The sequence below is a fragment of the Glycine max genome, chromosome 18 (assembly GCF_000004515.6).
Source record: "Glycine max cultivar Williams 82 chromosome 18, Glycine_max_v4.0, whole genome shotgun sequence".
NCBI lineage: Eukaryota > Viridiplantae > Streptophyta > Magnoliopsida > Fabales > Fabaceae > Glycine > Glycine max.
In genome coordinates this window covers 3440392-3509564 of record NC_038254.2, presented here as the reverse complement: position 1 = coordinate 3509564, position 69173 = coordinate 3440392, and the positions used below count along the sequence as shown (strand labels likewise).

At 30.2% G+C, this 69173-nt stretch overlaps 6 protein-coding genes across 14 annotated transcripts; 1 reads left to right on the top strand and 5 right to left on the bottom strand.

The window, feature by feature from the left end:
• Positions 1–281: 281 nt before the first annotated feature.
• On the bottom strand, positions 282–5616 carry LOC100777746 (centromere protein V). Of its 3 annotated transcripts, XM_041012049.1 has the most exons (3): positions 5487–5615; positions 2143–2227; positions 282–977 (listed from the first exon to the last, which is right to left on the bottom strand). In XM_041012049.1, exon 3 carries the CDS (start codon positions 939–941, stop codon positions 519–521), a length of 423 nt encoding a protein of 140 aa, XP_040867983.1. In that variant the 5' UTR covers positions 942–977; positions 2143–2227; positions 5487–5615; the 3' UTR covers positions 282–518. The 3 variants fall into 3 exon arrangements, with proteins under 3 accessions (XP_040867983.1, XP_040867984.1, XP_040867985.1); XM_041012050.1 differs by lacking the exon at positions 2143–2227 and having other exon boundaries at positions 5487–5616; XM_041012051.1 differs by lacking the exons at positions 2143–2227; positions 5487–5615 and adding an exon at positions 2067–2122.
• On the bottom strand, positions 3381–5618 carry LOC100782041 (centromere protein V). 3 transcript variants are annotated; one of them, XM_041012048.1, is made up of 3 exons: positions 5487–5594; positions 4786–5067; positions 3381–4013 (listed from the first exon to the last, which is right to left on the bottom strand). In XM_041012048.1, exon 3 carries the CDS (start codon positions 3943–3945, stop codon positions 3532–3534), a length of 414 nt encoding a protein of 137 aa, XP_040867982.1. In that variant the 5' UTR covers positions 3946–4013; positions 4786–5067; positions 5487–5594; the 3' UTR covers positions 3381–3531. The 3 variants fall into 3 exon arrangements, with proteins under 3 accessions (XP_040867982.1, XP_040867981.1, XP_040867980.1); XM_041012047.1 differs by having other exon boundaries at positions 4786–5108; positions 5487–5588; XM_041012046.1 differs by lacking the exon at positions 4786–5067 and having other exon boundaries at positions 5487–5618.
• A 14651-nt stretch (positions 5619–20269) lies between these two features.
• Positions 20270–21995, top strand: LOC100806624 (aspartic proteinase PCS1). The gene has a single exon (XM_041012045.1). The coding sequence runs from the start codon at positions 20311–20313 to the stop codon at positions 21664–21666; it is 1356 nt and encodes a 451-aa protein (XP_040867979.1). The 5' UTR covers positions 20270–20310; the 3' UTR covers positions 21667–21995.
• Positions 21996–34147: 12152 nt separating this feature from the next.
• Positions 34148–35452, bottom strand: LOC106797170 (uncharacterized). Its single transcript, XM_014771125.3, has one exon. It carries the CDS (start codon positions 35049–35051, stop codon positions 34413–34415), a length of 639 nt encoding a protein of 212 aa, XP_014626611.1. The 5' UTR covers positions 35052–35452; the 3' UTR covers positions 34148–34412.
• Positions 35453–36214: 762 nt separating this feature from the next.
• LOC100813040 (kinesin light chain 3) lies at positions 36215–48618 on the bottom strand. Of its 5 annotated transcripts, XM_041012044.1 has the most exons (19): positions 47607–47711; positions 47408–47459; positions 47129–47210; positions 45473–45660; positions 45263–45367; positions 44064–44164; positions 43334–43412; positions 42520–42531; positions 42296–42361; positions 41261–41329; positions 41087–41143; positions 40231–40308; positions 39311–39408; positions 39164–39209; positions 38929–39056; positions 38012–38120; positions 37818–37880; positions 37641–37706; positions 36215–36582 (listed from the first exon to the last, which is right to left on the bottom strand). In XM_041012044.1, exons 3-19 carry the CDS (start codon positions 47163–47165, stop codon positions 36451–36453), a joined length of 1434 nt encoding a protein of 477 aa, XP_040867978.1. In that variant the 5' UTR covers positions 47166–47210; positions 47408–47459; positions 47607–47711; the 3' UTR covers positions 36215–36450. The 5 variants fall into 5 exon arrangements, with proteins under 5 accessions (XP_040867978.1, XP_006602011.1, XP_003553000.1 ...); XM_006601948.4 differs by lacking the exons at positions 47129–47210; positions 47408–47459 and adding an exon at positions 48333–48618 and having other exon boundaries at positions 47607–47705; XM_003552952.5 differs by lacking the exons at positions 47129–47210; positions 47408–47459 and adding an exon at positions 48333–48609 and having other exon boundaries at positions 37641–37703; positions 47607–47705.
• An 8042-nt stretch (positions 48619–56660) lies between these two features.
• Positions 56661–60964, bottom strand: LOC547953 (glutamine synthetase nodule isozyme). Its single transcript, NM_001255403.3, has 12 exons — positions 60810–60964; positions 59861–59900; positions 59656–59759; positions 59480–59528; positions 59094–59200; positions 58908–58995; positions 58423–58551; positions 58169–58243; positions 58027–58080; positions 57831–57868; positions 57563–57722; positions 56661–57142 (listed from the first exon to the last, which is right to left on the bottom strand). The coding sequence occupies exons 1-12, from the start codon at positions 60881–60883 to the stop codon at positions 56990–56992; spliced, it is 1071 nt and encodes a 356-aa protein (NP_001242332.2). The 5' UTR covers positions 60884–60964; the 3' UTR covers positions 56661–56989.
• Positions 60965–69173: the final 8209 nt, after the last annotated feature.

Genomic DNA, 69173 nt, shown 5'->3' with positions numbered 1-69173 from the left:
ATCTACGGAATGAAAGCTTCACGCATGACTTCTTTTTTACTTTTTTTTTTTATCTAGATATCCCTTAATAAAAAATCAATGACTAGTCTTTCGAGATGTTGAAATTTATTTAAAGAGTTGATCTCTTTGAAGAATCGAATCATGATTGTATGTTTAAGACACAAGATTATCTATAATAATTAGGTTGTACCTTTTTGATACACAGTATTAAAATATATGTATGATATTTTTAGTTTTTTTAGAATTTACAAGTTTTCCTTGTAATGACTATGAATGAAATATTGAGAGAAGCTCCTCCATATAATATATCTCCTTCCTTTTACAACTATAACTCATACACAAATATAGCATATAAGTGGTGTTCGAGCTAATGGTTCAAGTCCCATCAGTGATACAAGAGCTCATAATTTCGGAGACCTAGTGATGATCAAAGAAGAGTAGAAAGATAAAGCCGAAGAAACCAAGCTTCAAAAGAAGAAGCAAAGCCAAATGCCTATGGATGTTCAGTCATGGAGGAGTTACTTCTGCACCTTTGAATATGAAGCGATGCCTGTCTCAATAACTGCCCTTTCCCAATTCTTCCCATCAGCATGCCTGATTTCAACGTGAGTCAACGTTCCAGGGTCAACACACTTAAATGTAACAGCAATCCCATCTGGGTTTGAGCGTGGATGATAGAATGAGGTTATGCCACAGATTTTACAGAATGTGTGCTTTGCAGTGTGAGTGCCAAAAGTGTAAGTTGTAAGAAACTTCCCAGAATCTCCCAAAAGCTCAAAATTGACAGCAGGTACAACGAAGTGAGTATTGGCTCTCATGTAGCAGTTTGAGCAGTTGCAATCCCATGCAATAACACTGGAAGAAGCAACCACTTTCCACCTTACACTCTTACAATGGCAGCCTCCAGTATGCACCACTTTCTCGGCATCCATTTCAGGCATCTAAATAACCAATAATCACAAGCAAAATCTTGGCTTCTGTAGTCACAAGTAACAAAGGTTATATAAAGTGAGTCATAGGCATAAATATATACTAGAAAATCCTTTTGATACAACTTCAGTAACAAATGGATTCTGCTCAAACATAATTTTTTATAGACACTGAACCTCAGGAAAGGGGTGACCATGAGTTCATGACAAATACTCATGTTGCTAACAAATTATAGACTTTGTTCACTAAGAAAGAGAGGAAAAAAAGAGAGGAGAAAGTGAGGACTCAAAGATAAAAGGATTTTGCATTTTGCAAATCAAAGTGATGAATTGAGTGAGGCTCAGTGGCTCACATAAATTATACATGGATTTTTATTATTGAGACAAATAAATCTCCAATTTAACAGAATGGGAAGGAATAAGGTTTTGGAGTATATACTTGTAAACCTTAATCAGGTTTCAAGATCAGGACCTAATGAACGTACAAAGTATGCACATAAAAATTCAACTTATGATCAGTAATCATCCTTATATGACTGAACAGCTTGGACTATGCACAACAATATCACATGCATTCCCTGCTTCATAAGTATCCTACTCAGAAAGCTTCAAGGCACAATTAAAATGCATAATCATGGGTGCAAACATGCACTGTGAGTGTGTTTCCACCTAGACAACTAATATTGCACTGAGGCAGCAAATAATTTTAACTCAAACTACAATAACTCAGCATTCTCCCCGTTTGCTCTTCTCCCTCCTATAATTTACATACAGATAAACAATTTTGGAACCACATTTTTCTTTTAACAGGTTGGCACCATATATTGATATTACTTTAAAAGAACTTTCCATAAACGTGAGTGGCATCATGAAATTGTTTAAGCCATAATCACCCGGCTCTCCCCTCATATCATCTCTTCACCTCTATCAATTTTACAAGAACCTTATCAAATTGTCAACACTAGCCACTAACACTAGGAAATAAATAACCATAGAAAAAGTATTGCTGGTTTTAAACTTCAAGCAAAGAAGAAAACATTGATAGCAGTGCAAGAGAATAACAAAGAAGCCAAGTTTGTAAAGTTATTGCTAAACAAATGGGAGAACTATTTACTAGTATAGCACAAGTGCACAAACCTATGCAAGAAAAAGATCAAATATTCTTAACAACTTCTCACCTAATGGAATCAGATGGGCACCCAGATATGCTTACCTTACTTGTAGGGTGGCTGGCATGCAGTCAACTTTGGCAGCTTTAGATTAGATGAGGACAACTTTGCATTTTCGTCTATGTATAACTGAGATATTTTATCTAAAGTCAGTGTAGCGACCTAACCAAAACATAACATTTAGGTATTTTTTTAAAACAATTTATGTGTTTTTTTTCCTCATAAGTTGTTTATGATTATTTACTAAAAACTATACGGGCTTTAGTAAGGAAGGAATTTGAAATTGTGAAATAAAACATTTATATAAAAAAAAACTCATAATTCATTCAAAAACTAAAAATAATGTATATGAGGAGAAATGAAATTACTCCTAGAGTAACTTTTGGTATATTTATTCTCTTTAATAACTATTTTTACATATTAAATAAAAATTAAATTAAAAGTAGAGGTATGTAAAAAAAACTGAACCGAAAACTATAAAAAAAACCAAACCAAATAAAAAAAAAAACATTTCTGTAAAACAAGTTGCTTTTGTAATTGAACTGAACTATATGAATGGAAAAATTTTAGTACTCTCAAAATTCTTAAAAAAAATAATTTGGTAGCAATGTGATGAAGATTATTGCTCACTTATCTGAGGGAGCGTACGTAGTACTAGTTACTGATTCCCATTGAATTTGAGTTGATTTTTTATTTATTTGCAACTGTAACTCACTTTGGTTTTATGCAGAAAAATACAGGTCTCAGGTATTGCGTTGCTGGGGAACAAATACAAGAGAGGTATCTTGTGTGGCTAGAACTTAGATACAAACACACATGAAGCAGCAGAGTTCATTATGCAGCTTTCCAAGAAGAAAACAGTAGAGTAACAAATTCCCTCCATGGTTCCATGTATCTAACACCCCTGATAGCATATGCCAAAGCAAAGGACTCAAGTTCTGCCATTTCTTATGATTTTAGTTTGTCATACAAAGCTCAATTGTTTTGAATTTAATTTGGTGGTTGGACACACCTTTTCCCGGGTGAAGAACCTAGGCCAATGCAAGCTTCTTATATTGAGGAACTATATTATCATGTAAATTGAGGAATACAGTTCTATAATTCTTTTGTTTATGAATCCATTTGCATTTGTATAACTCAAACATCAATTTCAGAAGTTGTCTCTTTTTAGTTTTTAAGTTTCATGATTATCAAAAGACCATACGTGTGACATACGTACAAGTTGAAACCTTAGAACTAGAAGCATAAACATTCCACAAGAGTTCATCAATCAAGTAAACACTTTGGCTGTGAACATTTTTTCTCATTGTATTATGTCAAATTTATCAGTTTTCAGAGCATTTGCAGTAGCAACACCAAATGTATCTAGAGAATGAAAACCTCATGAAGAACTACTCGTGATCACTATTTTTTGCCCCTTAATGTTACAAGAGTTACTTCTGCACCTTTGAAAATGAAGAGATGCCTGTCTGATTATATGCGCTGTCCCAATTCTTCCCGTCAAAATGCCTGATTTCAACGTGTGTCAAGGTTCCCGGGTCAACACACCTAAATGTAACTGCAACCCCATCTGGGTTTGAGCGTGGGTGATAGAATGAGGTTATGCCACAGATTTTACAGAATGTGTGTTTTGCAGTGTGAGTGGCAAAGGTGTAAGTTGTAAGAAACTTCTCAGAATCTCCCAGAAGCTCAAAATTGTCAGCAGGTACAATGAAGTGAGTATTGGCTCTCATGTAGCAGGTTGAGCAGTTGCAGTCCCATGCCACAACACTTGAAGGAGCAACCACTTTCCACCTTACACTCTTACAATGACAACCTCCGGTATGCACCACTTTTTCAGCATCCATTTCAGGGTTGTAAACAACCAATGGTCATAAATGAAATGTTGGCTTCTAGAATCACAGGCTGCTGTCAACTAAGTTTGAAATGCACAGACTCAGTCAAAAAGACTGAAATTGGTGTCATAAATTAAAATGGGAAAAATGTGTTTTTAGTCCCTATATTTTCTACCAAATGTAGTCAAGGTCCTTGGACTTTCATATGATGAATTTGATCTCAAACTTTAAAACATGTAGATTAAGTCCTTTCTAACTTCAAAAAACATGATGAATTCTTAGAGAGGAGGGACTAAATCCACATTTTTTTAAAGTTTGAGAACCAAACCATCCATATGAAAGTATAGGGACCTTGACCATGTTTGACCAAAAACATAGGGACTAAAAACAACTTATTCCCAGTTAAAATGAAGTAGGGAACAATTTGGAATCATCCATAAAGCATGCATAAACATATACCAAGAAAGCCTTTAGATGCAAATTCATTACCAATTGCATTCTGCTCAAACATAATTTTTTGTAGATGTTGAACCTCAGGAAAGGGGTGTATATGTTCAGGACAAATACTCATGTTGCTAACAAACTATAGATTTTGTTCCCCAAGAAAGAGAAAAAAGAAGGGAGGGTGAGGGATCAAATCAAAGATAAAAGGATTTGCATTTTATAAATCAAAGTGAGGAATTCAGTGAGGCTAACATAAACCAAACAAGGATTTTTATTTTTTGAGATGAACAAATCTCCAATTTAACAGAATGGAAAGGAATACGATTTTGGAGTATACTTGTGTGACTTAATCAGGTTTCAAGATTAGGACCTAATGGTACGGAGTATGCACAGAAAAGTTCAACTTACAATCAGATAAATGTTCAACTTATAATCAGTAAGTAATCATCCTTATAATGACCGAACAGCTTGGATTATACAGATCACATGCATTCCCTGGCTCCATAACTATCCAAAGCTGAAAGCTTCAATACACAAATAAAGCACTTAATCATCCCTGCACTGAGTCATGGAGCCTGCCAAATGGCCACATGCTGTGAGTGTGGCAACTATGTTGCACTGAGGCAGCAACAATTTTCCCTCATAAACTACAATGGCTCAGCATTCTCCCCCTTTGCTCTTCTCTTCTCCCTTCCGAATTTTACAAGCACATAAACATCAATGCCATCTATCTATTTGTGAGCAAAACATATGATCACAAATTAATCACAATGGTGACACCATATATTCAAAACCACACTTTAAAGGAAGAACTTTGCATAAACATCTTGAATTTGTTTAAGCCACAGCCAGCCATCTCTCAACCTCTATCAAATTTACAAGAATCTTATCAAGTTTTCAACTATCACTAAAGCTAGGAAATAAGTAACCATAGAGAATTCAATTGATAGAAGTGCAAGAGGATAAGAAAGCAGCTAAATTTGCAAAGTTGTTGCTCAACAAAAGGGAAAATCATTAACAATTACAGCAGAAACACATGCAAGAAACAGAACTAAATAAAAGACTCTTAACAATTTTTCACGATGAGATGGGCAGCTAGATATGCTCACCTTATTTGCAGGGTGGCCGGCTTGCACTTACCTTTGGCAACTTAAGCTTTAGATTAGATGAAGATAACAAAGCATTTTTATTTTTATACCCAAAAAATTGGCACACACTTATATACTATGTATAACTTCGAAATATTTTACCCATCTAATTTGCGAAGTTAATACAGCAACCTAGTTAAAACAAAACATCTACGCTAAATCTAACCCATCGGAGTAGTTTTTAATCATAAAATTTAATTTATCCTCAAAATATTTATTTTTTTTAAATAACTGATGAGTTTTTTTTTAGTTATTCTCAAAATAATCCTTATTTCATTATTTCCTTGAAATCTATTGAGGAACTCTTTTACAGTTAATCTTAAAGCAACTTCATCCCTCCTTATGTGTGACAGACTGAAAAATGAACTTATTGATTAATCTTATACATCTTTTCGAGATGATTTGCCGCACAAATAGATTTTGTTTCTGTATTGTGTAATCTAATTAATTGCAAAATTCTAATTATCATATGAGAACTTGAAGACTAATGTTACCTAATCTGCTCCTGGACCTTTATTTTAATTTATTTGTTTGCTAAAAACTTATTAGTGATACTAAAATAAACGAATAGAAATTAATGCTGGTCCATATGGGTCTAATTCTCTGTTAGCCCACGTTTGTAATTGGGCCTTGACTCCAGCTTTAGAATATTACTAAATACACCATCATCTTGCTAAGTTAATCTCCTTTCTTGTCATTCAATTTGTTATTATCAATTATACTATTTTAACCCTATTTCTATGCCCCCAACAGAAGCCCATTTATGGGGTTGCAAAGACGAAGAGCAAGAGAGGGAAGGAGAATGATCTAAGGTGAGGCATACCCGTTTGGCGACTTTGGTGGGTGCGAAGGATTGGTTTGTTGTGATCTGGCATTTGCCATTGGGAATGGATTTCACAGAGGCTTGCATTTGTCTTTTTTTATTTTTTATTTTTATGATTTGGACTTTTTCTAGAATCTGGTATCATGCATTTTTTTTGTTAGTTTTTGTATCAATTTTTTAGATCTGAAAATAAATTAATTATCTTCATAACTTTATATTTATTAAGTTTTTTGTTTTATGTTGTGTTCTCTATTGTTTGTTGTTTCTTGAAAGCCATTGATGACCATTGAAAAGCAATGGTTCTATCAGTGGCAAAGAGGCATTTGTAATGGAGAGAGCAAGAGGAGGGAGTACGGTTGAGAGGTTACTTTTCCCCGTGCTAGAATTCATCCAAGTGGTGAGGAGAAGTGACCTACGTGTAGAAACAGAAGGAGGGTTTAGGGAGAAGATGAGAATGAGGATTATGATGAGTGTGAGTGAAGTAGGGGTGTAGAAACAAGATTAAAAGAGTATATTTGGTAATAACAAATATAATGACAAGAGAAGAGCGGTTAACTTAGCATACATGTAGGTGTATTTAGCAAGAGCCTAGCTTTGATTCCTTTCTAATGGATAAGAGTTAAGAGAATTATAAAACACAAGTTGCAATCTAAACTTCGTTTTGGGGGGTGTTTTTACTTTTTCCTTCAGTTTTTAACAGTGAAAGGATTCTCAAAAGAATTTTACTACTTCTCTTTTGTGGTAGCCGGTAATTAGATTTCTATATTTTCATTCTTAGAAGAAGTCATGAAGGGGTAGAGAATAAATTGCGCCATTTCGTTTTTCTAGCTAGTCCAAGAACATCCATTGTAATCAGTAGGGGTGTGAGTAGACACACGCACAGAATGACCAAAATTAAATAAAATGATAAGTAATTTATGTTAAGAAAAATAATGAAGTAAAAAAGTTTAATTTTTTGGATTCAAATTTATTTTATAATTTTATAATTAATATAAAAATATTTTTTACATAATTTATTTGTTTATTCTACTCTCTTTTTCACTCATCTAAATAAGCTTAGATTTTTGTTTTACTTTTATCATCCAAATAACACATATTTTCTGTTATTTTTTTCTTTTATTTTTATTCCTCCTATTTCTTTCCTATCTACTTCACTTCTAGGAATCACTGGGATCAATCTAATAGTGGAGGATTTAATTTAATGATGTATGAAGACTTAGGTTCTATCTTCCTTATTGGTATTGTACACTAAAAAAATATATTCACTTCTAATTCAAAGAGAGCATAACTTTATATTTATAAAGGTACATAAAAATATTCTTAAAATAATTAATTTTATAATTCAAAAATGTTTTAATCAAAGTTCTATTTGAAATATCTTGATTATAATTATAAAAAAAGCAAATAAATTTGATAGGTATTGGTTAATTTAGTTAACTTTTTTAAATACATTCATTGTGAGAGATGTACCTACAAGATCACCTAAATTTACGTAAAAATTTGCCCAAGAAAGTAAAAATAAGTTAATTCAAACTTGTGCTAACTTATTAAACTAAAATTTCATAGTTTTTGTCTTATTGATCACCTGAAATTTAATCAACACGGCACGAGTAAGATAAGTTTTGACATGAAGCTTCATTTATAGTAATAACTAATACTCAATTGATTGACCACCGAATCCACATATATAGGATATCTAGCTCTCTCAAGCGTACCCGATAGGCTTCACATGTTCATGTCGTTCATGCAGGTGTCCATGCATTAAAAAATATAGATGGTCTAAAGTTATAAGATTTGTTGACCTCATACAATTAACCATGCAATTCCTCGCAACATGCTAGATTCTCAAAACCTGCCTTTGTTCCATTTCTTTGCCACGACAAGAGAAAAGTAAGTTTGATTCCATTGCTATGCATTATTGCTGCTTAATATGAAATTATTGCCCAACATCAATGCTAGCATTAAGATTATCTTTAAACCCTCAATGTTTCTGTCCATATTTTGGATGTTGTTTCTTTCTTTCTTTCTAACCCAAAAGAAATAAAACTATTCCCACGACACCATTGAAACCCTAATTGTAATGAAGTTATACATTATTTTTCTTTTCCCAATCTCTAGAAAAGAAAATTGTCAATGTTTTAAAAGAAAAAAGGACGACCCAATGGAAGGAGGGATAAGTTGGATGTCAAATAAAAACCTAAGTGATCTATTTTGACTAGTTGGCCTCTATAAGCTAAGTATGGAACAATAAGAAATAATAATATTATGTTAATACCAAATTGTTATTATTCTTTTTTGTTTTAAATATTGGAGCAGTGGAGAAAGAAACAAAGGTAGTTGAAATTTCCCTTAACTCAATTTTTTTACGTACTTCACTTAAAAATAATTGAAGAGATTTGAAGAGAAAAAAAAGAGAAAACTTTTTACATTTATAAAAATAAATTATTCTTAATTTAATAAATTTATTTTTTTATTCAAAATATATAATAGTAAGTTATTTCATTTTCTTCTTCCTTGTAAAATAAATAAAGTGTCTTTCTTCTTTCGCTTCTATATTAAAATTTGTCCTCTCTTTTCCTACTTCAAACTATACCATTAATTAGAACCTTTCTATTTCTATGCTCTTAATCCTATTTTAGCAGTGGAAGCCCATGAATTTAATATTTTTTACCCCTTGCAAAACTAATTATTTTATTTTACCTTCGGGATACATATTGTTTTGAATTTTATAAATATGAATGTTTAATTAATAATTAAATTAAATATTTAATAAAAATTGAATTAGTTTTTTTATAAAAAAACATAACTCTCTTCTTCGAGTATTTAATATAAGTACATATTCACAATTCAAACTCAAGATTTCTTATCGATTTAACTGGAACAACATTGTTCATGCATGTACTCAGTGTTTTGAATTAGTTTACTTTGCATATAAAAAAGTATATGACTATTAATTACAAAGGTTTTGTCCCAAAAGTAATGATTTAAACACACTTTTTCAATTTTCTAAAATATATAAAAAAATATTCATAATTTACTTTAATAATCAAATCAGAATATATAGCACGTAGTGAGGAACCACTACAAATTTTTTTTTTACTAACGAACAAAAATGTTTAAGCCTTACAATTACCTTTACTAATGTAACTTTTTGATGAAAAAAATTATTGGTATAAATATTATCATTTTATACTAACAACCTCATGCATTTTATTTTATTTCTGGTATAGAAATTTTTAGAGAAAGAGAACAATACATTATTTATCTTACATAAAAAAGACAAATGAAGACTCAAACTCACCACCTATCTATCAAATCAAATGCAAGACCTTTTTATTGTTCCACTTGATTAAACACTTGGGTTACAATATCATGTATGTATATACTAATACTTAAATACTAATAATATGTTTTAATGACAATTTAAACTCTATTAGATAAAAAAAATCTTTATTAGATAAATTGAAACTACATTAGAAAAAGAACTTAATTAATGTCAAACCACTAGTGTGTATATAGAATTTCTTTTATAGCGATGTCCAACCTAGCTAACCTCCGCTCACTTGGGAGAGTGAAAAATAACAGAAGATGGATGGGTCAGTAAAATAATTAAATTATTTATAATCCTTAAATTAATTCATTTGTTATCTGGCTTCCTCTCATTGAATTCCAATTACATGCAATTATTACCCACAATAATTTCTTGCACAGATAAGTTTTTAAAAGACATAATAATTACATTGATTGTTTTTTAGATAAACACAGGTTTAACCAACTTTTCTTTTTGTTTTTTGTTCTTATGTAGATTTCATTTGGTGCTTTTTTCTACTTAGATCTCTATGGGTGCCTAGTGCCAACACTTCATTCTACTCTTTTTTTCCTTTTGTTTTAAGATAACACAAGAAGATGAAAGGAAGGATGGGTTGGGGGAACAAGTCCATACCCGTTTGGTCAAGTGCTACTGTGCTTTGAGGAGGTTGTGAAACAAAGCACATGGCAACCCAAACAGAGTCCTGTGCCTCCTCTGGACCACATAGTGATGGACTCAGGGCCCTCTATGCCATTTTTAGCTTCTAGTAGCAGGACTTCAAAATATTTATAACTATGGTAGTACAAATGTCACAAATTATTCAAGTTTTGAGTTTTTTTTTTTCTAAATTTTTTATTGAAAATAATTTTGTTCGAACCAGATAAAATTATTATGATTAAAAAAAATTTCACTCCAAATACTTAACAGAGTTATGTATCTATATGATTCAAATTTGAGTTAAATACACATTCATATGCCAGAGTTAAATTGCATTTATCTTGTGCCATTTTCTTCATTTTTGCCCCCACTATCCTTCTTTACAACTACACTTCTTAGCGTGTATGAATCAAAGACTAACAATTTAAAAGGGTTCAGATCATGTCATATGAAAAAATCATTAAAAAACTAAGGACAAGTGCTGGAATCTTGATTGACCCTGGTCAATGATGGTGACCGTACATTAATCGTTTCAGCTTCTTTCTTTTCCTGTCTCACAAAAATGAGTACTTAGTCCCACTTACCTAAGCTCCGACTTATATTTCACGTTTTAATTGCTATCGGATAAGCATGATCGTCACCAACAATTAATTGCTAAAAGCTAATGAGTGTTATGCAATATACAATTATAATTAATTTTTGTCATGTCCCACGAGATATAACTTTCATGGTCTTAGTATTTATAGATCAAGGGATAATTATGAGTGGAAATGCCTAAGTGGATCGATATCTCTTCAAAGTGTTCCAAAGACATGTAACTAATCTTCAGTGACTTATTGAATACTTACATATATAAAATCCAATTTGACCAGATGACTCTCATCTCATTATGCTACATATGGTTTATGAGACTATGACTATTATATTGTTTTTTTCTTTTCTTCCCTATCCTTTTATCAAGGTGAAACTTGAAAGAGGGGTCCAAAATTCTCACCTATATGGCTGACACGTTGAAATAACTGTTTCTTCATCAATTATTGAGTGGGTCATGCACTTTTTTTTACCATCAGTTGTATATATACCTAATTCCACTATTTCTTAGTAGGATTATGAGAACTGAACAAGAAATGACATATAGATGAATCCTGAAGGTTTTTCATTAGCCATAAATTTTGTAGGGTGTTAAGCTTCAGTAGTAAGTGCCGGCACAGTATCGATGAATTTGTTGTTCTTCATGTTTATACCATTTTCCATAATGAAATGTTAGTAAGATTACGGACAATATAACGAGTCTGCTCCAATTTCTGATTCTTAGTCAAAATGTTTTTGTGTGACCCGTGAATTACTTCTTTATACATTTTGATGTGCTTAGAATTTGATATCCAATATCACTTGTTTGATGTTCTTTCTAATATTTTTGTAAATCAATTCTTAGGAAAGATTCCTTTAGACATTTTATTATTATTAAATGTCAACACTGTAGAATCTAGTTTATGGGCTAAATCAACCTTTGTTTCAATGAAGTTGAGAAGAAAAAAGTGAGTGAGAAAACAATACTTTTATGTTGTTTTGTTAAGAAGAGAAATAAAGAAAAAGAGAAAATAAAATGTGATATCACCTCAAAATAAATAAAAAATGCCTTTGACGAGAAGAAAGTGGAAGAATAAGTAAAAAAGAGGTGACATTCACACAAATTACGATTTTAACTTTTTTATTTCATAATATCTATGTAGTATATTAAGGTAATTTGTCTTTTGCAAGAAAAATCATTTTATTTCTCCTCATTCAAACCAAGTAAATGTAGAGAAAACTTAACTTTTTTTTCCTCTTCTACTTATTTATTATTTCTTTCAATGGAAACATCTTAAAATTTGTTCATTAGTTATTCATTTTTTATTCTCTCCCGCTTTACTTTTCCCTTTATCCAAACAAAACAAGGAAGAAATGGCCATGGGTGATTTGGGAACTAATGCAATGCATTTAGTCTTTATTTAGGAAGCATTTTAGTTAGAGTTATTTGCATTATTAGATGTTTAGGTCCTTGTTTATATTCAATTCATCGCATTTTATTCTTTTATCTAACTTGTTTCATTGTGGATATTTTCATGTGTATATAAGTCATGTTGACTTGACTTTTGGTGTTAAATGAAGCTTTCATGGTGCATGCTGGACTTTCACAATCAAACTTGGTTGTCAATGACCCTTTTGGAAGGAAAGAAAACAATTTTTGGGCTGACACATTTGGCATGAGCATGTCAAGTTCATTATTTTTTGATCAGGACCTTGACATGTTTGTCACGCAAGTGCCATTTAAGTGACAACTTTATTTTCTTATTTTGTGTGTATTTAGTGTATTTGGGCTTAAACAAATTTTAATCCATATCTTTAAATAGCTTAAAAAAACTTTATAGAAGAGTTCCGACTTTGAGGTTGACAGCTTAGGAGAGTTTTGAAGTTTTCTTAGCTTTTCTCTTCTCTAATCAGTACTCTTTCTCTTTTATGTTTTATTTGGGATAGCTCATGACTATGTGTTAGTAATCCTCTTTGTCTTGGGATTAAGGCGTACCCCTTGACAACTGTTCTATTTTGATTTAATTATTTTGAAGTATTTTTAATTTCATCTTGATTCTTCTTTTATCGCTATTCATACATGTTAGACGCTTAATCATCGTTTGCGTGACCTTAGATGCTTAAGGATAAACTAAGAGGTGAACTTAACCCGTTGAAACTATAGGTTGAGAACTTAGGTTTTAATTCACTATCGCATAACTAATCCTAGACGGATAAAACGAATTGCAAAGGAACGTAAAGGGTTTAATAGAACATAACACTACGACAGTAGGGATTAATTCAATTAGGCACATCTTCGTTTCTTGAAAAAGAACAAAGATCACATTAGATTAATTTGTCATTAGAAACGAATTAGAAAGAACCTTCAATTGATAGATTAAATGAACTTGAGTCTTGTTATGAAACCTCGTGACATAACATATATCACACTAGAAGAGGGGTTGAATAATATGTTAGATAAAAACAAAATCTTTTAGTATGAAGTTTTTTTTTCCACAAAGGATATGCAAAAACCAAAATTATTGATAGTCTCATCCAATGAATAGCACCAATTTCAATAAAAAAAAAACAAAAATATTGTCCAATGATTGATAAAATAGTACTTTTACAAAGGTTTTTCAAGATAATACTTGTGTGATAAAGTGTGTCAATATAAGTTAAAAAGAACATTAATCAAATAACTTAAGAGATAAGTAAAAATACTTAGTTTATATTGGTTCACTCAAACAGAATTGTGTCTAGTTTTCCTTAACAAACCACTGAAGGGTTTCACTGATCAAAGCTTGATTATAAACAAGTATTTTATTGTGTCACTCCTGGATACACTAATATTCTTTATGTCACTACTGACACATCTTTAAACTCTCTCTGAATCTAAGATACTCAAGTATTATTTAATACTAAGTCACTTATAGCATTCACAAACAAATAAAGTTTGATTGAATTCAAAGATTCAAATCACTCAACAAGAGTGGATGAAAAATTAAACTCAAATACAAATGAACAACTTTGTTAAGCAAAGAATGAACTAATTAAACATTGTTGTGTATCGTCCAATGACTTGATAAAATCTAACTTCATAATGCTCTTGCTTTTCACTTCATATTTTCATTCTCTTCTTTCTTGCATTTGATGGTAGAGCCTAGGTCACTTTTTATAGGCTTTATGAAAATTTCCATTACAGGATTAGTGCTTACTTTGATTTGACCGTTGTCCCAAAGCTGGAGGCAGTGCTATGTGTTACATTCTTATGGAAACAAAAAAAATAAAAGTACAAACAACCACATGTGCTTCTCTCTTTAGTGATAATGACCTCTGAGGAATATTTCTGGAAAATCTTCTATTATGTCATTCCTTAAATTCAAATGCTAGCAATTCAAAATAAGAGGGGAAAACATGAATTTGCGAAAGTTGAATTCATGCAGTTTTCTTTGTAGCTAACACTAATTTTAGTACAACATTGGATGTCATTATACTTGATATAAAAAAGATTGTATAAGTGATTAAGTCCATTGAACACGAATAAAAACAACACAATGTATGAACATTGATTTTCTCAAAGAGTGAATGCTAGTTTATAACAACACGTTGGATGTTAGATATTAATATAACAATTTCCACTTGTGATTGGACTTGAATTAATAGGAGATGTAGGATAAGAAATAATATCAAGTGTGCTCATAAATAGTTGGTCATGTTCTCTTAAGAATAGCTCATCAAAATTATGGGTAAGGATGGATCATCCAATTGTGATAGTGGACTGTCACTTAACACCTTGATCCCAGGATTTTCTAAATCTAAGTTTCCTCTAAATCAAATCTTTATCTTTTATATTTATCTTATTTCTAATATTTACAATTCAAAATATTCTATAATCAAATTTTAATCCTTCCCCAAATTATTTAGTTTCTATATTTAATTGTGATAATTGTTAAGTCCAAAAATGTGATCCATGTAGATTTGATAATTATTATCTGACGACTATCATGTACTTGTGGTTTTCTCACACCAGAACTCAACACAACAGAAAAATATATTATTAATTGTTAGGTTAAATGTGAATGTAGTTCATGTAAGTTTATATTTTTTTTAATTTTAATATATGTAAAAAAAATTATTTTCAATTCATGTGAATTTGCATTTTTTAATTTTTGTTCTTGTAAGTTTAGGTTTTTTTAATTTTAGTCCATTTAAAATTTTAATTTTTTTGTTCCTATAAGTTCTCACTTTAGGGATTAAATTAAAAAAAAAATAAACTTACTAAAACTAAAAACCAAGGACAAAACTTTAGAGTCCAAAATTGAGAAAGTGCAAATATACCTAAACTAAATTCATATTTAACCTTAATTTTTATTATTATTATTTATAGTTTAGTTGTTTCGGTCTTTATGCTTAATTTTAAGTGATTTAAATTAATAAAATTTGTTAAGAATATTTCTTGTACTTTAATTTTTATTTATTTTTTTACTTTTTGATATCAAATTCAATTCTGAAGACCCCCTAATATTATGTGGTTGTCCACTTGTCCTCCCTGAATACGACCCCACCATATTCAGTGATTGTTCAGTGCATTTTTGTCCTCCTTGAATACGACCCACCATATTCAGTTCGTTTCATAAAATTAAGTAACTAGTTTTTTGGTATTTTAATTTAATCAAACGGTAAGATTGTTTTCCATCTGCTTCTTTAATTGCGCAGATGTTGTATTTTGTTTCTTTATTTAAATACATGGCCCTTTGAGCAATCTCTACTGTGGATGATGACATGGCGTGTATTGGGTTAAATGAAGTTGGATTTGTAAAAATGAGTTCAAAGAAAAGTGATTTAAATTTTTAAAAGATTTGAATGTAAAACTATTAATTCTATGCAAACTTTTTTTTAAAACTTTTTGTGCTTTTGATGTTACATTATCATGCATTATAAACAGGAAACACATTAAAGTACTGAATACAAAAAGTAATCATTTTTTTAAAATTAAATATTTTTTAATTTTCAGTTAAAATAATTATTGTTCAGATTATATATATATATATATATATATATATATAATTTTGGATTAGTCACATGATGGTTAAGATAAAAAATGTTTTTAAATTTTTGCGAATGTGGTCAAAGTTTATTTTATTTTATTTTTAATTCTTTTTTAGTTTTCATCTTGATAACTTTTTGTTTTTAAAATGTTTTATTTACCATTTAATGATAATGTAAGATGAATTTAAATATGTTATATGAGTGACCGTTAAGAGGTGGTATAAGCCGTAAAATATATATAGGAACCATTTCAAAAAGTTTTAAATTTATAAAACCAAAAATTTAGGGTAATAACTAAAATTAACTATAACCATATACAAAGATAAAAAAAAATATTTATTCTTTTTTCTTTCAAAAATAACAAGTTGATATTCCATCTATTTATCTATCTCTATATATGTAAATAAGAAATTGATAATGTTCACTCTAGTTGAAGTGCATTAACAACAAAAATCAAAATATTTAAAACAAAAATACTCCTCAAATTTTTTTTTGTTTTTTTCATTTATTATAAGGGTATTTTAATAATTTAATATTTAATTAAAAAATAAAAAATTCCTCTCTCATATTACAACTTAATATTATTCTTATTTTTTTTCATTCCACATTTATGTTTTACAAGTAACAACCCATCATCATCTGCCAACAAAATTTGTCATAAAAGAGGAAGAGGAGAGAGAAATTTTTTTTTTAATTAAATATTAAATTACTATAATATCCTTAAAATAAATTATTTTAAATAAAATTATTAATATTTTTTTCTTAAATATTTTGGTGTTAGTTGCTAATACATCCCAACTAAGAATGAACATTAGCAATATATATATATAAATCAAATTACATATATTCTCAATAGAAAATAATCTTACTCAAGTTTATAAGGTTATTTTTAGCGACAATTTTTATTAAAATATTTAACATAATTACATGTTGAAGACTCAAACTCAAAATTATTAATTGAACTAAAATAATATTATATCATTTAATTCAGACACTTAATAATATTCATAATTTGAAAAGGAAATTAAATAGAATTTTTATGTAGGTAAATAAATAAAGGAAAATAATAATAAAACATTAAAAATCATTGAATCAATAATCCATATAAAATCCTCATTTTATGATCCATTATAAATTTTTTAATTGGTTTCTCTTTTTATTTATGTTATTTAATTTGATCTCTATTTTTATAACATTCAATTTGATCCTTTAATTATTTAAAAAAAATATTTAATGTTATATTTTATTGGATTTGTTTAACATCAATAATAGTGTCAATTTGGACGAAAGAGCCACTTTCAACATTTTTTAAAAATTACTACAAGACTAAATTAAATATTTTTATAATAAAAGGATCAAATTAAATAATATAAATAGAGGGAGACTAGTCTAACCTATAGTTTAATTAAATAAAGGAACCCTTATTTTTTTTTCCTTTTTAATATAAAAAATTAAAAATAGAAACACAAACTTATATAAAATGAATTGTTCTAAATCTCCTTCTTCTTTTATATGATAATTAAGTAATGAGTGTGAGAATTATAGAAAAATTTAGCATTACTCAAAATTTAAGCATGGCATCCCCAATTAATAATCTCACTTTAACTTCAAGGAAAACATTCTTAGTTGCTAACAACATTTAAAAAGAAAAAAAAAAAAAACAAAACAAAACTATGAAGCCTCGCTAAAAACAATGATATACTCCATGATAGTTACGTAACTCGGTTCGCTTAATGTGGCTTAAAGAAGCTATCCGTTTGGTGGTCGTTTTAGCCATTGATCTCTCAAAACAAGAAGAGTACAAAGTGACAAAATATTAGATAAATTTGCAAGTTTTTGTCGGACAAATTTTCAAACGCATGCATTCAGGTTAGGAGACAGTGTCTGTGAGCTGTTAGTATAAAATGCAAGTAAACAAATTTTATAATGTAACAAAATCTGCAAGCATTTTTTTTGCAAAAGTTATGGGATTTTAAACTGGGACAAAAAAACTTGCGGCTCAATAATTTTAGACAACAATTGCTTCCCTATTTTATTTTTCTCTTAAAGTCGACAATTGCTTCATTTTAAAGTTATAATATCGTCATAGCATTCATATTTTTTTGGATAAAGTCGTCATAGCATTCATATTGTTTATATAATTGTATGCATGTTCGTATACAGACATTTATATTGTAAATGTTTGTCATGTAGCAGATTAATGTAAATAGTTTGTTTACAAAATATGAATAAGGATTGAAAATTGAAATGAAAACTTCATCAGTTTTGATTTTTTATTTAAAAAAAACTCATGTTCATAAATTTAATTTTGGTATCTGATTTCTTGAATATGATTTTTTTCATAAGTTTGTTTTGAATTAATAAACAAGAGATCTTTATCCCGATTTTTAGAGTCATGTTTAGGTTTTTAATACAATATAGTTTATCAATTTTGTATAAAAAATTATAATTGTTACCGAATTGAACTCCACATATTCATTCAGAACTACTTGCCCAACATACACAAAAATGCAATTAATTAAGTAATATTATTGTTATTCAAAGTTGTATTGAAGAAGAGTGTGGCAGTAACAATATAGCGTGATAGTAGAGATAAAAAGAAAAAACAAAAATAAGGATATCAATACCAAACCCTTGTAGTTTGGAGAAGATCATATGATGTTTAAGCATAGTTCAATTTTTTTGTTTAACTCGCTGGTTGCTAATGCTTCGGGGATTTCGTTCCCTAGAGTTGTTCCTGTCTAGTTATTTTCGTCTCAATACCAAAAAAATAAATATCTATTTGTTTTATAAAATAAACTATAGTTAATAATATGCCAAATCTAACTATATTAACATAATCACTGCGGAAAGTGTATTTATTTTAATATAAGCTGCACTTGAACGGGATCCAATCAAATTATAAATATATTGGAGTGCGTGTTAACACTTTGTTTTTAATCTCGTGTCCTACACTACAGTGTAATGGTGGGTTAGGGCTTCTTCCTCTTCTTATTTTCTAACTAGCTTGGCACCAGCTGTAGTGTAGTTGACCAACATCAACGTCCCACTCCTACTTGCCAATCTTCTTCTTAAAACTAAATCTATCTTACGCTTAAATAATACGACAAATGCCAACACTTATTCTTATAATTAGTTTATTGGTTAAAGAATTAAAAGAATGTTTTTTTATTTTATTTTCTTATAATTTTTTAAAGAAATATACGTTTTCATTTAATTCGTTGATAAGTATTTTAAGAACACGGATTAACAAGATTTAAATAATAAATAATAAATACTTGCTTCATGATTTTTTTACAAGAAAAGTAACATCACAGAACAGTATTTCATCCTTTTAAACTGTGCATATAATGATAATATATAGAAAAATACTAACTAATATTTTTAGAATATTGGTTAATTAATATCCCAAGAGTTATGATTGATATTAAAAAAGCAAAAAATATCGTGTAGAATTTCAACAAATTAGAAATGATGCCAGTGTAACTTAACCATTAAAAATCAAAACTGAATAATACTATTGAAGTACTGGTAATAATCTAGTAGTATAATTAAGTAGAGTTGTTTTTGAATAAAATAATAAGTTGGTTTACGTGTCCACAAATATCCACAACTGTATGAAAGCGCAGTAAAGAAGAGGCGTGGGCAAGCAGACAGAGATCAGAGGACAGATACCGTTCCCATAAATAAATAAAAGAGAAATGTTAGCTTCATTCTCTAACACTCTGATGCATCAAAATTGATTAAAAATTATAAAATTTAGTGGATTATATCTTTTATTTAATGATTTTTTTTCTTTTATAATTTTTTATACATTTTAATTAATAAGAAACAATGTATATCAAGAAATGTGTTTAGAATATTTCCTTTGGACTCATAGATAAATAAAAATGATTAATTCTAAATTAATTAAAAAATTAATTATATCATTTAATTTTATTAATCTCAAATAAAAATAAAATTATTTTTAAAATATTTTTTATTCAATTTATTATCATAAATAAAAATATTATTAAAAATACAATTAAAACTAAATAAAAGATGTTTTAAAAACAATAATATTAAATACGATAAAATTAATCAATTATATATATATATATATATGAGTCCCGAGTATCTCCAAACAATTCTAATAGATAAAATCATCTAACCAAGACACACCTTCCAATTTTAAATATCTGAAGCCAAATTTAATTGGGTGGGATCATAAGATAGTAGTAGATCTGAGTGTGTGTGGAAAATGAAAAGAATAATAAGATCCACCCCACTCAACCGAAGAAAACGCGTCTTCTTTTGGCGTTTCTCTGTTCCCCCCAGCCTCTCCCTTTTCTTTTCTTTTCCCCGCTATATATAACAACACAACCTGCGATACTCACATTCACACAAACATCATTATGGCTCCATCTTCACTGTTTTCAAACATGCATCTCTTCTTCTTCTTTCTTCTTTCCTCCATACACCTCTCTCTACAACTCAACCACACCACCTCATTATTCTCACTCTCTTTCCCTCTCACACCACTCTCTCTCTCCACCAGCACCGCCTCCAAGATGATGCTACTCAACTCTCTCCTTGCAAACAACAACAACAACAACACACGACTTAAATCACCACCTTATTCCTCTCCCTACAACTACAAGTTGTCTTTCAAATACTCCATGGCTTTAATCGTGGACCTTCCCATTGGGACCCCACCGCAAGTTCAGCCCATGGTTTTGGACACCGGAAGCCAGCTCTCGTGGATTCAGTGTCACAAAAAAGCACCCGCTAAGCCTCCCCCAACGGCGTCGTTTGACCCTTCTCTCTCCTCCACCTTCTCTATCCTTCCGTGTACTCACCCTGTCTGCAAGCCGCGAATTCCCGATTTTACCCTCCCCACCTCCTGCGACCAGAACCGCCTCTGCCACTACTCCTACTTCTTCGCCGACGGCACCTACGCCGAGGGCAATCTCGTCAGAGAAAAATTCACCTTCTCCCGTTCCCTTTTTACCCCTCCTCTGATCCTCGGCTGCGCCACCGAGTCCACCGACCCCAGGGGCATTTTGGGAATGAACCGTGGACGCCTCTCTTTCGCTTCGCAGTCCAAAATTACTAAATTCTCATACTGTGTCCCCACCCGCGAGACCCGACCCGGTTACACTCCAACCGGGTCGTTCTACCTTGGCAACAACCCGAACTCTAACACATTTAAATACATCGCAATGTTGACTTTTGGTCAGAGTCAACGCATGCCGAATCTCGACCCTTTGGCCTACACTGTAGCCTTACAGGGGATAAGAATCGGAGGAAGAAAACTCAACATCTCGCCGGCGGTTTTTCGTGCTGATGCTGGCGGGTCGGGTCAAACTATGGTTGACTCCGGATCCGAGTTCACTTACCTTGTTAACGAGGCTTATGATAAGGTGCGGGCTGAGGTGGTTAGGGCTGTGGGCCCCAGGATGAAGAAGGGTTACGTGTACGGTGGTGTTTCGGACATGTGTTTTGATGGGAATGCAGTTGAGATCGGACGATTGATAGGGGACATGGTGTTTGAGTTCGAGAATGGGGTGCAAATAGTGATTCCCAAGGAGAGGGTTCTGGCTACCGTGGAGGGTGGGGTCCACTGCGTAGGGATTGCGAACTCTGATAAATTGGGTGCGGCCAGTAACATTATTGGGAATTTTCATCAGCAGAATCTGTGGGTAGAGTTTGATCTGGTCAATCGCAGAGTGGGTTTCGGTACGGCTGATTGTAGCAGATTGTCTAACTAGAATGGGGGTTTAACGATTGGATATGTGTTGGTGCATGTAACTTGCGTGTGTCAGCTGTAGGTAACTAGAGATTTTGTATGTAGGGAATATCAACGTGTCACGTGTGTGATCAGGCACATGATCATGATGATGTGGTTGAAATCAGACGGTCCAAGAGCGAGGAAGAAAAAGAAAGTTCTACAACTGTTGCCATGATATGACGCGAACTGCTTTTAGAAGATGTGTGAAGGCACATAAGTTATCTAGTACACTGAGACCATTGTATATATGAGGATTAATTAGAGGATGTGTATTATTTACATATATATTAATATTAATATATATAATAACCATTGCTTTGTTTTTTAAGATATAATATACTGTATACGATAACGTGAATGTCTTCCTTGAAACTTTTATTTCTCTATGTTGTGCAAATATTATGTAGTCCCATTTTTATGTAGTTAGGGCAATATATTTTTTAAGTTTTAGCTTTAGCTATTCTTATAGTTAACTACTACTACTAATTTGATACTCATTGCTTACATGCGTTTACAGAATTACTATCAATCATTAATGGGTGGCTCTTTAACCTAAAGCATGATTAGCATGCTAAGCGTGTTCTGAATGTCATGCTAAAGTATTTCACTTTTCCCAACCCTCAAACGCTTGATTTGAATGAGGTGCAACTGTGCAGACGGGTTACCTAATTAACATTGTAATGCAAGCTTAGTTATAATTATAATGCTCATTAAAAACAAATTAATTAATGTTTATGGCCTTTATGGTGAAAGAAAGCGAGTTTGTTTATTGCTAGTAATTAATATAAGGAGCAATGATACATAGACTGAGTAACTGACACAAACCCTCATTCTCTAATACAAGTAGTTGATACAATTCCATGATCCATTACGTACAATTGCTTTTGTTTGTCCTATATATTCAGTTTTTTTTTTCTCTCTCATCAATGGTAATGGATTTCTTGAAATCAACTTGGCAGGGCCATTTTGTCAAGACAGCTACTATACCAATCACCGAGTTATAGAGTGACGGTCTTGCGGATTGAATATGACTCGTTATTTTTATTTTTATTTATTTCTTGTTTAGAACTGGTGTCACTGGATAGGGCACTTGGGCATATTAGGGTTTCAACCAGAGACCTATTAATTTAGAGAATTACTATTACTTATACATGTTCGAATTGTAAACAATTTGACTTAATTGCAACTATTTAACTAACATTTAGATGTTATCTTCTTGAAGATCGAGTATTGCCAACGAAGCAGAAAAAATAGGGTTGCAGCTATTCGAACCTACACTGATAGTAAAAAGTCAATCACTTGTATCAACTTGTATTGAAATTGTCGCTCACGAGGAGGGGAGTTCTCTTGAACTTTTAATAGATGTTTGTAATTGGTTAAATTTTAATCGATAGCTACTCATTTTGAATGAATGATTAGACAAAAAAATAGATTTATCTCCATATATATATATATATTAACTTCTATATGTTTGTATTAAAAAAATAACTTCTTTATGTTTGTGTAAGTTGATTTTTTTTTATATTTTATTTTAGACAAGAAAAACTTTGAAAAAAGCCCACTTTTTCCTTTATTAAAACAACTGTAACTTGTGGGTTCTATATCTTTCTCATTTTTTTAAAATCAAATTAATTTTATTGATTCTCTCTGTCTCTCTAATGGCACGTGCATGTCTCTCTCATCTCAATCTTTAGCCTTCAATTTCACGTTGCCAACACTTGCTAATTGTGAGTAAAGCCAAAGTTGTTATATATACGTTTTGTTTTGCACTTTTTTTTTTTATGTATCTTCACAAGTAGGGAAAGAGGTTAAACTGGAGCAAAAAAACAACTATATCCTACTGAAATGGATGAAGTACATAATTTAGCTCTTGGCCGGTTAGTATGATTTTTTTCCCTCAATATGTTGCAGATTGTAAAATGGTGAGACATTGAACTATTGAAGGTAAGAGACATTAAAGCCTGGGTGTGTGAGAGAGAGAAAAAAAGATGGCAGGTAAAAATAATTCTAAATTTCCCTGCAACATTAATATATCTTTATTATTTTTTACTTTTAAATAAAAGTATTAAATACTTTTAGTTTTAAAATAGTAAATATAATTAAATTTTATTTAATATTTTTTTTATAAAGTATCTAGAAGATTTGTAGGAGAATACAAATATACATACAAAAAGTCTCGTATTTTATTTAAGAATAATGGTACTGATTTTCTTTGAATTTTGATCCTAATGATACTTAATTCTTCTTAAATGAAAACTTATACTTATCTCTTTATCTTTGTATATCATTCTTATATGTTGAGATATATTAATGTTAAAAATATTACAGGCAACTATCATATTTTATGATAACTATCATGCTGACATATAAATGAAAGTGTAACTTTTCAATCAAGAAAAGTGAAAATATAATTAATACTAATGTTAGAGAAAGTTAGTATAGTTACTCCTTTTGTGGGTGAGACAGTGTTTTTTATTTATTATTTTATCTCTAATCCGATTTTTTATGAAGAAAAAATCAACACAAATTATTTGCTTTATTAATATATTAATTTTAGAAATATATTTAAACCGATTTTATTTTTAAATTTTGACCCCTAAAAATTTGTCTAGCACCTGCCCAGCTCGTATTAATCAACCAAGTTTTATCACATAGCAATGGACATGCCGCCACAAAAAGTGATTTTAACAATACGAAAATATAAATTAAGATTTACCCAAAAAGGTAAAAGGATATTGGTTTCATAAGATGAGGAAAAAAGCATTAGTAGTAGAAGGAGGAAAGTGAACAAACAAGACTTTACAATTAGGAAGAAATGAGGTGGGATGGGACAAGAACAGCTGCTTTGTTCGCCGCCCAAAACACTAACTGCTTCTTCTAATTCCCGACAATATCTTTCCTATGGTTAAAGTCGTTAACAAAATTATGTTATTATACATAATTTTATATTATTATTTAAATTATTTTAAAAATTAATAATTTTATTACATGATAAATTATAATTAAATAATTATATTAAATGTTTTACACTGTTAGTCAGTCATTACATCAATATTTTTCTCTATTATATATTGAAACAAACAAGGTGAATGTATTCTCTTAAATTGTTACTAACATTCAATTTTATAGAGGAGAAAAAAGAGAAAAAAGTTTGAAATTGGAATTAAAGAAAAAAATATTATACGAAATTTGCCTTTCCTTTGTGTTTTTTGTTTACCCAAACAAACACACTAATTATCGTTCGTATTTTAACTCCCATTTCTCTATTTTCATTGGTCAATCCAATAGGCTTTAACTGTCCTTAGAGTAATACTTATGCACAGCCTGTAATTATTCATAGCAAAAACAAAATTAAATTATGAATTATAAGGGAAAACACATTAATGTTACCTACACGCACAAAAATCTCCTCACACATGTCCCACAAAAATAGAATGAATGGTTGTTTATTTATTTTTATTTATTAATTATTACCCTACACACCTAACTTGGTTTTTGTCATCAAATCATTTCTATTTGTGTAGGTTCAATGAGATTTTGCTTCTGTGAAACAAATAATCCTCTAGGCAAAATGCTTTGACTCTTTTTTTAGTTCAATAAACCAATCCATATATTTTCTATTGCAATCATTGTTTTATTTTTCTCGTTATTATATATCAAGAACACATGCCTGTAGTTACAATCAACAAAACTTGAAGATAACATAATTTTTTTTAACGATAACGTTAAAAAAAAATATTACTATTTTAGTATATATTGAGTTTTAAATTCTATACTTATACAAAAATTAATCGAACTCTTAATAAATTTTCGTTCACGCGGTGCTTATTAGCATAGATAAACTGCATTTTTGGTTAATCTTCGCGAGTGTAGTAAAGTAGAAACAAGGAGGCCTCGTAAGGATGGTAAGTTGGTAACAATATTAATTGACAATTAATAGCAACTAATTAGAAGTGGCACCACAACCCGTGAATTCATGTAGCTTTGTCTTTTTCTGATAGCGTCATGTGTAAAAAAAAATTGCAAATATTAATCATTACTATTTCTAAGAAAACGATTTTTATATTTCATTAGATTCAAAATGTAAATTTAATTCTTTGCAGGAACTATAACTTTTCTGTACTACGTAGCAACTATTATAGACTAAATTTGCATGGTACTACTAACTAATAAACGAAAGATACTTTCCAACTGCCTAGTGTCCCTAGTATTTAATGCTTTGATTAAAATGATTTCTCAAGAAAAATAATCTCCAAGGGTCACTCAAATAGTTATCGTGAGTGTGAAGAGATATTGGTCCGGCTTATAATTGATGTCTTTTGGGTAATTTAATTTAATTATGAGCAATGCTATATTACACGAAAAACTCCTGCACAAAATCACACAAATTTTACATAGATCAATGAGAACATGTATAACCATTCAAAGGGAGAGATAATAAAGTATATTTTCCAACAAAATAAAAAATACACGACTGTTCGTAACTTTCGTACTATTTAGCAATTTTCTTAATTTATTTTATACTATTTTTTAAAAGTAAAGTATTAATTAGGATTTCATTATGTTTTAATCTATTAAAATCTCTGATACATATTTACTTCCTTTGTTTATATTATATGAGTAATTTTGAGCCTTGATCAAGGTTGTATTTAGGCCTATCTCTGTCTTTTAGTTTATTAGTAGGAAATTGGAATCTACAATATTATTTTATCTTTCTTCCTTCCTAGCTTTATCATTAAGTTATCTTTAGTAATTAGTCCCTGATATTGAATGAATGGTCAATGAAGCCTAACCATAACTCGACATAATGTAGCTCAATGTGATACTCCACCTCTATGTATTGACCTATGTACTTGCATGGTCATATATATATATATGCTCTAAAATCACCTACTCACAGCATGAGCAACGACGACATATGTTATTGTCGAAAGATATATATGGAACTCTCCTAACAACAAATCCGTAAATTATATGCTAGGTAATCTGTAATCTCACTTAATCCTTTACTCCATCCAAATGTGTATGATCTTCAACATATTATACAATTACATCTTATCCTTTTCAATAGAGTATTTTTGTTAGAAAAAACTATTTCGTTATAATAATTTGTGTAAGTAATCTTTTTCTTTAAAAGTGTACATATTACCTTGAAAGATAAATAATATGAAATGGATCGAAGTATGTGAACTTACAACTCTATTTTAACTTTTTTAATAAGGATAAATTTATTAAAGAAAAATATTTTATAGTAATAAATTGTCAACAAACCGTATATTACAATTAAAAAGATAAACAATTTGAGAAAAGGAGTGTATAATATAAAGAGAAATTAATGGAAATATTGGAAAGTATATATAAATAGATTGCCGATACACAAATTGTTCAAGTATGTTGAAAATGCATTATAGTCTTAAGTTATTATTAATTTGAAATTAATTGCATTTGGTTAATACTTAATTGACATTTATTTAAATATAAATTATAGTTAAAGCTCCTTTTTATAATCAGTTTGATCATTTCACCACTTCAATTGTTTTTGTATAAAATCTGCATTTATACGCAATACACTAAAGTGTAATATATTGCGGAAAAATTGAAAATAAACTATAAGAGCTATTACAACATTTATACAAAATAAAACGCCTAATTAGTTAGGAGTAATTATTTCAAGGGTGGCAAAAAAAACATATAACCTAGAGGCTATAAACGATTTTGTAGCAAATATTAACTCTTTTTTTTTCATGAAATTGGAAATTAACACAAGGAGGCATCTTTGTGAATAAATGCCAGAAGGAAGCCACTGGGACACATTAGTCGTAAGGGTTATAATTATATAGTGGGTCAAAAGAAACAAAACACGGAATGGCCCATAGCCATAAATGGGTTAGAGAGTAGTTAAATACAATAGTCCCTAGTTTTAGATTTTATAATTATCCACACTTTTAAAGTTTTGATTTGCTTAAAATTATTTTCAAATTAAGAAACTACTATATGTTATTTTTAAAATTTTCAATATTTTTATTAAATAAAAAAGAAGAATATTAATTAAATAAATAAAAAATCAGAAGCAAAAATAAAATACTGTAATTGGGATTTATTTTTGGTGAATGTTAATAAAATGGCAGTAGTAATTATTACAAAATATTTAACGAGGTGCAGACAAAAAATAGCTCAAAGTGAAAAAGGTAAAGGGTTTCTTCCAGGGGAGAGTAGGTTACGTCACAATCACAATAGTGGTAATAGGAACATTATTTATAGGAGCCAGCTGGCCATGAAAATCGAGAAAAAATAAAAGTGCAATCCCAAGGCAACGTTACGTTATTATCTGACCCAAAATTATAGTAATAATTTCACAAACAATTGGAGTATTTTATTTTACAGCTATGGCTAAGTTGGAAATGGGAGGCAGCCCTTAGAATCTCTCATTTTCAGCTCAAAAGATGACCAAAGTAAGCATATAATATTCCAGATGGGTACAAGAAACACTGCCGAATTCCTTGAAAAAGAAGGTGCAAAATTTAAATTTCGAAGGGTGAAGTCAATTGATAAAGTGGAAATCCAAAAGGGAAAGGAAGGGTCAATTACGTTATGGGCAGGGGAGTAGGTGTGTTTGGGGTTGCACATATATGGGAATGGTCCCAACCCTTGTCCTCTCCTTTCTAAATGCATTGATTTTTTAATAAGATTTTTAGGATGTGTTTGGTTTGTATTTTTATTTTTTAAAATTATTTTTATTTTTAAAAGATTTGAATTTTAAAAATATGTTTAATTTGACTTTTTATTTTCTATTTTCAGAAAATAAAAATATTGAAATTTTATGATATATTGACTTTTTGTCTTTTTTGTATTTTTTTACTCAAAATGAAATTCATGTTTTCATTTTATTATTTTCATTTTTTGATTGTTTCCTGTTTTTATTTTTATTGAAAATGTTTTCAAAAATTCAACCAAACACATTTTTATCACAATTTTTTATTTTCAGTGAAAATGAAAACAGAAAACAACTAAATCAAACACCCCTTATTTTTTGTATTTATTTTTTTTATTCATTGAATTTATATTGAAACGAGATTTGTAACAATTTTAACTACTAATTAAACATGTACTAACTCATCACTATTATTACTTTTGTTTATATTATAAGTATTTTTTACAAAAGATAATTATGATCGAGTTAAAAAATAATTATAATTAATAAAATTTTCTTCTTATTTAACCTAATTATACATTCAAAATTTGTTTTTATAATTATTGATTAAATTGTAATAGTTTCATGTTAATTAGTTCATGCACTCTGTTGTACTACCAATATTGCTTGTTATCAAAAAAGAAAAAAAAAGACTACCAATATTGTTTTTGACACCTTTGTGGTGCTTATGTATTACAGCAAACCAGCTTTGAACTCAGATTTTTCAGTTTTTCGTGATGTCTTTGGTTTTTGTATTATGTGCTGCTTCATTGTTTTAGCCTTTAGTTGGTACTTTGTAGGGATAGAGCCAGACAAGGAAAAGAGATGATGAAAAACTTTGCTTTAGTCGGCATTACATTAGAAGTCATGGGATACACAAACACCGAAGATATTTTAACTTGAATTCACAGTATAGCCTATTTTCTAATGGATCAACATCAAAGAAATTGGATTATGTAACATAATGCCAACTAAGAGTCATGTAAAGGTGGTTATGATCAAATTTTAACAGGTTGATTTAACAACTGAAAATTTGAAATATTGGACAAGCATTAGATATTATCTAATTTTCAAGAAATAGAATTTGGGACCTTTGATCTAGAGTTCTGATTTTATTACCAAAGACATAAATTGAATGACATATAATTATTTTGATTTAATTAATTAATTATTTTGAATTTGAGTTTTAAAAATACTACTACGTTAAATACTTATAAGAAAAAATTATCACTGATAATAGTTTAACTCAATTCAAACACGATTGATTTAATTGGGAAAAAGATACTTATTTAAAGAAATAGTATTTGAAACCTTTAATTTGGTGATGAGTTCTAGCCTTATCAACAAATGTATACATACATCAAATGACACAAAATTATTTTGGTTTAACTAATTAGTTGTTTTGAATTTGGTTATGAATATATTACTTTGTTAAATATTAAAAGAGAGTTTTATTACTTATAATAGTCTAACTCGATTCAAACAAGATATGTTTAGTAAAAAGATATTTATTCATTTAATATATTTTAAATGAGTGTAATAACAAATTTTTTAACTCAATTTTCATTAATAAAAATTACATAATTTAAGTTAAATTTATTAAATAAGAAATGAAACTTGTATAATTTTATTTTTTAATAAATTTCTGCATGCAATAAAAAGTATTTTTAATGAGTGTATTAGATAGTGTTTTTCTAACATTTTTTTAATGCACTAGGAATCATTTGATTTGAAAATATTTGTTTTTATTTTTCATTTGTATCAAAATTATAAGAACAAGAAATGAAAATATAAAAATATATTAAAATATTTTTACTATCTTTTGCATAAAATTTGGAAAACAAGAAACAAAATAAAATAGAAAATGAAAAAAGAAAAAACAAATCTGAAACCGAACAACTCCCCATATATGTAACTTGCAATTTTTCATATAGAAAACTTTGTTCTTTTAATTTATTAATTTACCAATATAACATTGAAGTTTTATTTACCCCTCTTTCTACATTTTTCCCTCCATCCTTGTGTTTAAAATGAATAATTAAGGATATATTAAGTATTTACTTTTAATATAATAAAAATATATTGATAGTAATTCATTAAATAACTTAATACTAATAATTATACCCTTATTTGCTTTAACATTTGACTCCCTCCCTTGATATAGGTGCTTCCCATTTCAAGTTGTAAAGCAATTAAAAAAAAAAAAAACCTGAATTCGTTTTTCTTCTTCTGGGTCTTGAATTTTTCGCTTCTTAAGAATGGCAAAACATGGTCCCAGCTCAAATCACCATCTGCCTCGAAATAGGGCCGTGAATAGTTTTAGTTTGGGCCCACAATATCACTTTTTTTTTGGATTTTTTTGTCTTTGTACTGTTTTATTTATTTATTATTAAAATTAAATAAAGTCATTTTCATCTTAAACAGAATAAATCCATTGATTTGATGCTTAACCGAGTTCAGTTTAAGTACAAAGTACAAATCAGTGTTTCTCTAATAAGATGCTAGACTCTAGTACTTGCTAGTAGCTACTTTTGCTCCCTAATAAGCACTATTTACTATCAAATGAAAAAGAATAATGTTAATTATCATTTACCAGTACTATTTACTATCAAATAAAAGGAGCAATGGTAATTATCCAGTTGCTAGTTTTTTTTTTGGACAGCTGCTAGCTGCTAGTTTTGCTCCCTAATAATTGCTATTACTAGCAAACAAAAAAGAATGATGTTAATTACTGAAAACTTATTAATTAAAGACTAATTCCAAGGGTTAAAATGTTTAGTCACTATAGAGAAGTCAATTTAGAAAGAATTAAAAAAATTCAAAAATTTAGTCATTATCAAAACTGATTTAGAGACTGAATAAAGTCATTAATCATTCTTAATTTTTTTTTATTTAGAGATTTTGTTTGCTACAAATGGAATGTGATTAGAACCTGTTTTCAATCCTCAATCGGTAATGATCAATTTTATTTATCTGTTTAGGAAAAAAATTGCTGACAAATTGAGACGAATGCCCCTTAAAAGATTTATTTATTTATTCATAAACTGATATTTCATTTTAGTTTATAGTTAGAGACTGATTTTTCATCATTAACAACAAATTAATTTTCAGTTTTGATAAAGTGCACCCATAAGAACTTAATAATGGTGAATATTGGAAAGTATACCATAGGCTGTGATATGTGAGAAATGAGAATTCCTTGAGCAAGCAGATAGTTGAAACGTTGTTGCATGCTTCTGCATATCTATCACCACCACACACAGCTCAGCACTTTCTTTAAAAATCAAATTGGGCATCATATCAGGTAGTTAGTGAACCATTCGATCTTGTCCCCAATCTTAATCATATTTAATTCAGTATCTAACGTTAACAAGTGATCCTAACTTCGTCTTCTAGCTTTTGCAATTGCAACAATTTGTTTGGTTTATTAACGAACATATATATATACCATTCGTATCAACTATTCATGGGACGTATCGTGACTTTGTAACAACCATCAGAGAGTTATCGTGACTTCGAAACAACGCCATGCTAAAAAATCATCCTTTAGTACAACCATTAACAACTCATCATAGATGTTGAATCTATCTTTTTTCTTGTACGATGGCGTAATGAAATTTAACCTTAGTATGTCTGATTTCACGATAGGTTTTCCATAATCATATTGGAATATTAATTAAATTGATTGTGTCTAAGATTGATTATGAGATTGAAAAAAAAATTATACTAAATTTATTATTAACTTATTTTTATAATAAAAACATTCAAAAACAAATTAGAGTATTACTTTAAAATCAATTTTATGTAAAATTAATTTTATCTATATTCATCCGAACATACACTTAGATCTCATAAAGTCTACCTAATTTCCTTACAAGAAGTTATTTACCTAATTTCCTTACAAGAAATTATTTACCTATATATCTTTTCTTTTTGAAGTCTTTTTTAAGAGAACATGAACTTATCAAATTGTAATGTATAAGTGCAAATGAAAATTCTATTCTGGAAAGAAGAATTGTACATGACAAATAAAAAAATCATCAAAAAGTTACAAACATGACAAAGAAGTGTTCTTTTACTTCAAATTTGTTCATAATACAATTAAAAGGAACTCACGTATATTTTTCATGTGAAAAAATTACTCAAGTTTCAAAATAACTCACTCATAATTGAAAACAAAGGTTAACAAGAATATTAAAAAATTGTGTTTATATTATTTTTTTATATAAAATTTAAAAAAAATCTATTTAGCAAAACACGGAAGAAAAAAATAAATATACTTTTGTGAGTCATGTATTGTTGATAATGGAAAGGTTTTGGACTTGCTTGCCTTGCCAATAGATAAATTCTAGAATAACATAGCTAGAGCATGTTGTAGTCTTGTGTATTATAAAAGGTAAAGTCTCACATTGCTTAGAATAATCTTAACTCACTTATTTATATACAACTTGTGATATTACACTTTAAAGTAGCTAACAAGTTATAAAAGCCTTGTGCATGAGCTTGAGTTATGCGAACTTATTGTAATATAAATTCTCTCTTACTTTTATTTTCTTATTTCTATTCCTAGGCTTAAATTTTCGTCCTGGTGTTTTGTAGCCTCAGCGACTAAGAAGTTCTAAAAAGTAATTATCTACGTTTTCAAAGGAAACCAGTTCATGACACCCACCCCAAATTGAATTTGCATCTAATAGGGCTAATTAACAAGCTTACGACATAACAAGAAATGCTACAAAAATATATATATAAGAGCTAACAATTAGTTTCCTTCAAGCCATTACTTAATTTCTAGTCTCTACCACACAGACCACATCTGATTTCTACAAAGCAACCACCAAATTGTTTCTCAATATGTCACATACAACCGACCATAATAATATGGTTAAAATTCAATATCCTCCATCAAGATGCGGCTTTTAGCTTTTGCACAACTATCAGACTCGAACATGGCCAATTCTAAGAGCCAACAATGATGTGAATGCCATTTTTAACTCTCTTTTTTGTGATATATGTGTGAACTTAAGCTCAATGTGTGAATGTTCACCACTAATCTTAGTAATTTCATTGATAAAAGATTAATTTAAGTGATATTCTAAAAGAGAACTGATCACTGTAAAACCAACATGGATTAATTTAACCTTCTGATAGATAAAGTTAACAATATGAGTGGGAGTACGCTTAGGCTAAATGAGCCTAAGTGGCTAAGCTGGAAGCCAGACCCAATCGTTAGTGGAGATGTCATGACCCAAATTCAATAGAAGAAGCTGAAGTTAACATATATAAAAGGGTCTCGAGTGGAATCAAAAGACTAACTTAACGAACACTATTACACTTCTAAGAAAGGATCACTTTCATTCTCTCTGTTTCAAAGCTTATTCCAGCCAAAAACTACTATTCGAACTACCGCTCTTCGCCGCTGGAACTCATGTTCAGCTATCTCCTCTGATCATTAGCACAACAAGTGGCAACTAATGATAGAATTCAAAACTTGAACTGAACAAGTAGCCATCACATTTGTGCAGAGCGATGAATCTAATAGCGATTAACTTAGGACTATTTTTCATCTTGAACAATTGTTAATGTACTAATTTGTACTTTGAGAGGAAGGAAACATCTGACACTGCATTGAATTCACGTACTTTCAGTACACTGAGGTAAAGATTAATATCAAATATCTTTCAGTTATAATATGCCCTACATGGCTACATGGGAGGTTAGGTTAGCAGTCCCAGAAATCACATGACTGGGTTCAAAAAGGCCTTTTGACAAGCTACCATTCACCAAAACTCATTTAATTACACCGACTCCTTTGATTCTTATCCATCAACCTACAAATTAAAACTTTTTTTTTTCTTGTATTAACATTTTCATTCTCAAATGTTTCACAAAAATACACGTAAATCTTCAACAAAACTCATTTTATCAACATACATAAGCTTAGCGCAAAATTCTCATGTATTTGTTAAAAAAAATATATTCTATAGTAGCACTGAGGAGTACATGCATTTGAGATATTAGACATGCCAATCACCATACTAAAACCTAGTGATGGAAAATAGATCACGATTGGCCCTTGGCAGACACTTGGTCAGATTAACCACTGGTACACATTTGGCAGACAAAGCAGTGCTACCCACCAAATTACCCCCTTTACTCATCCCCTTCTTATTCTTCATCCTTCTATTAGCATTATCCTTACCATCATTATTATTTGCATTGATGCTGTTGCCAAGTTTGTTGTGGCCAGACTCTACAATAAGCCTGTCCAATTGCCTTGAAATGCATTGAACTTCATATGTATCAAGAAGAGGTTTATAATTGGTGTGAATTGAATTTGAGGGTGCTTCCTTAGCCATTCTCATAGCTTCTAACTTGTAACGTGAAGGCCTGGCCATACGTTGAGTTCTTGTGACATCAAACTCACTCTTAGCCTTTCCTTCAGAGCCTGAACCATGTTGGTACCATGCCCATGCAGCTGCTTTCACAATGGCCAATTCATCTGTGGTTTCTTGAGGCTTCTTTCTCTCAACTAGAGAGTTCAGATAGGAGAACTTGGGTGACATGAGATAAGACCACTTCTTTTTTTGGATAATGTGAATGTGTTTGGAAAATTTATGTTCCACCATGCAATGCAATATGTTGTGGTTGAGAACTTCACGTGTGAGAAATGGCATGTGTAACCTTTTTGAGGGGTTCACAAATCACAATGGTGGTGTCAGAATTTAATAACATCATTTAATGAAAATATGGGTATTAATGGGACCTACTAGAAGTTTAAAGATGTGTGGTAGTTTGGCTCTTGTGAGAAACTGGTTTGGCCTTTGGCAATGTATTTTTCTGGCTTGTCTACACCAAAAGAGGATTATTCTCCAACATTTTGTGAGGCTTTCAGCTTCAGAGTCAGACACCACTTCAAAACTGTGTTGTTTTCATATGCCCCACTACAGTGTGGACTGTGGCGGTTTATCAAAAGTTCACAATCAGTACTCTCTTTACTTTATGCTTTCATCGTAATCTCTCTTTTGCTGATTAGAGAGAGCTTGTGAGCTGCATCTTTCTCACTATTATTGTATCCGTTGGCTTAATTTTTTTTACAAAAATAAATTTGATAAATTTACTTTAAATTATTTGATTTGATTAGAAAGTATGTTCACATTTTTGGTAGAGAATAATGATAAAACAGGAAGGCACTCCCAATACAATGAGCCGGACAAAATAACATGTTGATGCTGGAGCTGCCAGCAGAAGTCCACTACACAAGTTGCTAATACTATTGGACAAGACAGCAATGACATGTTAGAGCTATAGAGACCCACATAGAAGATTATTACACAGACTCGAACCACAAGCAGTTTCACCCAATTACAACTACTCAATTAGTCCCTAAGTGTCAGGGGATTTCTCTGATAAGGATTATCCACCAAGTGAGAAAAATGATATCAGGAAAATTCAAACCCACACCCCTAGGAAAGGTGAAAGTTTATTTCAGTTCTTTAACCACTTGTACTAACCCAAATTTTGACAAAATATGTTCAGATTAACTACACTAGAATGTGTTACAATCGGTGAAATTAATAATGCTTATAAAACCAAATGGATACTTAGTCTCATATTCTTACTTTGCTGACAATAAAGGCATTTTTATATTTGGATTTTCGTAAACCCTTTTTTCCTCCCAACAATAATGAAATTATAATGGCTCAATCACGAGAAATTTAGCACTACACTTTTCCCAGCACGGTAAAACATTATTTCTTGAACAAGATTAGGGGGAATTAGTAACAATTAACTACAAAAAAAAAATAGTAACAATTGAAGTGACATCAAAGAATAATACTGAGCATACAACAATCCAATATCAAGGTAATGTAATTAATAACCACACGAAGTATGGTTTAACAATAATTTTGATGCCATGGCCAGTGGCAATTGACTTTAGTTATCAAGCTTGGTTCATTTATTTCTTCTGAGCAAGAATTTCCCTTTTAAATTATTTTCTTTATCAACAAAAATATCCCTTCAAGTAAACACCCCTCCATAGGGGGGGAAATCCAGTCAAGGTGTTTGATACAGCTATCGGAAATCATTTTGATTGCTTAGCTCTTCATCAACTTTATGACCAAACAAATTTTGAGCGCGCTTTAAACATGAAAGATATTCTTTCTTTATTTCAGGGGTATCAGCAATTGACCTCTTATGTACAAACTGCAAAGGAAGAGTGAAGTTGTAATAAATTTCCAAAATCACATGGGAAATACGTGCATGGAAGATGTTCACTCCCTTACTTTCAAATTCTAAATGTAATGATTCGCTAATGCAACGTCATCTGTATGATCTCTACAATCCAAGTGTAATAACTACTACTATTAATTAGCACTAACATGCATAATTCAAGTCTTTTAAATTAGGGGAATGAATAGCCCGAAATGCAAGTGAGGAAATGAGATACGTGCCAGAAATATTAGGTGATGTTTACATGCTACAAGTAATTCATAAAGCAACAAATTTGTATACGTTTTGGTAAAAACATCAATGCTCTCAAAATATTAGGGACCATGGATAGTATATTGATCAGAGTCGTTCATTTTATATTGACTAATTAAAACAAATATTTTGTAATATAAAATGGACAACCCTGATTTGTGGACCATTCATGATCCCCAATATTTGGACCATTGTATTTGTAGAAGCTAATGTTATGCACACATCCAAGTATTTGAGTTTAATTTCTATGCACAATTTGAAAAAATTTACATTGTTAACTAATCAAAAACATGGTAAGGATGACTTTGAAGATAACTATTGTAAAAAGTCAACAAACTTACTCTACATAATAAATTGTTATTAGATGACAGTGTAATTTTTTTTTACATTATCAATGTATAGACTATTTACACCTTTTTTTAGCAGAAATGAAACCATCAACAGAACATTGGTCCACTGCATATGATAAAACTTGCTTTCTATAACATTTTTTTTAAAACAAAAAACATCTTGCAGGCATTGCTATATGAGATCATAAATAAATTATGGCACTCACCGTAACTTCTGTTCTGGCTTAAAAATAAAATGTACAATCTTGATGCAAGTATATATAAATGCTTTCCTTCGAAGAAAAAAATATAAACTTTTGACTTGAAATAACGTTCTATTACTAAATAGTATTCCATAACACTACATTAATTACCTATGAGGAATAATTCGCTAGAAAAAAATAGAGTATGCATAGCTCCCAAGAAAAATCATCACACAAAAACGTTTACCTCCTTGTAAGCAGAAATGCATTGAAGAAGTGCCTCCCGAGCCTCAAGGTTAATATCTTTTTCCTGCTTTACAAAATAAAAGTAACACTTAACCAAGTATAAATTTAATATTTGCAGTTTTCTCATTTCTCTGAGACTTGAACCTAGTTGCACTGCCATTAAGGCTTGTAAACTGACCTGAATCTCCTGCAATTCTTGCTTATCTAACTCCACTGATGACAATGTATTGAGTGATTGCAACTGTAAAAATTACATTTCTATTTTAATAAAGAAATAATTTTTATTCACAGAAGAGTACAAATCACAATTCTGTTTTAATATACTTGCATAAGAGGAGAGTAATAAACCCGGGAGGGGGGTGGGGAACTAACCAATATGGCCAGTGCTACTTGGCCTTCCTTTCTAGAATCTCCAGGCTTACTGAATTTCTTTAACTTATCCTTTTGTTTCAATACCTTCTCTAAACATTGACATGAAATCCTGAGATGGAACAAGAAATGGCCTGTCATAAATGTGCTTCATTCTACAGACTTATAACATGTTCATGAACTTTCGGGAGATGGCTAGTAATTGCTGGGCAAGCCAAGCAAAGGCCTAGACCTTAAACCAAACATTATCCTTAAAAATATAATAGTTCAAATTATACTAATGTTTATAATTAAAAATTAAATATAAGAACAATCCAATTCTTAATCAAGAAATTACTTGTGCAATCCTTTAGTATTGGAGGAAACTAAAGCACAAAAGTTTTCTTCAGCAAATATAATTTAATAAGGATCATCAAGTTACAGGCTCAACAAGTTTCAGCCAAAAATTAACCGAAGCAGGTCCAAGGAGATTGCACATTGAATTCTTTTTTAGTACTCATTAAGCATAATGCATCACTGTGGTAGCTGATTGTTCTTCCAGTTTTCTCACTTTCAAATGAGGTCTTTTAATTTATCTGCATGGTCTATCAGTCGAATGCTCCTTCACATTCGTTAATATAAATCATGCTAAAAAAGGAATAATAAAATAAATCTATTTCAGAACTAAATAAACATGTTTTATCCTTTCTTTATCAACCCAATCTAAATGCTGTAAATGATAAGATTGAGCATTTGTATGTATGACATCAAATTCCACCTGCCCACAAGGCATGGGCACAGAAATAACTCTGAGAAAAACTGCATTGTAAAAAGAAAGAACAATTTCGACTGGAAAAAGAAACAAACATATGACAAATTGATTGAGTTCTGATATTCAGAAGTAGTTGTGAAAGAGATAGGCATGTCAAACTAATACGAACCTTATGGAATTATGCAAATGATTCTTTGCCATATCAAGCTCAGCTTTAGCTCTAGAAACATCCAACTTTTTATGTTGACTGCAATCAAGCATTGCCACTCTTGCTAGATGAAGTAAGTTTGCACCTATCTGACCATGGATAAAGAAAACATCAGCTTTGCCATCAATTTTATGGAATTTGAAATCTAAATAGAATACGAAGTGGGAACTACCAAAATCCCTGTCAAAGAACATACCTGAATATGGTCACCAGGAAGTAAGTCCTTCCGGACATTAAGACATCTGCAAGGAAAAAAAAAGTGAGGATTTCATTTGAATGAAATAAAAATTAATTGAAGCGAAAATAAAATAAAAATTTCCCAGGTTTCAAGTATTGTAATAACCTTTCAAGAAACTCTTTTGAATCTTTTGTATTGCCAGATGCTTGCAGGGTCAGAGCCAAAGATTCAGCTGCAATAACAGTGTCCAAGGAATTCCATCCCTGTATTACACCAAATGCATCATGTTTTTGACGATGACAACAGATTTGAGACATAACTGTTCTTGCAACATTTTCTAATTTCATTGAGTAAGATTGACACAACTAATTCTAAATGAAAACAGAAAGTAGCAAATGGAAAAGGAAGATTAAAAAATGCCTGCCAGGGAACATCATAAAATATCAATCTGTCATTAGTGCCAGTCATACTACTTTCCAAGATTGTCAAGTAATAAAAATGGTTTTATGAATTATCAAATCATGATTGTTTTGTAAGAAATCCAACTTCTAACTTGTTCAAAAATTACAGCCCATTTATATATTATCACTGTACTGTTATTTGATCAAACAAATTAAATATGCTAATAACAAAAATGTCTATCTACATAAGAATAACTTAAAGACTTTAATTGTTATTCAGCAAGAATAGAAACAGCATTCTATCAAAACTAAACTTAAGAACAGAAAAGAATAGTGCTCAACCACCATATCTATGGGCCTGCTCAATGCATCAATGAAGTGACAATAAGAAACAGGAAAAGAAACCAACTTGCCTAGGCCATCCCTATATCCCTAAACCATGACAATGGCACAACACTAAAAGTGGCAGAAAAAGCAGCAAATAAGATGCAACTAACTAAATAATTGTATTTGACAAGTGAGAATAATTTCATTAAGCAGAAGTTTCTTTCACTTAACCACTTTTTTCAAAAAATAAAAATAAAATCCACTTACCCAGTATTTATAAATTTATAAAATATGCATGCATCACCATAACAAGAAAGTCAATTAAAAGCAAAAGACAAAGAAGTTAACAAAAAGAACCTTTGACAATTCCACAACATGCAGGATCTTTCTCTGGACCAACTCAGCTTCAGCAAATTGTTGTGAATTCATATATATCTAAAAGAATATAGCAATAACTTGATAATATTAAGAAAGTTAGGATGAAAAATTAATAAACAGAAATGTTGGAACAGACCCACTGAGGGTGGACAACGCACAAACTCATTTTTAGCTTAAGCTGGAATTCATAATTAAATTATGAAGAATGAAAGGAATATCAAATTCCTTACCAATTGGTAAAAAAAATTAAATACGATGCCAAGAACCAACTCTTCCCAAAGTTAAAAGCTGTCAGGAGGAGAGAATAACTTTTATTTGTCTAATGTCTAGTTTGTGCCTGAGCACTTATATGTAACACTATACGACCACTCAAGTATATATGGGTTGTGTGACATAGGTTTTAGGTGCCCTTTCTATACCTATAGATATTGATAGAACACTAATGGAACAGAATGCTGCAGTAATTGATGTCCACTTACAGAGATTAGTTCTCTGTCCAAATAGCAAGACAAACACATGTATCATTCTATTTACACCATAACACACATTTAAATAATATGCAACTGCTCCTAACTTTCTGCCATAAACTGTCAACTCAATAGTTCCTAATGAACATATTATAATAATACATAACTGCTAATGACATCTATTACTACACATACTCTGATAATAAATGATTGCTCCAACTTTCTACCAATAACTATTATAACTGACCCAAACTCTCAATTCCCATGAGATAGCATAAGTTTCTATTAACATTAAGTGTAAAGGTTTTTATCTAATCATAGATTATCTATCAACAAAGATCCGGTAGGAAAAAGGATTAAAAGGCCACCTGTGAGAGGTATCGTAGTCTTCTAATGCATATAAAAGACTCCCCTTCCCCACCTTCCTACATTCATAAACAAATTAGCTTAACAACAACAACAACAACAACGAATAATAATAATAATTACTACCAACCCCACTGTGGGGGGAAATTTAAGTTACAAATAGAAGGTCCACGTACCTCTAGCATCCTTATAGAGTCCTTAATAAAGGCCTCAGCATCCCTTTCTTTTCCTTGAAGATACAGGACCTGAACACAATTATTGTAGAATAAAATCCTCAGTTGAGCAAAAATTCCAACTTCCAAGAAGCATCAAAGAGAAAAATTAGTCACCGATGAAGCAATTACATTCTGACCAAACCCCCTAGTAAGCATCAAAGAGAAAAATTATTCTATCCCAGAGAAATTACAAGTTATCCTTTTAAATCTCAGATTTTTTAATGACTACAGAGTTATTATGGAACATAGCTTCATAGCACAGACTGAACGAATATATGTAAAAGACACTTTGTTATTTCAGTGCTTCAGGCATAACCTTAATTCACTTTTTTTTGTAAAAGAAATTTATTCAAAGAACACAAAGTAGAAATCAGAGGATGGAATAGAAATACTCTGTCACGTCAAAATAAAGAAAAGCAAACCTAAAATTACATGTATGTCAAGCTTAACGCACAAAAGCACCCCCATAGCTTTATGCCTTTATGAAAGAGGAGGTACTTCAAATATCTAAAACGAAGTTGTATCTCTCTTCTCCCCTACACTCTAAAACAAATAAGCTGTCTCCCATCCACATTTTCACTCATTTTTTGGGGGAAACAGTTGTGGTAGCAATAGCATGTCTAAGTCATGTGAAAATAGTAGTGAGTGACTCTCATGCATCATGCTCCATCTATCAAAAACTGTTTCTATCTTCAACTCATAATTTTTCAATCACTTGGTGGTGAAAAAAATGCCACTATGTTTCATTTCATTTCCAGTTTCCAAGATATAAAGAAAATAGTGAAAACAAATTATGTTGTTTTCACTATTTCCTTTGCAAATTATTGAAAATAGTAAACAAAGAAGGTGTGATTTTTGTAATTGTTAGTGTAGAAGCATATCAACAAAAAATAAACCAAACACTACCCTTCGTTTTTAATTTTGACACATTAGACAACTTTAACAAACAGAACAAACAAGAATAAAAAATAGTAGTGTAAAAGGACAAATAATTACCACTCCTAGATGATACATTGTATCTGAACATTCTGAATGGCCATACCCCAGAACACGCCTTTTTATCTGAATAAATAGTCATTATCACATACTAAAAATCAAGACAACATACGGCCTCAATCATCAACCACAGAAATGACGACAAGAAATAACAATGAAATACAAAGTGATATACAGAAAAAAATAATTGTCTCTCCCTGATAACAATAAGAGGTCATCCATACCTTCAAAGCACGCTGTCAAAAAAACAAAAAATAAAAGGAGAAAAGTGGTCACTAGAACTGAAAGAACATAAGGAATAAGACTAACTAGTAACTACAATATGAAACCATGTCAGTGTCACAAACAGATTACATGTGAGAGAGGAAAAGGGGAATAACCAAAAATGAACAAACAAAAATACCAACATTCAGGATCCAGAAATGATGAAATTTGGTTCATTACATAATGACGCAAAAAATAGAATGAGTAATGGTCAAAGACATCCACATTCAAAAGATTCCCAACTGCTTAGAAAATTCAAAGAGTGCTTTTTCATTTCTTTAGGTGATCATTTAACCCTTATTCAGGACCTTTTCGTGTAGAACTTATTAACTTAATACTTATTAAGGGTTTTTATCCAACTTATTAAGGGCTTTTATCTAACTTTTGTCTTCATTAAGAGATTCTCTTTAGCCACAAGTAGGAGAGAAGAGAAGAGACCATGTGTTCAGTTGTGAAGTTTGTTGTGGACCCAAGAAACAGTGAGGCTTAGATCTTATCAATTTGGTGTAGAAAAACATTGCATGGTTGGTAATGGCAATGGTGTTTTCCTAAAGAAAGTAATGCCCCAAGGAACCAGATTACAAAGTGTCCCTGAAACGTAATTTGTGGGGTTTAATTGCCATAGTTGAAAGTACAGGACAGTTATATGTGTAGGGTAAAGCTGACAGGGATTAATTAGAATTGTTGAATAAAGTTATCCTCTATGCAATAATGGGGGGGGGGGGGGGGGGGAACACATCACCAAAACCAAGATTGTTGAATTCAACAAGTTACCTCATAGCTAACACGAGCTTCTTCCAACTTCCGCTGTCCAAGGTAAAACTGCCCAAGGTTGTGAACAGCGACCCCAACCCTGCATGATAAAAGGTTCAAATTGAAGCCACCAGGCCCAATTAAATTCATCATACTAAAGGCTACACACACACATATATAGTTTAAATACATTTTTACCCTAAATAAGGAATGTTGTGTTTATTCCATGATAACAATACCATATTTATAAACAGGGTTTAGAGAATCAATCCCATAAATTTAGGAATTAGAATCAATATATCTAGAGAAATAATGGAAAGAGGAAGGATTTTCCTAATATTCCTTAATTATACCAAATATTATATCCTATGCATTCAATTTATCAAATATATATTTTTGCTAGGTCCGAATTTTGTGAAAATGTCAGCAAGTTGATCTTTCGCCGTGTGATTCATGTATCCAACTAGTAGGACAAGGCTTTGTTGTTGCTGTTGTTGTCTGATCTTTAGAGCAGACAGAGGAAATCTTGATGAGTTTCCTAATTCCACAAAGCTTAATGCAGTGTTTTCATTTATTTGTTGCAATGAGAGTAAGATGAAACTTTCATATTTATTTATGCAAGCTCTATATCATATCATTTCTATTCATTTATTGTATACACATTTTTGGTTCCTAGTAATGATGCTAAACTTATACAATTGAAAGTAGATGAAACATTATTTATGATGGTAGCACAGTAATTGCACCCTACCGTACATCATCAGGACCAAAAGATTCCTCTAATATGTTGATAGCTTCCAAATACAATGGTTCTGCTTTGTCAAATGCCTTTTTGACCCTGTACAATTCTGCCTGAAATAATAATAATCAAAATGAGTTGTGCATTATCAGAGTTATTTACTTTCTCAACTAGCCTAAAGAACAAAGCATCATGTTCATGAATAATCAACCAATTCAACTGATTTACAAAAAAGAAAACAAGATGACTAACATTGCAAGAAGCTAACTCATGAGGTGAGGGTTGTCCCCGGTTAAAGATATGATTTGATCACAATAAATAGGGAAATATATCAGCTGATAATTAGGGATTACAGTCATTATTATGTTTACTTATATTGTACTATTGATTCATTATAAATCAGAATAGCATGTGTGACACACAATACAACATTACACAGTAAATAATTCCTATATGATATCAGAGTCTATCCTAGATCCATTAAAACGGGCCACCTACCATGTCATCCAACCACCAAGCCCAATAGTGTTGGGCATGAAGGGGTGTAATGGGAAAAACCCAAGTCCCACATTGACTAGAGATAAGGCCAAGATAAAGTATGTGTGTGTGTGTGTGTATAAGTGGGAGGCAATTCTCACCCTATAAGCTTGTTTTTGGGTTGAGTTAAGCCCAAACTCACATTCTAAAATGGTATCAGAGCTTATCCTAGACCCATTAACACGAGTCCAACAATTTGCTAGAATAGGCTTTGAAACCACTTTAGAATTTGAATTTGAGTCTTACTCGACCAGCTAGCTCATTAGGTATCGCTTGTCCCTCACTTATATACATTATTTTGGTTATATCCTAATTGATGTGAGATCTCCAACACACACCAAAGAACTAGAAGATTAAAAATACGTTTTGAAAAAGAAAAGAAAGGAACAGACTCGAGAAGTGTTTCCAAGAAGTAGAAGATTGTATTTTCAGCCATTATGAGATGCTCTGATTATTGCTTTCATGGAGAGTATCCTGTCGGATATGCAGTGAGCTTGGAAAGCTTTACTGCATACATAAATAATAACACTCTAGATCTCTTTTCTTTTAGTTTCTTTAAGTAGGAGGTAACCTTGTCTCCCCTAGTTGTAGTCTTACCTTTTTCTCTCCTATAAAACTCCTTTATTGAAAATATAATAAATTAAGAAACAATCATCAACTGCAAGTAAAATGACCAGATTGTTGCATGCAGAAGCAACATGCGGATCTTTCTCGCCGAAACCTTCTTTAGCTTCTTCTATAGCAGAAAGGAAGAGTTTTTCAGCTTCATCTAGTTTTCCCTGGCAGAAAATGGACAAATAATAAATAGTCAACAACAACAACAATTTTCCCACTAGTTGAGGTGTATAATAGAACTAAATAAGAAACATGAAGAAACAGCATGCCTGTAGAAAAAATTCTCTCGCTTTATCTGTAAAGACTCTCCACTTTGCTGTATGTATGTTTGATACTACAGAGCCATCCTCAATTTTTCTTAATCCAATTAAGTCACCCCCTGGGTCATTATCAGGATATGCTTCAGTTGTTGCATCTTCAGCAAATACAGTGCTGGCACTAATTCCTAATGTCATTGCTGCACAAAAATCAGATTAGTCGATTTAAATTATACGAGAATAATGTTTACAATTTTCAATGTTGATAATGAGTGCTACAATATTAAATAGTTTTCCATGGGATAAAGTTCTCAACAAATATTCATCAGGTTAAATGATTTAAATCGCATATCAAGTAGATCATGGCCTTAAAATTTGTCGTTAGAGTCTTAGAGATGTCCAAATATAATCATTCACATGTCTTCACTTAAGCTTTTGGGATAATTGGCTCAAGACAAGGTATCAGAAAATCTATGACCAAGTGATCTAGAGTTCAATCCTTGTTGCACCCACCTTCTGATAAAAATATGGACTTCAATACAGGGTAGGTGGGTCTAAGCATTGTAAACCAAAAGGTCTCTTGAGTAAGGCAGCGTGCACATTAGATTAGTCAATTTAAATTATACGAGAATAATGTTTACAATTTTCAATGTTGATAATGAGTGCTACAATATTAAATAGTTTTCCATGGGATAAAGTTCTCAACAAATATTCATCAGGTTAAATGATTTAAATCGCATATCAAGTAGATCATGGCCTTAAAATTTGTCGTTAGAGTCTTAGAGATGTCCAAATATAATCATTCACATGTCTTCACTTAAGCTTTTGGGATAATTGGCTCAAGACAAGGTATCAGAAAATCTATGACCAAGTGATCTAGAGTTCAATCCTTGTTGCACCCACCTTCTGATAAAAATATGGACTTCAATACAGGGTAGGTGGGTCTAAGCATTGTAAACCAAAAGGTCTCTTGAGTAAGGCAGCGTGCACATTAGAGGCATCAATACAAAACATTTGTGTTTTCACCTAATAACTTGGCTCAAGACATTTCACATTAACTTCATTCCAACATTATATCATTAGCTTTTTTTCATTAGGCTTCATGGTGAAGCTTATCTAAATAAGCTCACATCATAAACTTCTATTAAATAAGCACTTAAGTTGTTTACTCAAACTTCAAAAACCCATTCTCTCCATGCTTTAACATCGTAAAAGTTTTGGGTGAATTGTTTCCTTTACACCGTATCAAAGAGTTGTCAGAGGATTTCAATTCTCACAGTCCTTACTATCTTAATTAAATCAAATGTTAACATAGGAGTAAGCGCATGCTTTATCCATGCTTCAAGCTTGAAGCCTAGCTATTTTGCTTCAATCTCTACTATACAAAAAATGGAAGATTTAGTTACGATTAGAAATAAACTTTCTATATATCTCTCCATAGATCCTTTCGTCATACTCAAAAAAATTTGGATTATAGATTCAATTCCAAAAACTTATGTTTCATAATTTTAGAACAAACTTGGGATTTCCGATCTCAGGTAAGATCGGTTTAGGATCATGGGATCTATCTATATGAAGAAGAAATCATGTGATTGGGGGGATTCTTATTTGTACAAATGGTACTTCAAACTTGGAACAATTATGAAGAAATTAACGATACTTCTTTACCTTTTGAGTTGTTCTGCCGGATCCTATCTTTGGACATGCACCTACAAACCTAACCTTTTTTGGTCTTGGGTGAACCAGTTTTCTTTAACAATATAGGAAAGGAAGCTGATTAAGACTTCTGTGGCATTGTTCTATAAGCATATGAAATAGAAGCTAGTAGAACAATAAATAAATAAAGGCAAAGAAAAAAAAAGATTAAGGAATTAACATTTAAAAATATCAGAAACTTTCCCCTTGATCCAGATTTAAAAATGAAACGGATTCAACTTTACTATCTACCTATCAAATGGATGGGCTCTCTCCATAACAAATATAAAATTGATTTTTATGGCTGCAAAAGATAGGAATACAACAGGAACAATTATCACAGAATTACAGATGTAGTATCATTACAATTTGAAAATGATTAAATGAAAATATAACAGTTTATATGCTAGTTGTTAGAAAACATGGCTCAAGAGAGGTAAAAAAAACATACCTACATGTCCAGATATAACAATCCATAGACAAGGATCCCTAAGATCTATCCTCCAACCATGTTCACCAGCTTGATACCAACGGGAAAGTTTGAGTTTACCTGGAATAACATAAAAAGAAAGTAAGAATAGGTAAATATCATCTTCCTTGCAGGATAATAAAATCATTGTCCATGCACAATTAATCAACCACGAATCTGCCTATGGAGCAAAAGTCAACAATGATGGGTGCAAAACCTGTAAATATATAGAAATTTCAATGTCGAAGGGAGACAAAAAAAAGTTCCATTGCTTAAAATTGGGAAGTGGGTACAAGGTGTTTTGTGGGAAATCTGAAGTAACAATTTTCTGTTCCATTTTCAATTCCAATAAACACCAGACTCAGAATGGACACTAAAGAAGGGAACTCCTTTTTAGGAATTAGTATAAACTAGAAAGATGCAATGTCATGTACCAAAGTTCCCATTTTGATTTGCCACAAGTTTTCCCTGGCAATTAACATCATCATGCTATAAGAGTGCAACCTTCACAACTATTTCTTGTGCATAATATGCCACTCATTTATACACAATCCATCATCTAAAATTCAAAAAAATAAAAATAAAAGGTGTGACCCCAATCATCATAAGATTTTAATAAACAAGTGAAAAACAAACAAACCCAAAAGAGACTAGTAATAATTGAATGAATGTAAGGGGTGTCATCAAAATTTAAATGGTTTTGCGTACCGGAAAATGCATTTGTGGTTACTGTGGAAGCAGGGAAGACATGGGAAGCAGGAAAGCGAAGTTTTTTTAGCAAATTAACTGCCGCCACACGCAGAGACATCTTTTATTTTCCACCGAAGATTGCAAACAGATCGGGTAGATGCTGCAGAGTTCAAAGAGTTTTGGTGTGGGTTTAAGCTTAATGCTTTTTCTTTTTTCTTTTTTATTTAAGGCTAAAATATTTTATTTTATTTTATTTAGTTTTGTTATCAACAAGATTTTTTTTTTTGTTAGTACCACCAGATTGACTTTCCTTTATTACGTAATTTTAATTTTAATATGTTAATTTTTAGCTAATTGTTTAAAAAAAATAATCTTATTATTCATTTTATTTTACTCGAAGCCTAAGTTGTCAAAAAAATTAAAGTTTAAAGGTCAAATTCATCAATAACAAAGTATAAAAGATCTTGAGTCCTTAACCAAATTTCACCAAAAATAAAAGAACTAAAACGCATTTTTTTCTTAATATTTATCTTATTTGATAGTTAATTTCATATTTGAGAGGTCACAAATGATTTTTTTATTATTGAAAAATAATATAAGAGATGAAAGTCAGTATATCAACATGTGTGTGGTAAGTTTATAGGTTTTCATAACAATTAATTTAAAATTTATTTCAATAATAATTCACTATTGAATAACAGAATATCATCTTTAAACTCTTAATATAATGAGTTTGTAACTTTTAAGGAAAAGCTTGATTAATTATTCTCATTCAACAAAAAACAAACTAACTAGATATTTTTTTTATTTGGATTGGTAAGTTGTTGTGGCTTTCCCAGTAATAAATTGTTATGTGTTAGTGTCAGCAAAATATTTGTAGAGAGTAAAGTATTTCTTAAATTAATTATTTTTTTAATTTTAGAAGGGAGTTGTTAGGTGCACCCAGCAATTTATTGAAACTACCATTTTGCCCTTTAAAATAAAATTATAAAAAGCGCGAATGTAATTTCCGGAAGACACTGTTTCGAACAGCTTCTTCTCTCCCGAAACAACTTCTTCTTCTCTCCCGGAACAGCTTCTTCTTCTCTTCTGCGTGAAGCTTCTTCTTCGCGAGGCGCGCCAAGGCTTTCTTCTTCTTCTCCGCGAACAGGTTAGTTCCCCTTCCCCTTACCCTTTGCTTGTAATGTGCATCACTGTTAGCATAGCAATGGAACCTTAGGATAGCAATGGAACCTTAGCATAGCAATGGAACCTTAGGATAGTAACCTTAGGGTAGAAGACGAGAGGGGAGAAGACGAGAGTACGTCGGAAAAAATGGCGGAAAAGGCTGACGCCGAAGTCTTTCAGAAGACCCGTTAGGGGTTCTTCCGGAAGTTCCGGAAGAACATTTTCCGGAAAGTTTCCAGAAGAAGTGTTCTTCCGGAAGTAACCAAACGTCTTCCGGAAGACTCCCGGAAAACCTCTTCCGGGAACTTTCCGGAAGAAGTGATTCATCCGGAAGAATTCCGGAAGACGCGCTCTTCCGGAAGAACTTTCAAATTTCCGGAAGACCTTTCCGGAAGAACCACTTCTTCCGGAAGTGGTTTTTTTGTTTTTTTTCTTTTGCTTTTTTTTAAAAAAAATTTTAAACAGAAATTGTTTTGTTTTTTTTTAAATGAATTATTTTATTTATTTTGGTTATTTTGTTTTTTAGATTTTATGAAAAATGAGGTTTGGGTTTTTGATGTCATGTTTTTTTTATAATTTAAATTGTATATTTTTATTAAATTTTAATTTGTAAATTATTTTTTTTTTATAAAAGTAGTTGTGTTTGTTTTTTTTATTGTTTATTTTTTAAAATTAGTGTTTTTTCTTAAAAAATGAAGTTGTCTATTTTTATAATTAAAGTTGTGTGTTTTGGAAGTTTTATAAAAATACTAATTTTTTATAATTAATTAGTTTTTTTTATTATAAATGAAGTATTTTATTTTCTAAAAAAATTGTGGATGTTTACTAAATAATTTTTTTTACATTAGTTGTTTAATTTTTTTTTTAAATTAAGTTGTGGATGTTTAGTAATGAATTATTTTTATATTAGTTGTGTTTTTTTTTTTTATAAATGAAGTTGTTTATTTTTTAAAAAAAAAAATTAACTTGTGGATGTTTACTAAGTAATTTAGTTGTGTTTTTTTTAGAAATGAAGTTTCTTATTTTTTTTTTAAAATTAAGAGTTGGATGTTTACTAATTAATTTTTTTTACATTAGTTGTGTTTTTTTTATAAATAAAGTTGTTTAATTTTTTTTTAAAATTAAGTTGTGGATGTTTAGTAATGAATTATTTTTATATTAGTTGTGTTTTTTTTTATAAATGAAGTTGTTTAATTTTTTTAAAAAAATTAAGTTGTGCATGTTTATTAATAAATTTTTTTTACATTAGTTGTTTTTTTTATATAAATGAAGTTGTTTAATTTTTTTTTTAAAATTAGGTTGTGTATGTGTGAAAATAATTTGATTTAAGTTAGTCTTATTTGTTTATAAATAAAGTTGTTTTTTTATAAAGAAAATTGTGTATATTTTGACCGAAAAAAATACGTGTTCGACATGATTTACAGATCATGGCCAGAACACGAGGTTTAGGTCGTGTCATAGGTAGAGTTGTAGGCAGAGATAGAGCTGCTGACGAGGATGCTGGCGATGTTCCCGAGAGGCATAGGCCTACTGCCTCAGCCCGTAGGCTACGCGCTCATCAGATGACTACGGAGGAACGTGATATGGCTGAGGACGTCGCTGACATGACTGATGATGTCCCTGAGCAGCCTACGGAGGCACCTGAGATGCGTGCGAACGCACAGGGTGCTGATAGTGGTGAGGGGTCAGATGGTGATGATGCTGCAGAGGGATTCCCTGGTGGTCCACGTGACCCGTCAGTGCTCACATCATTTGCCGAGCATGTTGCACATGCCGTGTGGAGTGGACAGGTATTTTAATTTGTTAATTATTTGTCATTGTTTATTTATTTGTTTATGATTAATTTTTTTTAATAATTGTATAATTTGTACTTCAAATCAGAAACGTCCTGATTTGAAGCTAGTGTCACATTAGAGGAAGGTGACACTGATTGGGAGGCCAGTGCCTGAGATTGAAGGCCTGGTGGCTGCCACAGGATTAAGTCCACTGATAGATTGTTCAGTTATTACCGACGATCCTGGACTTATATCCACATTTGTGGAGAGGTGGCACAGTGAGACTAGCACCTTCCACCTTCTTGTAGGAGAGCTGACGATCACATTGGATGATGTGTCGTCCATCCTACATTTGTCCATCACTGGCGCCTTGCACAGTTTCCACGCTCTTTCTACGGAGGAGGCCAGATTCTTGCTTACGGAGTTGCTGGAAGTGTCTGCGGAGGAGGCCAGAGCTAAGACAGCACTCACACGTGGAGCATATGTACGATTAGGATGGGTTCGTGACATTTATGAGACCAGATGTCAGGCCCGGCGGTGGATTGTCACAGCTCGCGCTTATCTGCTGCACCTTGTCGGTTGCACTCTTTTTGCTAATAAGAGTGCAACATACATGCATGTGGTCCACCTTGACGCTTTCCGGGACCTCGCTCATAGTGGTGGTTACGCTTGGGGGGTTGCGGCGCTGGTTCATATGTATGACCAGTTAGATGAGGCTATAGGACCACCACCCGACAACTTGCGGGGTACTTGACGCTACTTCAGGTAAATTTTGTGTTTATTAATATGTTAGGTTCGATTATGATTTAAACATGTTTTTATGTTATGTTATGCTAATAATTTAACATTCCGGAAGACCTTCTTCCGGAAGTCACTGAGGCCCATTCCGGAAGAAGTGTTTCCGGAAAACACTTCCGGAAGCACTTCTTTCGGAATGGGTCTCAGTGCCTAAAATTTCTTCCGGATACACTTTTTTTACTGTTTTTCTTCTCTAAAAACTAGCCGGAAAAGAAAAAAAATACCCATAAAAGCGTACCTCCGACGAAATAGGAAGAACAACCACTAACAAAACTTCAAATACGAAACACGGGACCACCGAATCTCCAAATACTTCACGGGACCACCAATGGAAACTGCAAAAGGGACCACCGAAACAACAGCAAGCAACCAAAATGGAAGAAACAAAGCAGAGAAGAAAGCGAAAGCGCAGTAAAAAGAAGCGTGTACGCGTTAATTTAAAGAAAATTACACAAGGGCAAAATCGTCATTACATACGCATTAAATATTATTTTATTTTTACTTATTATTATAAAATGCAAATTCTTATTTCGTCATTACATACGTTCACTAATTATTTAATTATTTATGTATAATAATATTAATTATTTTATAATTTAGTTTATCCATTAAAAGTAAATTATTACCAAATAATTTTTTTTTTTTAAAAAAGGTAACTTCCGGATGACGTTCTTCCGGAAGTAGTTTGTGGGTACTTCCGGAGGTTACAAATTCTTCTTCCGGAAGAAGTTTTTTTCCGGAAACTTTCCGGAAAAACTTCTTCCAGAAGAGGAATTGTTGAAGGGCAATTTCGCCACTTCACTGTTTACTGGGTGCCCCAGCAATAATGCTGGGTGCACGTAGCAACTCCCCAGATTGAAAGAAAGTTTTCTTGGTCCAACTTGACAAGCCCAAGTTAATACTTCTAAGAGGCAATATGATTTAATGGCACCTAAAAAAAAAATATAATAAATTTCAATAGACATGACACATGTTCGATAAAGATGGTCTTGGGGTATCTTTAATAATAGTTTTTGAGATTTCTTAGCACAAGTTTTGAGAAATTGTGTGATCCCACGATGTCATATCATCCTTAAGAAATCCATATCCAATTTTTTCTAATAGTAAGAAACTTCAAGAAACAATAAAAAATTCATAATTTCTTATTTTTTATTTTTACTTAATTATGATTTAAATAAAATAATTAATTTATTTTTTAATTATTATGTAAAAATATTAGATATTAATAAATTGATGAAAATTTACTCTATTCATTTTTTTATAATAAGTTTAAAATAATGAACAATACACAATTCATAATAATATTCAATTAAGAAACAATGAAAATTACATAACATTGAAAAGAAATACATAACGATGAAATACATTTTACATAATGACAAATAATTAAACACAATGGCATTAAAAATAACAACAAAAATACATAGCGATGGAAAATATGTAATGTTAATAAAATTATATTGCAAAGTCTGAATAAATATCATCTGCTAGATAGTATTTCATATCATATTGGGTTTCATTCACTATGTATTGCATTGCAGACACACGTTCTGACAAAACTTCATTAAACACATTCGATGCATTTAGCACACTGATATCATTATTTGAACACGCAGTGTCAAAAAATGCATGTCAAATTCACAAGTCTTGTGATGTCACGACTTCAAGAATGATTATTGGATTGGCATGATCACCTTGATAAAATTGGTCTTTCCACACCACTAGACAATTCATTCCTAGTGCATATAATGAATGGAACGTAACATACCTGAAAAGTCACGTCCCACTCCTATTTGTAGTAGTCTTTGTTATTAAGCATCCTCAAGTACTCATCACAAAGTATTGCATAGATTCCTAATACAAATCTCTGTAAGCATTTCACTGTGGTGGTTTCAACAATCCAAATATACTCACTCACATCGTCAATGAGTGAGCCGTAAGCCAATATATGAAGAGCAACAATGCATTTTTACAACGATGGTAGGCCTTTTCTTTTCTACGCGCTACATCTACCCTTGTTTGAAAATACTCATGATGATTGTTGAAGGCCTTTACAACTCGAAGAAGCACATGCATTCACATCTGAAACCTTCTTTAGAACGAAATCTCTGCGTATACAAGATTTTTTAGAGAAATACTCATTGAACAATTGATCATGTTCTTCCTCATGATTCCAACGTACCACTTTTCTTCTCAGCTATGCCTACAAGTGTTATCGACTTATTGTTGGGTCTCAAGTATCAACCTAATGACTTGTTCTTAGATCTTGTCTTCAAGTTCCTCATCTACCATTTGATCTAAAAGCGTATCTAAATCAATGTTTGGATCCATTATATGCATAATTGAAGTGTTGGAAATCAAAGAAGAATAGTATGTGATTTTTATGAGAAGATATGAGAATTAGAAAAGATTACACAATTTATGTAGCATGATTCATAACGATTAGTTTTCTAATGACTACTTTTGTAATGGCTAATTTTTCAACGGTTAGTCTTGTAACAACTAGTTTTCCAATGACTAATTTTGCAACAACTAGTTTTCCATAATGAAACTGAGGTCCATGAAAAATATTACACGACAATTGAATTTAAAATAAAAATATAACAATGACCTACACAACTAAAATTAAATAACAAACACAACATTAGCCTAGACAACTAAAATTAAATAACAAACACAACATTGGCCTATTTATTTAAAATCCATGTTTTTGCCTAATATAGTCACAACATTGGCCTCCTTTTTTATGCTCTTTCTCCTATTAAGCGAGACATTGGTGATGTTGTGTCATACTCTTCAACTTCATTAGGTGCATTTAGGTTAAAAGACAATGAGTAACCACCTGAAGCAAAAACATTGGTTCTCTTTGAAGACTTTCCCATAAATTCCGCATCGAATTTGCATTCCTCTTTCAACAACAACCAGGCATGTTCAACTTCTATTTTTTTATCGGTATCCTGCGAGTAAATCATATGTGCATTAGTCATAAGATCTTTCTTTGAACTCCCACTTCTTCTATGATTAACTACTTGTTTGTAGCAACCATCAAACTTTTGAACTAGCGGGTGGATTTGGTTCAATCGAGATTTCAATTGAGTGACTCCTTTTTCCATAAACTCCCTGCACTTTTCATCGTTGCTATACGCTTCCTTGATTCTTGCCTAGTATCAGGATAATGATTAATCTATTCTATAATTGAATCCTTTGACACATTAAGCCACAATCGGATGAGAATCACGTCCTCTTTTATTGAAAATGTTTTATGGAATTTTTTCTGACTTGAATTTTCTTCTCCTTCATTTAGTTGAATATTTTCTAGATCGATTGGTGATTCTACTTCTTGTTAGGGGGCTCAACATTGGATAAAGAAGGCCTATAACAAGTTTGGGTTGGTTGGGGGCGATGGATACATAAAAGACTATGGATTTTGAGAAATTTCACCAATAGGTGGCTCCACATTGGATGAAGGAGATCTATACTATGTGTTGGAGTTGTTGGGGGTCGTGGATACATACAATAGTATGGATTTTAAGAATTTTCATTGTTAAGGAGTGATTGGTTTAGCGTATAATTATAGTATGGTCGATAAGTAAATTAATTGAAATCCATTTCAGATAGAATAAAGAAGATTGAGACTAGATAAGAATAAAAAAATAGAATTTAAAAATTAGTTACAAAATGATAGAAATTAGACCTATATTTATAGTGGTTATTGCCATAACATTAAAACAAATTCTTTGTCACAATGGTATTAAAGACATGGCAATTGATAGATACAATTTGTACATTTTTTTCAGATTTGAAACGGTAATATTTTGTTGTTGTTAGGCGACGGTAAAAAAAAAGAATTATGCCAATAATTAAATTTTCAATTGAGACCAATATCTTTGTCCACTTTTTTTTTTAAAAAAATTAAACATAAACAAAAGAAACCCTTCACAAGAAATAGTAAAAAAAATTCTAAAACATCTCAAATTACCATAATTTTATTTGTATATTTAATATTTTTAACCACGTGTATGTCTTTCAATTTATCTATATTTCAAATTGAATTTTGATGGGTTTTTTTTAAAAAAATTATCAATGGCTAAAAAACTTGATATTATAATTCAATTTCTTCATGGTAAATAAAAAATATAATTTATATATTTAAAGATATTTATTTATTATAATTTTGATATAATATAATTTATAGGCTTAACTTTTGAGTCCTAATAATTTAGTATTTTATTATTTTTATCCTTATAATATTTTTTGTTAATTTTTATAAATATGCTTATTTTATTTTTTCTCCTTAAAAAAATAACTTAGATAGCACTTCAAATAATGATAAGATGATTTAGACAGCATTTAAATTATATAAAAAAAACGAAACAAATATTTGATAGCACTTATAGTGATCATTCAAAACCATAAACGCATATTATTTACATTTTTTTTTTCCGTTACAAGCGTTGCCAGTCTCACATTTTCCTTTGTAAATTTATCTTTTTCAATTCACTATAATATTTAATGTTAATTTTATACCGTTATCTCATTTATCTCGTAATCTCTCAACTGTAAATTTATGTTCACAAATCAAATTATACCACGAGAGAAATACAGCAACAGCAACAAATCCCAACTCCAATGGACATGACAATTTCATATATTATTATACTTCACAATCAGCATTACTTTTGTTTGAGACTGAAAATAACCATATTACATTATTATTATTGTAACAATCGGAAAACGAGGGAAAGGAATAGAAAACAATGAACAACCCTTGGCAGTTGGTTGCACCAACCAAAGTAGCCACAAATCGAAATCCTAGAAAAATCAAAAGGTAAAAAATAAAAAGGACCAAACCCTACTTAGAAAAGCATAACTGTTCCTTGTTCCTTGTTCCTTGTTCCTTGTTCCATCCAAAGGGAGACAACATGCAAGTTTTGCTCATGGCTTCCACAGAATGGTTGTGTCTGCAATCATGGAAGTAACCACATATGGGTCCATGTTAGAAGCTGGCCTTCTGTCCTCAAAATATCCCTTCCCTGCTTTCTCTGTGTCCCTCCCAACCCTAACTGAAGCTCCACGGTTTGCAACTCCCTGAACAATAATCAAATAATATAAACACCTTATTATAAATTGATCTAAAGTCTAAACAATGACAAAACTAGTGACAATTTGGTACAGGATTTTTTTTCTTTCTATTTTCACGCTTAATTACAAAAATGACACAGACAATTAAGTGATGGTTTGTCTATACTGGTAGTAGAAATCCATGTTGAGAAAAAAAAATCATGGGGAAATCGACGCAGTAACAACTATTTGTTACTTCAAAAAATTATGGTGAGTTCAACCATGTTACCAATCATGCAAATGAAAAGAAAGTAACATTTGGTAAGTTAAAATAAAAACAAAAAAATATCTTCTCAAAGGGTCCCCTAAAATTTTGTTTTGGTACAAAGGGTCCATAATGTTTGGTTCAAAGGAACATGTTATGGTCATTTGATTTTTGTTTCTTACCCATAAGAAGGTGTTGATGTCAGCGGTTTCGTGGCGCCCTGTCAAACGACGCTCGTTGCCTTCTCCATAAGCAGCAATGTGCTCCTTGTGTCTCTTCCCCAACTTCTCAATGGCGGTTTTGATCACTTCATAGCCACCATCATTTCTCATGGACTTAGTGCTGCAACATTATTAATAATACTATTATTACTATTATCCACTTGTCAAGCATGAAAAGCAAAGAGATTTAATTTTAATTTAGTCCTTCTGTTGAAGTAAAAAAGCTTACCTGTAGTTTGTGTGAGCACCAGCACCATTCCAATCACCCTAGTTTTGTAGCACCCCAAATGACAATAGTCAACATTCCAACAAAAGTAAATAAATACAAGGCCTAAGTTTTGGCCTAAGCTTTTTCATGGGGTTGGAGCAAATGTGATGGGAAAATAAGTTAATCATAAAGGGGAGAAAATTAGAAAAAAATTAACCTGAATTGGCTTGGGATCAAAGGAAACCACCACACCAGCAATCTCAGTGATCCTCTATTAGTTACCATAGAAAAATAAAGAATGTTAGTTGCAATGTTAAGATAGGTACAGTAACACTATTATTTAATCATGTGCTACCTACCTCCAAGATGTAACGAGCTGCCCACACCTCGTCACCAGCTGAGATTCCAACTGAAGGTCCAACTTGGAATTCCCACTACATACATATTGAATTAAAATTTAAAAGAAACAAAATTAGAGAAAACAAATATGAAAATATTAAGGGTAACCAATTATTATTAGTATCAAAATAAGGGAGATATATCGTTGGTTAAGTGATTGGAGAAGAGTGAAAGAAATAAGTACATACTTTGTTTTCAAACTTATTATTATTACCTGACCGGGCATCACTTCTCCATTAATTCCACTGATGTTGATGCCAGCATAAAGACAGGCTTTGTAATGTGCGTCAACAATGTCACGGCCAAAAGCCTTGTCAGCGCCAACACCACAGTAGTATGGACCCTGTTGAATAAAATACAAATAAAACAACAATGTTATACCTAAATAAAAGTAGAACAGCTGTATAAGCTATAAATAAGGAAACAATATGATTTTCAATAAAAGTCACCAAAAATACAAGCTTAAATTGGGTGATCGATCTTTCATAAAAAAATTATGGTTCTAACAAATTTAAAAAGGTAGGGTTATTGACAGGGTTTGACATTGTCAAGTGATTAGAATCATTGTTCCATTTAGAGTCCCAATAAGTGTTAAAACTGATAATTTGAGTTAATGTGTGAAATGGACAATATGAATTTGTATGTGTAAAGTAACAACCCTAAGAATTAAAACATTAATGAAAGTTAGTATTCATTCACCTGTGGTCCAGGGAAACCACCAACAGGCCACCCAAGAGGCCATTGGATATCTTTCTGCAACAAGGTGTATTCCTGCTCAATACCATACCTAACCAAAAAATCATGCAATAGTTGGTCAATATATATATATATATATATATCTATCTAAACTAGTGGGAAAATGTTATTACAAACAGCAATAGATACCATGTCTCTTCAGCAACAACATCAGGATGGCTGAAAACCTTGGCAGCATCGTGCCTCTTGTTAGTGGGAATGGGTTCTCCAGCTGGAGTGTAAGTATCACAGATAACCTAGAGTGAATCAAAGTTGAAAAACAAAGAGTATTATGCACCATGGAAACAAGGTTAACTACTACAGACAGTTGAAAAGTAATTTAATTACGTAAAGATTTTTTACATTGTTACCCCAATTAATGAATGATATAATTGTTGATCTTTGTAATAATTACTTTAAGAATCATGTCTTGAGTATTTTCTGGAATGGTTGTCGCGGTAATCTTTACACATTAAAAGTGTATCAAAATTACACTTTTTAGGAAAACCAAGGTGTAAAGGCAAAAAGAAACTCACCAAGATATTGTTGCCCCTTCTGAATGGATCCCTGAAAATGGCTTGTGGGCTGTATTGAATCAATCCCAAATAAGTAAAGAATGGAATATAAAAAAAATGAAAAGAAAAGAAAAATTACAAATTTGTAGTGTTGGTTGGGGGAAAAAAAGTGATTAGGTAGGATTAAAAAACCATACTATATAATCACTTCACTGTCTTCTCCAGGAGCTTGGCCTGTGCTGGAACCATCATAGTTCCACTTGGGAAGCTTTGAAGGGTCGCTAACTGGTCCTGGGAGAGTCTATATGCCAAAAAAAAAAAAAAAACTTGCATTAGTAACATTAAACATAACAATTGAAATTTTTCAATTTTATAGTTTGCTACAAAAAAAAAGTGAATTACCCTTGCTTTGCTCCTCAGGTCCATTCCTGATCCACCGATCCTACCATGGTGAAAATAAAATGTTAGAATTCATCAAAAGGGAAAATTTATATCCCAAAAAAAAAAGGTCAAACAAGTTGCTTTCATTTGGTAGTGAGCATGAAGAATAATTTAGGATGTATTTTATTGAAGCAAGCAACAAAGAAAGAAAAAAGGAAAAAGACTCTTCCTTTCTCAAATTAATTCCTATCAAACAAGCAAAGTCATCTTTGAAGTGATCAAATACCAAACAAAACCAAGTAATAGCATAACCACCAAAGACAGAGTCAAAACAGAGGAAACACTCTTAGATTTACCCCTTCAAAAGGGGAACTACCCCCAAAAAAATATAAAAAAGGAGGCTGAAAATTTGAGAGAGAATAACATACATCTCATAAACAGAAAAGGTAGGTAAAAAAAATTGGAACAACCACAAAAAAGAAACAAAAAACAGGGGAAATCATAGAAGAAAAAATAATTTCCACTCTTGTAATACTCAAGAGAGATATCATGAATTCAGAACTCTGGAATCAAACTTCTCTAGGGTCATTTTTTAAGGGTTGGAACAAAAGCAGGTAGTAGTATAGAGTAGAGTGGAGTGATTGATCAAATAAAAGATTTTATTTTTTTGGTTCCTCGCATTTTTCCATCAGAAAAATTTCAAACTTTGTTCTGTTCATGTGACGAGAGAAACAGAGTAATCTCTTCCGTTAGACCCAACAAGTGTCACTGATCAAATAAAAGATTAGTAAAAACAAACCACACACAACATGAGAAACATTTTTTTCATCCCAGAAAAAAAGTTCCTGCACACGTAAAAAATCATGCAGACACAAACATAACATACTCCCATGTTGTTGTGTTTGTTTGTGTTCGTATAGAACCAAAGAAAAAAACTGTGTGAGACAGAGAAACAGAGAAAGAGACTAACCATATGTACTCTGCGATCACCTTCTCAGTAGTGTCTGAGAGGTTAAGGTTGATGAGATCTGAGAGCAGCGACATCTCCAAAATCAAGCAAACACCCTTCTTCAAAGAGCAGCAAAATCTCTCTTAGAATCTTGAGATTCAATACGTAGAAAATGTGAGAACAGCGAAGCAGGGGTGTGGGCTTTTATAGAACCTTCAGATTCAATACGTAATTGACTCTACCAATAGGTTTTTCCAATCAAATCATTTCTACACTGAATCATTATTAACTATTTTAAATTTTTAATGTTTTCTTCTTTTAGCAGCTTAATCTTTTACCGTAAAACTTAAGAATCGTGTAAGTGAATTATAATAAATTCATGTACATTATTATTTAAGCAACTAAACCAGATACTTTTAATAAAAAATTATTAAATGAAGGGTTATGAAGGATTATGTTTAACAAAATTATCTAAAGTTAGTTACAAGTTAAAAAGTTAACAAGAAACAAGTTAGACGTTAAACAAACCTGATTAGTATTTGATAAAATTAAATGAAAAATATAAAATGATAAAAAAATAATAAAATCATGATTTATTTAAAAAAGATAATTAAAAAAATTGGATAAATATATTGAGAATAAAATAAAAATATAAAAAATTAATAAATAGAATCTAGCATTTTAAACAAATATTACTTTAAGCAATATTTTAAAAAATGTTATAAGTTACTAAGAAATTATTAAAAAATATATTTATCGAATAATCAAACAAGTTTTTTCAGCTAATAAAAAAATTAAAAACTAACTAAAATATCTTAAAAAATTATCAAAATAAATATTAATGACAATTCTTAAAAAATGTCTATAGACAATGTATTAAGATTAATCTATTCAAAAGAAATTTGAATTTTGATAAAAATTTTATCCAATCAAAACTCAAATTTCTTTTGCATAATTAATAAATATTTAACTACACATAATAAATAAAATTAAATCAACTTAATCACGGTTATTTTTTCACTTGAATTTAGTTTTTAAAATTAATTTTTATGCCAATAATTATTCATTTTTATTTATTATTTTTTACCTAAATAAATTATTCAAGATTTTATTTTAGATGGACAAATTTTAAATTTATTTTATACATTGATATGTATATAATTTTAAAAATTTTTATATAAACGAAAGTACATCGGATGAATTTTTTTTAAAAGTAATAAGTGCAAAAATTTATACTAAATTCACAAGGATAAACTTTTTAACTAAATTTTTTTGTCTAATTAAAGCTAAGAATTCGTTTACATAATTAATATATAGTGCATGAAAAAAAACAAATTAAATCAACATAATCAAGCAATCAATATGATTTTTTCCACGCAAAATTATTCATTTATTTATTATCTCCTCACATAAATTATTTTTTATGATTTTTTTCTATCTGGACAAACTTTAATTTTCTTTAAGACATTGATATGTACATGTGAAATATGTTAAAATAAAAATCATATATATAACATAACACATAATTATGTTTTCTTTTTATAAAAACAAGTAGAAATTTTCACTTAATTCATAGGAAAAATAATTTACTTAAAGTCACATTAATATGTTGATTTTTTAGTATAATAATTTTAATTTAAAATTTTTTTTTATAGTTTTTTATTTCTTAACCTAAATACCCTGTTGAATATTTAGTTTTACAACAATGGAAAATATTAAAAAATGTAACAACTGATGAGGAATGTTTTTCATGAAAATATTAAAAGAAATTTATATTTAACTGAATATTTTAATTTTATGAAAGTACAAATAGAAATTTACGCGTAAATTATCATATAAAATATAACACACAAAGATCAACTTTTTTTTATAAAATCTGGTAGAAAATTTTACACTAAATTCAAAGGGATAAACTTTTCTATTAAATTTTTTTTGTTCAATCAAAGGTAAAATTTATTGATATATTTAATTAGAGATCAAAAAAATCAAATTAAATCAATATAATCATGTGCTTTTCTTCACACAAAATATTAGTGTCTAAATTAATTTTTAAGCTAATAAATTATTCGTGATTTTTATTCTGTGTACCTGAAAAAAATTAATTTTCTTTTAGACATTCATATGCATATGTCAACATATTAAAATAAAATTTACATATAAAACATAACACACACATGATATTTTTATATAAAAGCAAGTACGAAATTTCACTTTATTCAGAGAATGGACAATTTGTCGGTAATTACATCAATATCTAAATTATTAAGGTGAATTTATATTTTTTCTTATAATAATTTTAATTTGAATGTAAATTTTATGAAATTCTCTTTCCTGGTTTAAATAATTTATTGAATGTTTTATTTTACAAACATAAAAAGTATGAAAAAAGAATAATAAATGGGGATGAATAATTTGATGAAAGTATAAAGAGATAAATTTAGCAAATTATATATTATAGAAAATTAAATATCTTGTTTATCCGGTGCAACGTAGGAATCAAAATCTAGTGATTTTAAATACCAAAGATTTTAGACAAAAATCAATGGTTTATTTTTAAAATTTTGTATTAATATATTATTCTCTTGCTTTCTTCAATAAATACCCAATTTGCAAATTTTATATAGTAAGGTATTTCTTTTGGGGGAATTAAGCAATATATAGTCAGGTATTTCTTTTCGGTTAATTGAATCTGTTTTTTTATTTGAATTTTTTAACAATTATAATTTGATATTTATATCCTCTAAAGTGAGGGTAGTACACTTTGGACTTTGGAGATTAAAACACACTAATAATCATTAATTATAAGGTTGATGGCGGGTTTAATTTATATAATTAATAATTAATATTTGTTGATAAAAAAATCATTAATTATAAAATCAACAATTAAGTATGTAATTGATTTCATTGCAATCATTAGTTATTGATCTTCTTATTAATGATTAAAAAGTACTATAATATATTATCTAGATTGTTTTCATTTTTTTTGCTTTAGAAAAAACTAAGTCCTATAATTTACATTTTTATTAAATTTAATCTTTAAAATTAATTATAACTTCTGTAAAAAAATTATAATTATATATTTTATAATTATTTAGTAATGTAATGCTGCATTACTTTTAAAAATATTATTCTTTGTAGATTATTTTATAAATATAAAATATTCACTATTTTTAGATAGTTAATTGTTTTGTAAGGTTAGTTTTTTTTGTAAGGATATTTAATTTAATAAGAACTAATAGAATAAATGTGGAACTTTCACTCTGTTTATTTTCTCAATGAGATGTTTTTAATATTTTATCTCTTATCTTTGTTAGAGGCTCATTTGCACACATTATTCTTTCAACTAGCCAAACAATTTTTGTTTATATATTTTAAATTATTCTTTTTTTTTGTCTTTATATGTATATTTTGTATTCTTTATCATCTAATTATTTTCATCCATTATTTTTTATTTTTGTCTCTAATTTGAATTTCAGTATTTTTTTAAAGAAATTGTCAAGAGTTTAAAATAACACTATGTGATAATTTAAGTATTCAATGTAAATTTAAAAATAATTTAAATATATTAAAAAATATTTATTTATTGTGAATTTAAAAAATATAATTTGGGTTAAAAAAATCATAATATAGTTTATATATCAAAGAAACATTTGTTATACAATAATAAATATTTATCCTATGCAATACATTAACTAAAATACTAATTATTTTAAAATTAATATCTTAGTTTTAAAATAAAAAAAACAAAACATTTAAATTATTTTAGTTTTTTAATTTCAATCTTCTGTTATTTATATTTTTCTTTTTACACTTTTATATCTTCCTCTATGCATGTTCTTTAAATATTATTTTTTAAAAATAATTTTATAAAATAATTTAAAATGAAAGAACAAAATCATTTTTTTTCGTGAATGATAGATCAAAGAGCACTAAAAGCCTCTAGGAAAAATCAAATACATGCACCCTGGAACACTCGCTTTGAAAATATTTTCTCCATGCTGACTTGAAATATCATTGTACCTAAAGAAAATAAATGCTATGTAAACATGTTCAAAGTGCTATTTTTGTGGTACATGGACAAGCTTCGAAAAAAAACACTTTTATTTAGATAAAAAAAAATTGTGATCAGTACCAAAAAAAACTTTTATGATCTTCTGCAATTAACCTTATATAAAAATAATTAATTCAATTTCTATTTTTCTAATAACTGTACATTTTTTAAAAAAATCACATGTAATTGGATTTTGAGTAAAGTTGATTTAGTTTTAACAAAAATAATTAGAAACTTCAATTCAATTAGTATAATTTATTTTATTTTTAAAATAATTTAATATAAAATTCAATTTTAAAATAAAAAAGTTTATTTTGTTTAACTTAATTTCTTTTAAAAAAAATAAAAAAAATATTTTTACATGATATTTTATAAATTGTGAGCTTTCAACCACTAATACCACATATAAAATGGCATGATTATAATTTTATATATAATTGCCAGTTGGCATAATGATCGATGGAGACAAATTATAATTAGTGACATTCTAGTACGAGGTATAATACTTTAATGTATTATCAAAATTTTAGTCACTAAAAAAATGTATTATCAAAAATTCAAATATAAGCTTTACTTATATCGTAGAGTCCAGATCTAATAAATTATTTCTATGCATAATCTTTTTTTTTTCTTTTCCTATTTTACGAATGTCGTCGGGACAAGAACATGCAATTGGAGTATAACTGAATCATTCTCAAGTGATCATTTAAGGGAATGTTTTTCCCAATCATCATCTCATCCAACGCTGATGACTTTCACCTACCCGACATTCTTTTTAAACATTTCTTAATTAGGTTTAGTTGAAATAAAATTTTCAGCTAACATCTAAGAACAACAAAATCAATAAAACTTATTTCATATGTTAAAATTAATTAATATATTTTTTTGAAATTATTTTATCTAATTTCTCAAAAAATGAAATGTATAATTTAAATTTTAACATATAATAAATTTTTGATTCATTTTATTTCTTTATTTTTATAAGTGTTTAGGAGGAAATTTTGTAAAATATACCTTATTCTTATCAAATTTGGGAAGTGTTCTTCTATGAGTTCTCAAGTTAGCGACACAAAAATATGTAAGTATAAAAAAAAAAACAGGTTGAATTAAGAGTTTGTTTAAAAAAATATATGATTTTTTCTGATATTTTTCTAATATTACATATTTTAGAAGATATATTTATTTTTTTAATAAAAATAAAATTCTCCTCTTATCTTAATTATATTTGTTGGATGGTCTCTGGATTTCCAAATACGTACATTAAGCTTAAATTGTCAGTCATGTTAATCTTGATTCAGTTATAAGTTTCTTGAAAATATAATTTAATTATATCGATCAAGAAAATTAGAATATCCACTTTTACTAAAGGCCCATTTTATCAGAAACTTTACATAGAAAAATATTAGTTAAACGACACACGCATAAGCTAAATCACTCATCCTTTTAATGTTATGTGAAATTAATTAAAGTATTTATTGTTTTATTTAACTAATATATCATTTAGTTCCTCAACTTTAGAACCCACTCAGTTTAATTATATGCGTTAAAAAGCCCAATGCAACATGTTTATATCTTTTCATTATTACTTCAATTAAATATTTAACATGATCATGCATGCCGTATACACCTTTTCCCCCTAGTGTGGAAAGGCTGTCGAATGGTGTAATATAAGACTAATTCTTTAAATAATAATAAAAAAAACACCCATGTTACATCATTATCATTTTTAACCATTACGTTTTATAAGGCTCAAGCTTTTTTTCTAGTTAAAATATCCTTTTTGTAAACTCGGAGTAGTTGGTTAGCATGTATTTATATACATTTTAATTGAAGAGAATGAAATATAAGTTATTAAAAACAATAGATATTTAATGTATGTTTTGAAAGTATAAAAACATTAGAATGTGATTTAATCATAAAATGTTATATATGATTAGTGTATTATTTTTATAATAATTATTTTAAATATAATACTAACAATTATTTGTTATTAGTTGATAGTGTATTTTTTTTTATATAAACAATGGATAAAAATTAAATTAAATTTGCAACAAAAAAAAGAAAGAAAAAGTTCATTGAATTTATTTTTTGTACGTTGTCATTGTAAATAATTTGCACCCATCAACTAATTTTTAAAATAATTACTCTAAATATCGATAATTTATGCAATTTATATTTAAAACATTGCATAAAAAATTATACACCTTTATTATATATTTTGGTGGATTATCATATTATTGATATAAAATGTCAATTAATTTTGTCAACAACTAATATTGGTGAAAAAGTCGACTAGTCAACTTTAGTAAAAAAAAATTCCTGTAAAAAAAAATCCTCAAATATGTTTTTAATCCAAAAAAACATGAATTCATTTTTTTAAAATTCAAATCCATCTCTACTTAATCTAACCACATGTTAGTCACTACCCGTCATTCAAAAATTTAAAAAATAAACAAGAATCGGACATATAAAATGTTATATCTTCTAGATTGATTTCTTTGTCGAGAGATATTATCAAAGAAAGATCTTTAAAAATGCAAAGCAACGTGGCAATCACGAGGGTTGAAAAGTGAGCAAAGAGAGATGGACAAAAGGAAGTGGCCAATAGGATGAGTTCAAGTCTCGACCAGATAAAAGTGAACACTAGACCAATCGATAATTGCGGTGGTGCTAACTTATTTTATTTTAGTAAGGGTTGGTGGTAGATTGGTATTTTTTTTTATGAGAGTTTTTTAATCCAAAGTAAGATATCAAGATATGCACATCATTAAAATAAATTTTATCTCTTTCTATAGAATCTATTTTATATACATAATTAAAAATCAAACTCTTATCATCATATTAAAGAAATTAATAAATATTAATTAATATTCTTAAAACACTGATTAAAAAATTTAAAATAATAATACTTTTACTGACATAAAAATTATATTATATTATTTATAATTTTTTTATATTTTCTTATAATTTTCAGTATATATATAAATATATATTTAATTCCTTGATCAATAGAACACTCTGAGAAATATAATCATCTATTAACTGTTAGAACTTGTTGGTAGTGAGCTGTTAACTATGCAGTGTGTAGTGTTTAAAGGAGTGATGAAAGTTGGGATTTTGATTTTTGAGGCAGGGGATTCCGTCACACGTGAGTGTACGGCTAAGGACGTCACCACTGAGTCCGAGGGTTTTTACCGACACGTGTCCTTACAGCAAGTGGCCCATCCTTCAATAAATAATACGCTGTTATAAACGTGCGGGACCCATTTTGTCTCGAGATTCTCATCCAATCCCAGTTCACAACGCGGAATCCTTGCCACGTCCCACCGCCACTCAAACAAAAATCTATAAAGTCTAAAATTATTCTAGTATATAAGGATTAACTTTTATTTTCTTTGACCGAATTATGTTAAGTTGAAAAAAACAGGAGAATGATCATACTAGTACTTGATAATATTACTATATTTTTATCATGATTTTTATTGAAGAAAATTATCGAGAAAATAGTAATGGTGGGTTGTAGTGACTTGTTGGGTTAAAGAGATGCTGAAAGACATCGAGCACACCCTGTTTGTAAAAAAGGAAAATAGTGTATAAATTAAGAAAATGGAGAGGAAATAGAGAAAATGTTTAAAATAAAAGAGAACCAGTCCAACACGTTTGAAAATGTTTTTTTCTTCTTCTTTTTCTCTATCTCTCCTAAAATAAAGATGCCTAAATCTACTTTATTTTTTTACCTATTTCTTTTGTTCCTACTAAACATAACCGTATGTGCTTGGTTAAAATTTTATGCAAGAGTAGTACTAGTCTCATGTAGAAATTTCAATGCCTAAGATAATGGAGTAACAAAATACCACACAAAATAAATTCTTCAGAATAGTTGTTTTCATCTTTAAATATATAAAGTGCTAATAAATTTATTTTCGCAAGTAAAAAAATGGATAAATTCATTTATTTATTAACTTTTATCGGTTATCGTTAATGAAAAAATTTATATGTCATATTCAAGAACAAATTTGTCAGCGTTTTACACATTCAGGAGAAAAAATAGTTATTTATCTAAAATATAATTTAATTTTCATCTTTTCTCCTTTTTAATCGTTGCAAGCATAACATTACAATTAACAAAACAAGTATAAGTTAGAACAACCATAATAATAAGTATAATATTGATTAATAAACATAATATGTATATTGCTTTGAAATTTCTAATCTGACAGTACTTTACCCAAAATATGAGACTCAAACAAAAATGTACCATCATTAGGTTAATACTTACAAAAAAATAAAACCCAACTTGATTTTGTCACTACTTAATGTTATCAGAATATAAA

What these genes read in the sequence shown, in the direction of transcription:
- LOC106797170 (XM_014771125.3), bottom strand. Translation starts at nt 35,051, where the DNA reads ATGCCATTTCTCACACGTGAAGTTCTCAACCACAACATATTGCATTGC.
- LOC100782041 (XM_041012046.1), bottom strand. Translation starts at nt 3,945, where the DNA reads ATGGATGCTGAAAAAGTGGTGCATACCGGAGGTTGTCATTGTAAGAGT.
- LOC547953 (NM_001255403.3), bottom strand. Translation starts at nt 60,883, where the DNA reads ATGTCGCTGCTCTCAGATCTCATCAACCTTAACCTCTCAGACACTACT. An exon ending in GTGATCGCAGAGTACATATG is followed by an intron (nt 59,901 to 60,809) that starts GTTAGTCTCTTT and finishes TCACCATGGTAG; the next exon opens with GATCGGTGGATCAGGAATGG. An exon ending in ACATCAACACCTTCTTATGG is followed by an intron (nt 57,143 to 57,562) that starts GTAAGAAACAAA and finishes ATTATTGTTCAG; the next exon opens with GGAGTTGCAAACCGTGGAGC.
- LOC100813040 (XM_006601948.4), bottom strand. Translation starts at nt 48,432, where the DNA reads ATGTCTCTGCGTGTGGCGGCAGTTAATTTGCTAAAAAAACTTCGCTTT. An exon ending in ATGTTGTGGAATTGTCAAAG is followed by an intron (nt 39,409 to 40,230) that starts GTTCTTTTTGTT and finishes GGTGTAATACAG; the next exon opens with GGATGGAATTCCTTGGACAC. An exon ending in TTCCTGGTGACCATATTCAG is followed by an intron (nt 39,057 to 39,163) that starts GTATGTTCTTTG and finishes ATCCATGGTCAG; the next exon opens with ATAGGTGCAAACTTACTTCA.
- LOC100806624 (XM_041012045.1), top strand. Translation starts at nt 20,311, where the DNA reads ATGGCTCCATCTTCACTGTTTTCAAACATGCATCTCTTCTTCTTCTTT.
- LOC100777746 (XM_041012050.1), bottom strand. Translation starts at nt 941, where the DNA reads ATGCCTGAAATGGATGCCGAGAAAGTGGTGCATACTGGAGGCTGCCAT.